Below are 56522 nucleotides of genomic sequence, written 5' to 3' on the forward strand. Positions count from 1 at the left end.
TTTAGGCTACAAAATGTCCGCAACTGCGGTGATTACCAATTTCAACACTACCGGGTGCAACTATATGTTATTTAGTACATCAAGTCCTTCAAACGAACATGTAACTCAGAAACAAAAAACATTAGGATACTGTACATGGCTCATAATAAAATATCAATAGCCTATACTGCGCACATTATTTGAAGGGCATACGAATGAGCACTCAGAGTGGTGACAGGAAGAGTCAGAAATAAAAGGAGGGCGGTGCAAACCTCACTGAATGCACTGTGTTTACCAATTTCAACACTCCGGGGTGCAACTATGTTATTTTGTACATTAAGTCCTTCAAACGAACATGTAACTCAGAAACAAAAAAACATTAGGTGACATACTGTACATGGCTCATAATAAAACATCAATAGCCTACTGCGCGCATTATTTGAAGGGCATACGACGAGCCTTGCGCTCCGCGAACTCGTCCACGATGCTCTGTATGTCACTGATTCAGTGAGCTTTTAAGCGGTAGACTCACGACCCGGATAGTAAACAATAAACATGGAGGACATGGAGTCGTTAGTGTTGCTGGTCTTGGTGCTGTGGCTTGTTGTCACCGACAACGCGGACAGATACTGGCAAGAGCATATAGATGAGGCGAGGCGCATAAGGCTTCAGAAATTCTCGTAATTCGTAATTCTTCTTCTTCCGGGTTTGCGGTGTTTACAGATCCCAGCGCGCTCGCGGGGCGTGTGTGGGTATGTGAGGACACTCCTCCTCACCAATCAGTGCACAGGGGAGTGTCTGCTCACGCCCCCAACCTCACTCGGCACGGCTTGGCTCGCTTCAGCCCCACTCCAAAACGGTGCGAGTTTTAGGGGCTAAGCAGGGCTGAAACGAGCTGAGTCGTGCTGGTTTTTGGTAGTCGAAACGCGAGCCGTGTCGGGCTGAAGTGAGCTGAAGCGAGCTGAAGTGAGCTGAAAAAGGGTAGTGGAAAAGGGCCATATGGTGCTGTAGACAGAAATGTTTGAATTTGCACTGGTCTCTGAAAAAAATAATGCCAAAAGCATGGCAGTGTCAAAAACATTCCACCCGCCATGCTGGCTGTTTTGTTTATATAGACATCGATTCTGGCTCAGGTAGAACAGCACTCAATTCTGCATTTGGATGTTTTATACAGAATGGGAGGTGGAATAAAAGTGTAAGATTTTTGCCTTCAACAGGCTGTGTAAAATGGGCTTATGCCATTTCACTGCTGGAATGAGACCAATCAAACAATATCTGCTCAGTGGTGCTTCTTTAACCCCCCTTATCCTGTCAATTAATGGAAATACTTGTGTGTGCAACAACTGATAGGCTGCAGAAAGTAAGTGTATGTTCTACGCAATAGGTGGACCTGATAAACTGGCAACTCTATGTAAATTATTCTGTCAAAGACATCAACATTATTACTGAACACCATTTTCATTTATAAGAATATTTGTAAGATTACTTTTATTGTACAGTGTTTATTAGTCCATCAGTTTCTTAAATCTATATGTATATTTTTATTATAGCCATCAGCTGTCCTCCTTGGTCTTGCTGAAGAAACCCAGCTGTTTGGTGTTCACGTCTCGAAGTTGCTCCAGTTGCCTCTGAGCTCGTCGACACAAATATTCTATATGCATCACATCTGTCTTTTGGATGGCAGAGTTTATGCGAAATTCCTCCTGTATTTTGGGTAAAAAACTAGGTTTGTTCCGTCCAGCACGCAGGAACTGACGATACAGAGATAACACCTGTTTCTGAAGCTTACTGTGACGCACCATAGTGGAGATAGTGGGAACGTGGAAAGAGAAACCTATGGAAAACAGAAACAATAAATAAATACACACACACACACACACACACACGGTTATATGTATTTAGTGCAAATATTATGTAATTATCATCATCATCTTAGTTTTTTATCGTATTATTCTCTTTTAACCATTATCTATACCACTTATCTGTCAGAATTGTGGGGGAAGCCTGAGCCAATCCCAGCTGACTTTAGGACCCTGGGAAAAATCACCAATCTATCGCAGACACAAACAACTATTCACACTCACATTCATACCTATGGGCAATTTAGAGCAGCCAGTTGACCTAATCCACATGTCTTTGGACTGTGGGAGGAAACCAGAGCACCTGGAGGAAACCCACACAGGCATGAGCAGAACATGCAAACTCCACACATAAAGGCCTCGGTCAGCCGCCAGATTCAAACCCAGAACCTTCTTGCTGTGAGCCGTAGCCTGTCATTTTTATATTCCTAGATCTCAGTCTTTCCTATGTTGTCTCCCTGCATGAAGACAAATTTCTTACACACACTTTACCTGACTAATAAAGTTTCTGATTTATTCTGAGTGTGATGCTTTGCTATACATTATCATACATACGGGCCACTTTTCCATGGAATAAAAACATGTATTCTGTTCTCTTCGAGTGGGTTTATTGATAGCATGCAATAATATCACATCACTTATTCTGTGTATTACACCACCCTACCCAATGGAGAATGAGTGTGCAATATGTCACTCTCCCCAATGGAGGATGTATGCGCAATATTGTTACAATATTGCATGTTGTCAAGACAACATGACATCACACATCAGAGCTCATGCGAATATCCAGTGATAAAACTTTTCTGCTGTGCATGCACAGAATAATTTCTTTGTCTGCTGGGAGAGGGAAAGAGAGAAGATGAGGCTAATCCAGTGCTACTGCTAGGATTAGCAATGCTATAATTAAGCAATAAATAAATAAACTGAAAACTGAAATCAAAGACGCACTGAACACCTGAAAGGCTACCAAAACTTCATTATATAGTCTTCACGCATGTTTACAAGAGAAAAACATACCAACGGACATTGAAAAACTGGAAGAGAGACACGTTGGAGATCTAAAGCTTCCACGCTAGTGAGTGAGTGTGAGTGTTTGTAAACAAACATGGCTACGAGGTTTGCGTCATTTAAAGTGGAAGATTTTGAGAGAATTTTGAAAGAGAAAGATGCGTTTAACACACAAAGGGAATGTGTATGTATAATGCTTGTGTACGTATAATAATAATAATAATAATAATATTCAGCTTGACTGCGCTAGCGTTGGCGTTCGTGAACACTACACCGGCTAGGAGGTAACTGGACTGCCGTGCAAACAGCACCAAGTCATGGGTAAGCTTGTGTTGGCCTTTGAGAATGCTGATAATGGTGTGTGTATGTACTGTATAATAATAATAATAAAAAATATAGCCACAAGCAGCGATGAGGGGCCTTTGCACCTCCAGGCCCACGACCCGTCACATGTACTCATTAAACAATGCACATGCATCTGAGATGTAGGACAAAAGCCTGGGTATCTGATGTATGCGCCACCAGTGATGAGTTTTTAGGCAATGGAGTCATTACTGTCCAGGTCCAAATGGTGGCGCTATACCAGAGGGTGACTTTGGGCATGTGGACATAAACAGAAGCATCATATCCTAAAACATGTGACGTTTGATCCATATCAGGCAATGCATGGTGAATTTATGACACTTACTGTTTGAAAGGCGTAACATATAAATTTATTGTTTCGGCATTTCAACATCTTGCAAGGTATCGCAAATCCCTTCGCAATTCAAAGTCAGCAAGATCTTGACATCACGTATACCAAACATGGCATGAATTCAACAAACCGCCACGAAGGAGTACGTCAAAATGTAACACGTGTCAAAATGCACAAAAACAAAAATCTCACTTCCTGTTGACTATGGCTAATGCAATGTAATGCAACTTTGTTTGTCTTGGGGTACACCATACACCAACAAAATTTGACATGGATGGGTGAAACTATATACTGGGCAGACGTCTCAAATGCCATGTGGGTGCACTATGGAGTCCCATGGACACACCTGGGGACACCACGCCTCTATCCCTGAGTAGTGGTGGCCAGGACTGGTGTGTGTACCAAATTTCATGACTTAATTTTTTGGCAATGGAGTCATTGCTGACCAGGTCCAAACGGTGGCACTATACCAGAGGGTCATGTTGGGCATGTGGAGGTCATCAGAACCATTATGTCTTATAACCTGTGAAGTTGTAGCCATCTCAGGCAATTCATGGTGAATTTAACATATTTCTTGTTTGCATGGCGTAATGTATTAATTTATTGTTTCACCATTTCAACATCTTGCAAGATATTGCAAATTCCTTCATAATTTAAAATCATCAAGATCTTGACATCACATATACCAAGTATGGCATGAATCCAACAAATCCCCGAGGAGGAGTATGTTAAAACGTAACGTGTCAAAACACACAAAACCAAAAATATCTTACTTCCTGTTGAATATTGCTGATGCAATGTATACTGCAATTTTGTTCATACAGGGGCACTCCACACACCTACCAAATTTGACACAGACAGGTGAAACTACCGGGCAGAAGTCTCAATGACATGTGGGGGCACTATGGAGTCCCCTGGACACACCCAGGGTCAAGCCTCTATCCCTGAGTAGCGCTGGCCAGGACTGATGTGAGGAGCGAATTTCATGAGTCAAAGTTTTTAGGCAATGGAATCATTACTGTCCAGGTCCAAATGATGGCGCTATACTACAGGGTCAAACTGGGCATGTGGATATCATCATGTCCTATAACCTGTGAATTTTTAGCCATATCAGGCAATAAGCAGTGAATTTGACATGCTTCCTATTTGTGTGGCGTAACATATTTACTGAGTCGCCATTTCAACATCTTGCAAGATATCGTAAATCCCTTTGCAATTTAAAATCAGCAACATCTTGACATGACATTTACCAAATACTGTATGGCATGAATCCAATAAACCACACAGGAAGAGGACATCAAAATGTAACACGTGTTTTGGCAATGGAGTCATTACTATCCATGTCCAAATAGTGGCGCCATACCAGAGGGTGTATTTGGGCACGTGGATATCTTCCGAACCATGATATCCTATAACCTGTGAAGTTTGAGCTGTATCAGGCAATGCATAGTGAATTTATAACTCACCTCCTGTTTGCGTGGCGTAACGTATAAATTTATTGGTTCGCCATTTCAACATCTTGCGGCATATTGCAAATCCCTTTGGAATTTAAAATCAGCAACATCTTGACATCAAGTGTACCAAATATGGCATGAATCCAACAAACCATCTATAAGGAGCATGTTAAAACGTAACATGTCAAAATGCACAAAATCAAAAATCTCTCACTTCCTGTTGAGTATGGCTGACGCAATGTATACTGCAATTTTGTTCATACAGGGGCAGTTCACACAGCTACCAAATCTGACACGGATATGTGAAACTATATACCGGGCAGGAGTCTCAGTGTCATATGGGGGCGCTATGGAGTCCCCCAGACACACCTGGGGTCAAGCCCCTATCGCTGAGTAACAGTCCGCATGACTGACGTGGACCAAATATCGTGAGTTTTCGAATATTTCCAAGGTGTCAAATCTGTATTTTTAAACTAGGGGGCGCTATGGAGTTAATGAAGCCCACCTAGACTGATTTACCATACCAACTCAAATTATATTATCAGACAAATCTATGTTCAAAGTTTCATGAGTTTTTACCCATTGTAAGCCCCTCAAAGTAATACGGGAAATTTTAAAAATTCCCACATTCTATCCAGCATGGCTGACTTCCTGTTGGGTAGAGTCAAATACAACCAAGCAAACTTTGTTCTGTATCACAAAAGTATCAATCCCACAGGAAGAGTACATGAAAATGTAACATGTTTTGGCAATGGAGTCATTACTGTCCATGTCCAAATGGCGGCGCTATACCAGAGAGTCAAACTGAGCATGTGGATATCAGAACCATCATATCCTATAACCTGTGAATTTTTAGCCATATCAGGCAATGCACAGTGAATTTTTGACATGCTTCCTGTTCGTGTGGCATAAATTTATTGGCTCGCCATTTCAACATCTTGAAAGATAGCGCAAATCCCCTCACAATTTAAAATCAGCAACATCTTGACATGATGTATACCAAATATGGCATGAATCCAACAAAATGCTTAGGAAGAGTACATCAAAATGTAACAAGTGTTTTGTAAATGGAGTCATTACTGTCCATGTCCAAATGGTGGCGCTATAACAGAGGGTGTCTTTGGGCATGTAGCCTTCTGAACCATGATATCCTATAACCTGTGAAGTTTGAGCTGTATCAGGCAATGCATGGTGAATTTATGACTCACTTCCTGTTTGCGTGGCGTAATGTAATTTATTGGTTCACCATTTCAACATCTTGTGACATATCGCAAATCACTTTGCAATTTAACATCAGCAACATCTTGACATTACGTATACCAAATATGGCATGGATCCAACAAACCACCTAGGAGGAGTTCGTTAAAACATAACGCGTATTAAAACGCACAAAACCAAAAATATCCCGGTTCCTGTTGAGTATGGCTGATGCAATGTATAGGCTATTTTGTTCATCTAGTGGCACTCCACACACCTACCAAATTTGACATGAATAGATGAAACTATATACCGGGCAGGTGTCTCCATGACATATGAGGGTGCTATGGAGTCCCCCAGACACACCTGGGGTCAAGCCCCTACCGGTCAGTTTCGGTGCACATGACTGACGTGGCTACCAAATTTCATGAGTTTTCGAATGTGTACAAAGGTGTCAAATCTGTATTTTTGAACTAGGTGGCGCTATGGAGTTAATGAAGCCCATCTAGACTAATTTACCATATCATCTCAAATTGTATCATAGGACAAATGTATGTGCAACATTTCATGAGTTTTTACCCATCATAAGCCCCTCTAAGTAATACGGGAAAATTTCAAAATCCCACATTCCATCCAGCATGGCTGACTTCCTGTTGGGCGGAGTCAAATACAACCAAGTGAACTTGGTCCTGTATCAAAAAATAGGGCTTTACACCTACGGTGCAGGCCTGCACCTCGGTGCTTGGGCCCTAACTAAGTGAACTTTATCCTGTATCACAAGAGTATCGATCACACCAAATTTCATGCCAAGCCAAGCAACTTCATCTCAACCATAGCTTGTTCTCAGGGGCGCTATAGAGCTCCGGGACCATGCCTAGTCCCTTGCTCAGTTTAACTTTGTGATTTTATGCACATTTGATCAGTGTGCCAAAATTTGTGAGTTTTTGAGCATCACAAGTGCCTCAAAAACAAGTTTACCCACAGAGAATGAATGAATGAATGAATGAATGATAATAAGAAGAGGCCAAAAACAATAGGGCTTTGCACTTATGGTGCAGGCCATAGGTCTGCACCTCGGTGCTCGGACCATAATAATAATAATAATAATAATAATAAAGTAGAAGAAGAAGAAGAAACATGCCAAAAACAATAGGGCTTTGCACCTACGGTGCAGGCCATAGGTCACCTCGGTGCTCGGGCCCTAAAAATAATAATTTAAAAAGAAATTAAAAAAAAAAAAAAGCCAAATACAAGAGGGCTTTGCACCTATTAGTGCACCTCGGTGCTCGTGCCCTAAATAATAATAATAATAATGCCAAAAACAATAGGGCTTTGCACCTACGGTGCAGGACTATGGCCTGCACCTCGGTGCTCGGACCCCAATAATAATAATAATAATAAAAATAATAAGCAGCAGCAGCAGCAGCAGCAGAAGAATTGGAGCAGAAACAATAGGGCCTTTCACCTCTGGTGCAGTAGCCTGTGGTGGACACCAGAGTCCTTGCACCTCCGGTGCTCGGGCCCTAATAACAAAAACTGAGTAAACACAACAGGGCCTTGCACTGCTGGTGCTCGGGCCCTAATAACAAAAAACCTGAGTGAATACAATAGGGCTTTACACCTCCGGTGCAGAGGTCTCTGGTGGACACCGGAGGCCTTGCACCTCCGGTGTTCGGGCCCTAATGAAAAAAAACATACCGAAAACAATAGGGCCCGCACCTCGGTGTTCGGGCCCTAAAAATCTGAGTGAATACAACAGGGCCTTGCACCTCTGGTGCAGTGGCCTCTGCTGGACACCAGAGGCCTTGCACTGCCAGTGCTCGGGCCCTAATAATAGTAATAATAAGGGGTGTTCACATGGCAACTTTTACTCCGGTGTAGCACCGGGGCTGCCCCGGTAGAGCGTTCACACGGTACAAAGTTATACTGGTGTAGCCCCTGAAAGCTCCATAAACCGGTGCAAATCTAACCCTGCTCGGGAGGTGGTTTAAGAAATTTACTCCGGAGTAAATACTAGTTTGCGGGGCAGCACCGATATAAAATGGGACGTCTGAATGCTACAGGGGTAGACTCGCTACGCGTGAGGAGAGTTGATTACATACGGGCATTGCATAATTTGCATCCTAGTATTTTGTGCTTCCAAAATGGCGAATATCAACAACAACAGAACTGCGTGTCTTCCAATGTTGCCAGATTGGGCGGTTTTAAGTGCATTTTGGCGGATTTGAACATATTTTGGGCTGAAAAACGTCAGCAGTATCTGGCAACACTGGTGTCTTCATCCACGTTGTTTTCCCGGCGCTTGGTGATGCCATGACAACCGGGAAAAGGAAGTACATTTTCACGCATGCGCATATTTCATTTCCGCATTATTACTATCGTATAGCACGGTCGCAAAAACTGCCATGTGAATGCCAGTGGGGCTGCACCGGTGCTAACACGCTTCTCTCTAGTAAGCAGGCTTGTGACATGTGAACGCTCCACAAAATTTACACTGGTGTAAGATATATCTCAACAAAATACATCGGTGCAGCATCGATGCAAATATGTGCCATGTGAACACCCCTATAACCAATTTTTTTTAGGTTGAATTAATAACAGTAGGTTTACCTGTTGTTTTTTTAACATAGAAATAATAAATACAATTTTAAAACAAAGTGCACACTGGACCGTAATGCTGGTTTGAAAATTTCCCGCTCGCCAGCTTCTCCTCTGCTATCCGCCATCATGCTATGTTTTGATTTGTGTTGCTGCTGGCGCGTGACGATGACGTCACAAACAGGCAGACTGAATCGGGTAACATTTAACGCCTTTATCATTAAAAGTGCTTAAAAAAAAAAACATCAATATAAAGTCTGACGTGCTTAAATCCAATGCATTATTTCCTAGTATCGATACAATCGATTGATTACCTTTTAAAACGATATTAGATCGATGTATGTTGTCCGGAAGGCCAACTTGCCAAGCACAGATCGTTGTAGTTGGATCGTAGGAAAATAAATCGATTCATTGATGTAGTGGATGAATCGTTACACCCCTATTATTTATACATACATACATACATACATACATACATACAGGCAAAAAAGTATTTAGTCAGCCACCAATTGTGCAAGTTCTCCCATTTAAAAAGATGAGCGAGGCCTGTAATTTTCATCATAGGTGCACTTCAATTATGAGAGACAGAATGGGGGGGGAAAGAATCCAGGAAATCACATTGTAGGATTTTTAACGAATTAATTGGTAAATTCCTCGGTAAAGTAAGTATTTGGTCACCTACAAACAAGCAAGATTTCTGGCTCTCACAGACCTGTAACAACTTCTTTAAGAGGCTCCTCTGTCCTCCACTCGTTACCTGTATTAATGGCACCTGTTTGAACTCGTTATCAGCATACAAGACACCTGTCCACAACCTCAAACAGTCACACTCCAAACTCCACTATGGCCAAGACCAAAGAGCTGTCAGAGGACACCAGAAACAAAATTGTAGACCTGCACCAGGCTGGGAAGACCGAATCTGCAATAGGTAAGCAGCTTGGTGTGAAGAAATCAACTGTGGGAGCAATTATTAGAAAATGGAAGACATACAAGACTACTAATAATCTCCCTCGATCTGGGGCTCCACGCAAGATCTCACCCCGTGGGGTCAAAATGATCACAAGAACGGTGAGCAAAAATCCCAGAACCACACGGGGGGACCTAGTGAGTGACCTGCAGAGAGCTGGGACCAAAGTAACAAAAGCTACCATCAGTAACACACTACGCCGCCAGGGACTCAAATCCTGCAGTGCCAGACGTGTCCCCCTGCTTAAGCCAGTACATGTCCAGGCCCGTCTGAAGTTTGCTAGAGAGCATTTGGATGATCCAGAAGAGGACTGGGAGAATGTCATATGGTCAGATGAAACCAAAATAGAACTTTTTGATAAAAACTCAACTTGTCGTGTTTGGAGGAGAAAGAATGCTGAGTTGCATCCAAAGAACACCATACCTACTGTGAAGCATGGGGGTGGAAACATCATGCTTTGGGGCTGTTTTTCTGCAAAGGGACCAGGACAACTGATCCGTGGAAAGGAAAGAATGAATGGGGCCATGTATCGTGAGATTTTGAGTGAAAACCTCCTTCCATCAGCAAGGGCATTGAAGATGAAACGTGGCTGGGTCTTTCAGCATGACAATGATCCCAAACACACCGCCCGGACAACGAAGGAGTGGCTTCGTAAGAAGCATTTCAAGGTCCTGGAGTGGCCTAGCCAGTCTCCAGATCTCAACCCCATAGAAAATCTTTGGAGGGAGTTGAAAGTCCGTGTTGCCCAGCGACAGCCCCAAAACATCACTGCTCTAGAGGAGATCTGCATGGAGGAATGGGCCAAAATACCAGCAACAGTGTGTGAAAACCTTGTGAAGACTTACAGAAAATGTTTGACCTCTGTCATTGCCAACAAAGGGTATATAACAAAGTATTTATATGAACTTTTGTTATTGACCAAATACTTATTTTCCACCATAATTTGCAAATAAATTCTTTAAAAATCAGACAATGTGATTTTCTGGATTTTTTTTTCTCATTTTGTCTCTCATAGTTGAAGTGTACCTATGATGAAAATTACAGGCCTCTCTCATCTTTTTAAGTGGGAGAACTTGCACAATTGGTGACTGACTAAATACTTTTTTGCCCCACTGTACGTACGTACGTACATACATACATGAATGACACTTTTTCCATAGAATAAAAACATGTATTCTATTCCCTTCGAGCAGGTTCCATTCATTTGGTTCAATAGCATGCATAATTGTTAGCATATCACTTATCCTACGTGTATTATGCCAGGCTACTCAATATAGAAAGAGCGTTCAATATGGTTTACGATACTGCATGTTGTCAAGACAACATAACGTTACACATTGGACCTGATGCAAATATCCAATAAGAAAGTTTTGTGCTCGGCAGAAAAGAGAAAGATACGTTGAACACCTGAAAGGCTATCAAAACTTCATTAGCTATTTTTCACGCATATGTACAAGCAGTGGCCATCCATTACTATTAGAGCTGGCATTTCACCTCAGCCAAAACTTAGCCAGAAACACCAAAAAAACAACAGGGCAAAGGATTTTGCAAGGGATTAGTAGCAGGCAGCCAGGTAGCTCCGTTGTGTGCAGTTGTCAATGTTGATTTTAAAAGTAACGAAGTAAATTACAACCCCGATTCCAAAAAAGTTGGGGCAAAGTACAAATCTCATCTCATTATCTCTAGCCGCTTTATCCTTCTACAGGGTTGCAGGCAAGCTGGAGCCTATCCCAGCTGACTACAGGCGAAAGGCGGGGTACACCCTGGACAAGTCACCAGGTCATCACAGGGCTGACACAGACAACCATTCACACTCACATTCACACCTACGGTCAATTTAGAGTCGCCAGTTAACCTAACCTGCATGTCTTTGGACTGTGGGGGAAACCGGAGCACAAAGTACAAATTGTAAATAAAAACAGAATGCAATGATGTGGAAGTTTCAAAATTCCATATTTTATTCAGAATAGAACGTAGATGACATATCAAATGTTTAAACTGAGAAAATGTATCATTTAAAGAGAAAAATTAGGTGATTTTAAATTTCATGACAACAACACATCTCAAAAAAGTTGGGACAAGGACATGTTTACCACTGTGAGACATCCCCTTTTCTCTTTACAACAGTCTGTAAACGTCTGGGGACTGAGGAGACAAGTTGCTCAAGTTTAGGGATAGGAATGTTAACCCATTCTTGTCTAATGTAGGATTCTAGTTGCTCAACTGTCTTAGGTCTTTGTCGTATCTTCCGTTTTATGATGCGCCAAATGTTTTCTATGGGTGAAAGATCTGGACTGCAGGCTGGCCAGTTCAGTACCCGGACCCTTCTTCTACACAGCCATGATGCTGTAATTGATCCAGTATGTGGTTTGACATTGTCATCTTGGAAAATGCAAGGTCTTTCCTGAAAGAGATGTCGTCTATATGGGAGCATATGTTTTTTTTTTTTAAGATTTTTTTTTGGGCTTTTTTCACCTTTTATTGGATAGGACAGTGTAGAGACAGGACAGGAAATGAGCGGGAGAGAGAGACGGGGAAGGATCGGGAAATGACCTCGGGTCGGAATCGAACCCGGGTCCCCAGATTTATGGTATGGCGCCTTATCCACCTGAGTCGCCACGACGCCCCCGGATGGGAGCATATGTTGCTCTAGAACCTGGATATACCTTTCAGCATTGATGGTGTCTTTCCAGATGTGTAAGCTGCCCATGCCACACGCACTAATGCAACCCCGTACCATTAGAGATGTAGGCTTCTAAACTGAGCGCTGATAACAACTTGGGTCGTCCTTCTCCTCTTTAGTCCGAATGACACGGCGTCCTTGATTTCCATAAAGAACTTCAAATTTTGATTCGTCTGACCACAGAACAGTTTTCCACTTTGCCACAGTCCATTTTAAATGAGCCTTGGCCCAGAGAAGACGTCTGCACTTCTGGATCGTGTTTAGATACGGCTTCTTCTTTGAACTATAGGGTTTTAGCTGGCAACGGCGGATGGCACGGTGAATTGTGTTCACAGATAATGTTCTCTGGAAATATTCCTGAGCCCATTTTGTGATTTCCAATACAGAAGCATGCCTGTATGTGATGCAGTGCCGTCTAAGGGCCCGAAGATCACGGGCCCCCAGTATGGCTTTCCAGCCTTGACCCTGACGCACAGAGATTCTTCCAGATTCTCTGAATCTTTTGATGATATTATGCACTGTAGATGATGATATGTTCAAACTCTTTGCAATTTTACACTGTCGAACTCCTTTCTGATATTGCTCCACTATTTGTCAGCGCAGAATTAGGAGGATTGGTGATCCTCTTCCCAGCTTTACTTCTGAGAGCCGCTGCCACTCCAAGATGCTCTTTTTATACCCAGTCATGTTAATGACCTATTGCCAATTGACCTAATGAGTTGCAATTTGGTCCTCCAGCTGTTCCTTTTTTGTACCTTTAACTTTTCCAACCTCTTATTGCCCCTGTCCCAACTTTTTTGAGATGTGTTGCTGTCATGAAATTTCAAATGAGCCAATATTTGGCATGAAATTTCAAAATGTCTCACTTTCGACATTTGATATGTTGTCTATGTTCTATTGTGAATACAATATCAGTTTTTGAGATTTGTAAATTATTGCATTCCGTTTTAATTTACAATTTGTACTTTGTCCCAACTTTTTTGGAATCGGGGTTGTACATCAGGAAATTACTACTTACAGTGTCTTGCAAAAGTATTCATCCTCCTTGGTGTTTGTCCTGTTTTGCTGCATTACATGATGGAACAAGGCAATCAGAGATAGAGACCTCACCCCTGCAGCATAACAATGATTTCCTCTTGGCTAGAAAGGGGGGGGGGTCATTCAGAGTATATTCATGCACTATTTTCTTATTTGTTTCTTCCATTACTCCAATTGAATATAATTTTTGTAGGGTTACAATACATTGCTTTATCAATTTTCAAGGGCATCATTAAAAGACAGGCAGTGCGGCGCTAGTATTACTAAACAGATCTGTACAAATCGTGGTTCATTCTTTTCTCATAAAGCATAATTGTTTGGAATGAATGATATCATGCTAAGGTTATCACGCTAAACGCATTTACACGACGATCAGGGTGGCAAATTAAAAATAAGTTAACACTAATAAACATTTAGTAAAAAGTATCATGCATGATCAACAGACAAATATGAAAAGATATAAATACCTGGTAATCTGTAATTTGACAGCTTTAATTTCACCAGTTCTGCGTGTTCCTTTCCCTGCACATGATCGACCAAGCATGTTCTTCCTCCCGATCCATATTTTACATCCTGATGGCATAATGTGCAGTATGCCTTGCCTGGTTCCTTGATCTTTCGGATGTGTTCATAAAGATATTAATTTCCAATTTTAAATTCCAGCCACCGCCAATTCCATGGATTCTTGATACTGTTTTCTTTGTCTACTTTTTTCACATTGTCATTATCGCCATCCTCCCTCTGTACAATGTCTCTCTGTGACACAGACATACCAAAAAAAAATCTTATCACTTAATTGCAAGCTATATTGTCAACACGTGTTTGAAAAAAGTAACACGAAAATGGTAAGAAAGAAATGGCGCTGTACCGTAAAACGGTCTACGATTTCGTATATGGGTCGTCTCAGAAACTGGTCTCTCATTTGGGACATTATGGTCAAAAAATACATTTTCTAATTTTTTTTTTTGCATTTACCTAACACTCAATGTTTCTTTGTCATGTTTCATAAGAATAAAAGATAGTATCTTGCTTTATCTGGCCTCCACTGTGGAAAATGTTTTTGATTACAATTCAAATGCTTTTGTAAAATTGATTTACATATAAAATAACTAGGCGGCACGGTGGTGTAGTGGTTAGTGCTGTCGCCTCACAGCAAGAAGGTCCGGGTTCGAGCCCCGTGGCCGACGAGGGCCTTTCTGTGTGGAGTTTGCATGTTCTCCCCGTGTCCGCGTGGGTTTCCTCCGGGTGCTCCGGTTTCCCCCACAGTCCAAAGACATGCAGGTTAGGTTAACTGGTGGCTCTAAATTGACCGTAGGTGTGAATGTGAGTGTGAATGGTTGTCTGTGTCTATGTGTCAGCCCTGTGATGACCTGGCGACTTGTCCAGGGTGTACCCCGCCTTTCGCCCGTAGTCAGCTGGGATAGGCTCCAGCTTGCCTGCGACCCTGTAGAACAGGATAAAGCGGCTAGAGATAATGAGATGAGATGAGATAAAATAACTACATCATGAAGAATTAAAGCCCCTCCTTCACAGAGGAGTGAAAATATTGAATAAATTTCCTCTTCTTGATTGCTTGGGTTAAAAAGGCCAAGTTATGATGACTGAATTGATTATTCACTTAAATATGAATAATATAATACGTTTTGGGTATTTGATATGGTGAAATAGGACACAATGGAAAAATCAAGAACACACCGGAAAGATGAGAAAAACGACGGTGGCAAAAGAACAGCGACTGTACCAGCTGAAGGTAGTGCGGGTCTCTGCTGCAGCGCACAAGCATCGGGATATCACTACCACACCGGACGGAGCACGAGGTGGGGGCGGGGCAAAATGACTGGCCGTAGACTGGGTATGTGGAAAATGGAGTTACAACGGTGATCAAATATTTTGCATGATGCTTTATTATGGTTATGATTATTCTGTGAGCGCACCAATCCTTAGATGTATAAAGTTACAACTTAAAATACAATTACTGATAACTGTAGACTTTTCAGTGGACTACAACCTTTTTAAGGGAATGCGATGTAGTCAACCATTCATGATGTCCCAGATCAAGCCGCCATTTTTCCATAAATTTGCACGATTTTTGACAAATTCTGAATAGAGTATTCACATCAAAGATTTAGTTTTATCTGTATGATTTCTTTCATCATTTTATTTCAAATTAAAACCAACATCACTATTCAAAACCGTATAGTTTATTGACTGAGTATATTTAGTGGGGTACCCCCACAGTACCCAGTTTCTGAGACAGATCCATATATAACTTGTACGATGTTGTAAAATACAGAGACACCAGGCCTTAGATTTCCCCTCCCCCATCCAGTAAACAATGTACTCGTCAGCGACTACGGTCCCCAACCATTAGCAGAGTACCCCCACCCCCTACATTTTTTTTGCAAAAATACACAATTTACAAAAATGGTATTTTTGCAATCAAATCTGCGGAATTCCACAAATCCATGGATTTTTCACAGCCCTGATATCATATAAGACTTCCGTACAGTACTAGTACGTAATACGTCTTTTTATATAGAGTTTAGGACACAAAAGACACTTTGTTTTGCCTATAACAATGACTAGCAATATTGCAAAGATCAGGGATGAGAATGAAAAATATTAAAAAAGTCTGAAAAAAGCCGGGGGTTTGGGGGCCGCAGGCACCCAGCGGGCGGGAGCTAATGATTTTTGGCTTTTTTTTTTTTACCCCAAAACCATTAATTTTATCAGAAAAAAGTTGCAATTTATTTGGAAATAAATTCCCCTTCTTGGTGGACTACCAGGTCAAAATGATTAATATGGTACAAGAGACTTGTTTTTAATCAATTCACATTTGATGATTTCAAAAAATCAATGCACCTTTTAATATAAACGAGCTCTACAGTATTATATTTCTGCATTTTTGCTATTCATGTCTTTGAATACTCTAATCCTTTAAAATGAAGTGCAAACCAGAACAATGTTCTATCATATAATTCTCTTAAGCTTTCTTCTGATGTTATCATGGTAGCAGGAAGTCTTGCATATTAAGCAGGCAACATTCAACATCACTTATCACTTCCCTTTCAACTGTTGTGTGTACTAACTAGGTTTTATCTGGACAGGATGTTGTGTAATGTAATACAGATACCATACGGTCAATTTGAAAATCAAGATGGTGATTTTGAATTAAAGAACAGGCATGTACAATTGGCATTACATATTGTAAATTTTTTTAAAATCAAAAACTATAAGTTCATCTCGGCCTAAAAAATTTGGGCAGACGCTCCCGCACGGCACATGCCAGCAATTTCCCCCCTGTCCCCGTCCCCCTATGAAATGAGCAGTAAGTAGGAGAGTTATACACGGTATCATACCTAAAATTTTATCAGAAATATAGATATGATACTATGATTCTCCCCAACATGCTACATTAGATAAGCTAACCGCATTTATAAAAGATACACACTTCTATATGACATGTATTTTATTTATTGTGTGTATATATATATATATGACATGTATTTTATTGTGTGTGTGTATATATATATGTGTGTGTGTGTGTGTGTGTGTGTGTGTGTGTGTGATATATATATATATATATATATATATACACACACACACACACACACACACACACACATATGTATATATATATATATATGTATATATATATATATATATATATATATATATATATATATATATATAAACAAGCTGTTCTCCACTGAACCAGCCAAGGTGTACTCTCAATGGCAGGGGAACAACAACCGGTCAGACCCACCAAGAGCTGAGGTGGAAAAATACTGGAAAGACATATGGGAAAGAAAGGCATCACACAACACCGATGCCCAATGGTTAGTGGACCTAAGAGCTGACCACAGCAACCTCCCAGAACAAGAACCAGTAACCATCTCAATGGCAGACGTCCAAGAAAGAGTGTCAAAGATGAAGAGCTGGACAGCACCAGGCCCCGATATGATCCATACGTACTGGCTGAAGAAGCTAACTGCACTCCATGAACGCCTAGCAGCACAGATGAACCAGCTGCTGAGGGATGGAACCCACCCAGAATGGCTAACCCAAGGCAGGACAGTCCTAATCATGAAGGACCCCCAGAAGGGACCCATCCCATCCAACTACCGGCCAATTACCTGTCTCTGCACAACATGGAAGGCCCTGTCAGGCATCATTGCGGCAAAAATGAGTAAGCATGTGGCTCAATACATGAGCGAGGCACAGAAAGGAATTGGCAGTAACACCAGAGGAGCCAAGCACCAGCTACTGGTCGATAGAACAGTCGCCCGAGACTGTAAGAAGAGACAGACCAACCTGTGCACTGCCTGGATTGACTACAAGAAAGCCTACGACTCAATGCCACACACATGGATACTGGAATGTCTGGAACTGTATAAGATCAACAGGAACCTAAGGACCTTCATACAGAACTCAATGGAAATGTGGAAGACAACCCTAGAGGCCAACTCAAAACCCATTGCCCAAGTCAACATCAAGTGCGGCATATACCAAGGAGATGCGCTATCACCACTGCTGTTCTGCATAGGCCTGAACCCCCTCAGTCAGATCATCACGAAGAGCGGCTACGGGTACCGATTCCGTAGTGGGGCAACAATCAGCCACCTGCTCTACATGGATGACATCAAGCTGTATGCCAGGAACGAGCGAGAAATAGACTCGCTGATCCACACCACCCGGATCTACAGCGATGACATAGGGATGTCATTCGGATTGGACAAGTGTGGCCGGATGGTCTCAAAGAGAGGCAAGATGATCCGGACTGAAGGGATTGACCTACCAGAGGGCAACATAGGTGATATCCAAGACAGCTACAAGTACCTTGGCATCCCACAGGCTAATGGAAACCATGAAGAGGCCACAAGGAAGTCAACCACAGCCAAATACCTCCAGAGAGTAAGGCAGGTCCTGAAAAGTCAGCTGAATGGTAAAAACAAGGTCCGAGCCATCAACATGTACGCACTACCAGTCATCAGATACCCCGCTGGTATCATAAACTGGCCAAAGGAGGAGATAGAAGCCACAGATATCAAGACTAGAAAGCTCCTCACCATGCATGGAGGGTTCCACCCCAAGTCCAGCACCCTGAGACTATACACTAAGCGGAAAGAGGGAGGCCGAGGGCTAGTGAGCGTCAAGACCACGGTCCAGGATGAAACATCGAAAATCCGAGAATACATCAGAAAGATGGCCCCAAAGGATGAACTGCTAAGTGAATGTCTCAGGCAGCAGAACCCTGAAGAGAGTGCAGAGGAGGAGGAGGAACAGACAACCTGGAGAGACAAACCCCTACATGGCATGTACCACCGTCAGATAGAGGAAGTGGCTGATATCAAGAAATCCTACCAGTGGCTGGATAATGCAGGACTGACACACAGCACAGAGGCACTAATCATGGCAGCACAAGAACAGGCCATAAGCACAAGAGCCATAGAGGCCAGGATCTACCAGAGTAGATCAGACCCAAGATGCAGACTGTGCAAAGAAGCCCCTGAAACAGTCCAGCACATAGTAGCAGGGTGTAAGATGCTAGCTGGATCAGCGTACATGGAGAGGCACAACCAAGTGGCTGGGATAGTATACAGGAACATCTGCAACCAGTATGGAATAGAAATACCCAAGTCCCAATGGGCCATACCACAGAAGGTGGCTGAGAACAACAGGGCCAAGATTCTGTGGGACTTCAGCTTCCAGACTGACAAACAGATCCTGGCTAACCAACCGGACATAGTGGTGGTGGACAAAGAGCAGAAGAGGGTGGTGGTGATAGATGTGGCGATCCCAGCTGACGCCAACATCAGGAAGAAGGAACATGAGAAACTTGAGAAGTATCAAGGGTTGAAAGAGCAGCTGGAACGGATGTGGAAGGTCAAGGGTTGCGTGGTCCCCGTGGTAGTGGGGGCACTTGGGGCAGTAACCCCCAAACTGGGAGAGTGGCTCCAGCAAATCCCAGGAACAACATCTGAAGCCTCAGTCCAGAAGAGCGCAGTCCTAGGAACATCGAAGATACTGCGCAGAACCCTCAAACTCCCAGGCCTCTGGTAGAGGACCCGAGCTTGAGGATGACATGGATACCACCCCCCCCGCCGGGGGTGAGAAGGAGATTTTTATATATATATATGTGTGTGTGTGTGTGTGTGTGTGTGTGTGTGTGTGTGTGTGTATATATATATACATACATACACACACATTATATATATGTGTGTGTGTGTGTGTGTGTGTGTGTGTGTGTGTATATATATATATATATATATATATATATATATATATATATATATATATATATACACACACACACACACATATATATATATATATATATATACACACACACACACACACACATATATACATACATATACATATATATATATATATATATATATATATATATATATACACACACACACACACATACATACACACACACAATGGCATTGATTCGTGCGATATACAATGAATCGTTGAACAGGCAAAAGTTTTCAACCTACATTTGTGTTTTTTGGTGTATATGTGAAGTTCGATAGTCCTTGCCCCTCTACTAGCGTAGTTTATCATGTCAGAACACAACGAGCAAAGTACTTTTCCTGGGACGTCTAGTTTCCGTATGTGATCACCGAGCTTCGTTGTGACAGTCTGCTTGTCGATCTCGACATTCAGTGTTCTTTCTAACCAAGCCCATCGAAAACAGTTCTTTATTCCTGCACCTTAATTAATCTCCCTTGCTCAATCCTCTTCTTTCTTATCTAGGACTTTTGCCACTGTCGATATGCTAAAATATCCCGCATGAATACATGTGTCTTTCCGATGTTACCAATGCGTATCGTCAAACAGTGTGTACGGTCAGTGAACGGCGATTGCAAGCCACGCGTGGAGAGCATGCGCAGTTGTGTTTATACACTGCATGCAATAGGATTTCCCGAACATTCTACCGCAAATAAGTCGAACATTGTCGCAAAAGTGAATGTTAATTACGACATGTCGAAAGACTCGAGTGTGTTAACCCGGAGCCCACCAAGAATCAAGACATTATAAGGTGACCACAGATCATTAACCATACCCCACCCCCACCCCGAAAATTTCTCAACAGATTTACATCGATCTCAAAAACAATCATCTTGGTCTGAAAAAGTCGGAAATCCGCCGATCGGCGGAAAATTCTCATCCCTGAAAGATGAATTATAAAACTAAAATCATTATAAAACAGGAGTCTGTACTGCAGTACTGTCTTATCATTCAGTTTGTCATTGCATTTAGGAGGAAATTAAACAACCTGTCCTCCTCATCTACATCAGCTTCGTGTGCAGCCTCTGCAAATTGTGGGCACCGTTCACGCTGTCCCTTCGTCCACCATAGGTGGATTGCCCTCTCAGCATTACGTGCATCAACATCTGGGCACTGTAGCCCAGGGGTTCTCAACCTTTTCTGCTTTGAGGCCCACCTATTCATACTTGTACTGAGTTGGGGCCCATTAAAAAAAGATCCCCAATTATTTGGGCTCATCTATTCTATTAGGATCTAATAATCTATTGTAAAGTGTATTAATGGGATGCAACATCATTCCCTGTTACAGATGGGAATGTTACATAAATGCAATAAAAAAAAATTAAGATTATAGGTATTGTATTTAAAACTGTATGGACGTGCCAGAAGCCAAACCATGCATGCAGGGCATTCTCAGTCAAAAGGGATTAATGACCTAAAAGTGGAGTCTGATCCATTAGCACAAGAACTTATTGTCATGTTTGTGTACAGCAAACAAGCAAGTTATTAAAACCAAGAAGTACACTCAAAAGAAGTGGATATAGTGGGATAGATCCCTACACACACACACACACACACACACACACATACCATTAGAAAAATTTACCAGCTAAATTTGACATTAGTAGAATAACATTTGATCATATTGTAGCCGTAACTAAATACAAAGACAATAGTTATACAATAGTTAACTTAATGTGAAGATAATTAACAGATAATCAACAGATTTTAAGGTGTTTTTTTTTCCTCAAAAAGATTGTGGATGGGGGCGTCGTGGCTCAGGTGGATAAGGCACCATACCATAAATCCGGGGACCCGGGTTTGATTCCGACCCGAGGTCATTTCCCAATCCCTCCCCGTCTCTCTCTCTCCTGCTCATTTCCTGCCTCTACACGGTCCTATCCAATAAAAGTGAAAAAAGCCCCCCCAAAAAAAGATTGTGGATATTGTTAGTCTTTTGTATTTGTAATTATTTGTATCTGTACATGCACAACCCCACCAAATCTGCTGATCAACTTATTGTGTTTAAATAAAGTTATTCATTCACTGTGAGTTGGAAAATTATCCATCCGTTGAGTTCCCCAACATCTCAAACTACCTGGTGCTGCAGACATTGTTCTACATGGACAAATAGATGAAAACCTGGAAGAGCATGGAGGTGTACAACTTTTTATATGTGGCTGGGTAAAAGATCTGGGGATCACAGCACTACAAGATAAATCCTGTATCATTTTTGCCCAGGTAAATAGGAGTTTCTGGGCTTTTTGTCCATGTCTTTGCGATGGCTGCTAGGACGATACAAGTTTTGGTATCGGGTGTAAACAAACGACTGCCGCTCGATTCCCAATCCTCCCTGCTCTTCTCTTCCAGCAGGCATTACAGATCCATAGAATTACCCACAAACGTGTGTGTGTGTGTGTCTCTCTCTCTCTCTCTCTCTCTGTGTGTGTGTGTACGCGCGTGTGCTCAGCGTGTATGCGATCTCCAGTCACTTTTGATTGCTGAGAATCCCTGGTCAAAGATGCTACTTGATAGACGGATGGTAAACACTGTACGCACCACTTTAAGAACACTCACACAAATGCGCACATGCGCCTGAAGTGAGCCAATCAGAATCGCCGTTACAAATTGGGAAGAAAAAAACAAAATGGTGATCACAGGGGAAGCGAGGATGCTGGTTAATATGTCTTGTTTTTTTGTAATGTACTCGCTCAAAAATCATTTTTGTGTTTAAAGAAGCCAACCATAGGTGTGCCCAAACGGACCTAACTCACTAAAATATTTCTACCTGAACGTCTTGGTTGAACAAATCGGGCATTTAGGCAATGCCTAGTGTTGAGGCTAGCGGTTACCAACGGATTTCTGAATTTCTAAATGTTCCTATAAGCACCATCATGACCATTATCTGAAAGTGGAAGGAACATCACTCAACCATCATGTACAGGAGCTCATTGCAAGATTTCCAACTGGGCAGTCAGAACGATAGTCAGAAGAGTAGCCCAAGCACTAAGGACAATTTGAAAAGGGCTCTAGAAAGAGCTGGAAGCAGTGGGTACAGTGGTCACAGAGAAAACAATAGGCAATGCACTCTACAGCCACATTCTCACTTACTCCAAAATACTCCATTACTGAAGAAAAGGTATGGCAAAGCTGGTTTGAAATTTGCTACAGAATATTTGGAGAAGCCTATAGATTACTGTGAGAATGTAGTTTCTCAGACGAGACAAAAATATACATTTTCAAAGCGCCCTGTTTGGCTCTGCATGTGGCCCTAAAATTATCACAACTACAGCATCATAGTATGGTGGGGCATGGGTCTGTTTATCTTCTCATGGTACCAGCAGAATTCAAATCATCATAGGGAAAATGAACAGAGTCGTTAGTGGAAAACTGTTGAAAAGAATCTGTTGCCATATACTAGGAGGAGAAGGATGAAAGGTGGGTGAACTTTCCAGCAGGACAATGATCCAAAACCTACTGCAAAGGGGACTCTCAGTTGGCTCCATAGGAAGAAAATGGCCCAGTAAATCACCACACTTAAACCCAAAAGAAAATCTGTAGAATGAACCAAAGATTATGATTCACCATTTCATATAAAGACTATTTATGCAAAAGAATGAGCCAAAATCCCACCTGAATACAAAGATTAGTTTCTATATACAGGAAGTATCCAGATGTGAGTTTTTCCTATTAAACATCACTGACATACTAAATACTGTATAAATTTAGCCATTTACAATTACATTTAAATGTATCCAGTTAGTTCCTGACAGGGCAGCACAGTGGTGTAGTGGTTAGCACGGTCGCCTCACAGCAAAAAAGGTCCTGGGTTTGAGCCCAGTGGCTGATGAGGGCCTTTCCGTATGGAGTTTGCATGTTCTCCCCATGTCTGCGTGGGTTTCTCCCACAGTCCAAAGACATACAGGTTAGGCTAATTGGTGGCTCTAAATTGACCATAGGTGTGAATGGTTGTTTGTCTGTATATGTTAACCCTGCGATGACCTGGTGACTTGTCCAGGGTGTACCCCACCTCTCGCCCATAGTCAGCTGGGATAGGCTCCAGCTTGCCTGCGACCCTGTACAGGATAAGCAGCTACAGATAATGGATGGATAGTTTCTGACATCACTTAAATTATAGTGGCTACAACCCCTATTCTACAAAATATGGGATGCTGGGTAAAACTTGAATAAAAACAGAATGCAATGATTTGCAAATCTTTTTTAACCTATATCCAATTAAATGCAAACACGTTCCAAAAAAGTTGGGACAGGGACATGTTTACTACTTTGTTACCTCACCTTTTCTTTAAGCACTACTCAGTAAGTGTTTGGGAACTGAGAGACCGAATTGTTGAAGTTCTGAACGTGAAATTCTTTCCGATTTGTGCTTTATCTGTGTTCTTCAGCTGAACACAGATAAAACAGAAGTAATTCTATTTGGAAAAAAAGATGAAAGACTCAGGATTACCACTATTCTTGACACAAAAGGGATTAAAACTAAAGAAATGGTTAAAAATCTTGGTGTTTTCATTGACAGCGAGCTAAACTTTGACAGTCACATGAAAGCAATCACTAAAACGGCATTTTATCACCTAAAAAACATTTCCAAACTAAGAGGACTTATATCAAAAAATGATCTGGAAAAACTGATACATGCCTTCATCTCTAGTAGGGTTGATTACTGCAATGGCCTTTTCACAGGCCTGCCAAAAAAGACCATCAAACGACTTCAGCTGGTTCAAAATGCAGCGGCTAGGGTTCTCACACGAACAAAAAGAACAGAGCACATTACTCCAATTCTAAGGTCCCTTCACTGGCTTCCAGTAAGCTACAGAATTGACTTTAAAGCATTGCTGCTGGTGTACAAATCTCTAAATGGTACAGGGCCCAATTACTTCTCTGATATGTTGCAGCGGCCTAACCCAATCAGATCTACCAGATCGCAACAGAAAAATTTACTATTAAAACCTGTTGTTAAAACAAAGTGTGGTGAAGCAGCTTTTAGCTACTATGCAGTACAGCTATGGAACCAACTGCCAGAGGACATTAAAAATGCTCCTGCTGTTGGCAGCTTCAAATCTAGGTTAAAGACCAAGCTGTTCTCAGATGCTTTCTGTTAAATAATTAATATTGTCTTCTTTACATGTTTTATAATCTTTACTTTTACAGTCTCTGCATGTTTCAAATTTTACTTAACTTTTATTCTATTTTATTCTGCTGGTTTTTTTTTTCTTTTTCTCCCCCTATTTGAACTTCTACTTCATTTTATTATTTTATTTCTACTATTGTTTAATTCTTATTATATTTCTTCCCATTTATTTTATGTAATTTTATTCTCTATTGTTTACTGTTTTGCTTTTACTTCTGTAAAGCACATTGAACTGCCACTGTGTATGAAATGTGCTATATAAATAAACTTGCCTTGCCTTGACATACGACTTCAGTTGCTCAACAGTCCATTGTCGTATTTTGCACTTCATAATGCGCCACACATTTTCAATGGGAGGCAGGCAGGCCTGTTTAGCACCCACGCTCTTATTACAAAGACACACTGTTGGAACATGCACAGAAAATGGCTTGACATTATCTTGCTGGAATAAGCGGGGATGTCCCTGAAAAAGACATTGTCTTAATAAAATTTAAGAACTTAATAGTACTCCCAACTTAATAAAATTGAGGAATGTGTAAAGGACACTAGACACTGGATGCTTATTAAGCCTTTTTTTTTTTAAATTAGGTAAAGGAGTAGATCTGGAGAGTCCTCAGACATAGAGTGTTTTGGCAAACTGGGATGTATGGATGCTGTCACCCCTCCACTCTCACACGTTCACTCGGGTTTGTTGACGGTGGAGTGGCTGGCTGCTTTATGTCCCAGGGCTCCCTTATATCTATCTTCTGGCTCTCCCTTTTAGTTATGCTGTCATAGTTAGTCTTGCCGTAGTCTCTGCTTGCACTCAATGCAAAATGTATAGACCCCTTTCACTGACGTCACCCGAAACCGGAAGTAAACAGACCCTGCGCCATTTTGGAAGACCAACGGGAAATAACGGCAGCGGTATGTGAACCCACGAGAATAAAGTGGAGTGGCAAACGACTTAAACAAACAAATCTGAGCTGTTTTATTTATGATTTATTGGCCCAACAGTAGACTTGAAAGAAACCTGTGTGAGACTTGGCAAAAAACTGTGGATATAATGGATAAGTCTGTGCATGATCTGTGGACACTTTGAGGTAAGCAAACGCAAGAAATTCAGATTTAAAACATGCTAAATTGGCCTCAAGTTGATAACTGTATGAGGAGCAAGCCTCCCAGACTTCTACAATTTAATAATAATTTAGGATGGTTTGGGGCTTGCTCTCCCTCCTATTATATAAATAAAACATAGCTGTTGTGTAGGCATATATCATAAATACATATGTATAATTTGGATAAATTAACCTAAATTATGGATACCTTAATAGTAACAAAAAGTATTAATTTTTCAACTGAAAAGATATATTATTAAAAGATAAATATCAACAAGATTACCTTGGCCATAACTATGTGTAGGTTATTCTTAATAACAGCTGTAATATCACGAACCAAGCCACTAACAACATAATTGTAAGCCTGTAGCCCTTTGTAGGCTTTCAAGTCATCAGCAGTGTAGGCACTGGGTGTAAACAACAAATAGTTTACAATGTCTGGGTAGCAAACAGATGGCAGAATTGGTGTCCGGTCCTCCTTATGTATCTGACACGGAGAAATAATATAAATCGTGCTGCCTACCAGATTACAGTCGTCTGTTTTATTGTATCAGTACTAGTATCACTTACTATACTCATCAGTCATAGATTAGTCCAGTACAACATGACCAGCTTGCTTTTTTTCCATTTGACTGTCGCAAGTTTTTTCAGGCTGGTACAGTCAAAAATTGAAAAAAGTTTTGGCCTACTAAACTAGTCATCGATTCTACTAGTGTATTAATTGGAGTCGACATGAAAACGTTCTGTAAAAACTTTAAACCAGTACAATCTCTTCTTCAAAGTTTCACCAAATGGTTTTATTTATGCAATTTAAAGCTCATAATACTGTATAACTTTGGTCGAGTAAAAACGGAGCAAAAACATGGCTGAATCCTGAATGACTCCTATTTGTTTAAATAGGGGACTACATAGGCGGCAGAATGTAGTTTCTTTTTCCCTGCCATGGAAGCGCACTTGTATACCGAGGAGGAAAGCAATTTGCATTACAGCCGTGAGGCGGCTCAGCTCAGTTTTCCCTTTCGGGCGCTCTCGTTTTCTGTTAGAATTTGGTAAAGAAAAAATAAATATTATTTACCAGCTTACCGGGTCCATTAACATAAATCTGACAGCTGACAAGGTCGGGATATAAACGAACTTTTGCGTTAAACTGTGTGCTTGGATTCACATAATTTTTTCTGAGTATTATCATATGGGTCAAACCCATCAATCACAGCCAGTTTCTCCACATACCGTGCCCTTTCTGCAACTGGTAATGTACTCACGTAACCAGAATTATCATCCATCGTGTCACTTTACTCTCGCTCGTACTTTGTTTTATATTGTGAGTGCATGTACTTGGTCTTCCAATATGGCGCCTAACAAAATCTCGCGGCACGGTGACGTCATGTGAAAGGGGTCTATACTGTTCTTATGCTTTAAATTATATTGGGCATACCTAACAACCTGTATTTTCTCTTCCCCAGCCCTCCACCCCGTCTCTTCCCTCTGTCTGTCCCTCTCTGTTGAGTTACATGTCGGTCCTGAGACACCAGTGGTGCTGACCTCTTCTGCTCTCCAGGCCTGCCTGATTCATCCTGATGCCCTACATCTGGCTGAAGTCTCATCACATTGCTCCTGTGGAGGACGGCTCCATATGGACAGTCGAAATTTGCACTTGGAAGATGATTCTGGACACGTACAGTAATGCATGGCCGAGGACTTGACTTGCTAACTTTAGGACTGCAATTGTCATGAACAGTTTTGCACTCAAGTTTCCATCAATGAACAGTTTATAACTAACAAAATAGACTATGTTAAAACTATAATGATTTTTCTGGTTGCACATTTATACTTTGTGACTATATAGGACACAGTTATAAAAGAGATTTATTTATAATCTTGCTACCCATTATCACCCAAATGAGGATGGGTTTCCTTTTGAGTCTGGTTCCTCTCAAGGTTTCTTCCTCATGTCATCTGAGGGAGTTTTTCCTTGCCACAGTCACCACAGGCTTGCCCATTGGGGATAAATTAGGGATAAAATTAGCTCATCTTAATTTTCTGTAAAACTGCTTTGTGAGTATGTCTGTTGTTAAAAGCACTATATAAATAAACTTGACTTGATTGTCTGCTTGGCAGCATATGTTGCTCCAAAAACTGTACATACCTTTCAGCATTAATGGTGCCTTCACAGATGTGCAAGTTATCCATGCCATGGGCACGAACACATCCCCTGTACCATCACAGATGCTGGCTTTTGAATATTGTGCTGGTAACAATCTGGATGGTCCTTGTGTTCTGAGCTAAAGAGGAAAATGTTCATAATTTCCATAAGCAATTCAAAATGTGGACTCATCAGACCACAGCACACTTTGCATCAGTCCATCTCAGATGAGCACAGCCCAAAAAATTTGGCAGCGTTTCTAGATGACATTGATATATGATTTTCACTCTGCATGGTAGATGCAGCAACAAACTGTGTGTCACCAACAACAGTTTTCTGAAATGTTCCAAAGCCCATTTTGTAATGTCCTTTTTAGTGTCATATCGATTTTTAATGCAGTGCTGCTTCGGGGGGGGGGGGTTAAAAAAAAAATCACGGGTGTTAGGTTTTCGGCCTTGTCCCTTACGTGCAGAGTTTTCTCTGGATTCTCTGAATGTTTTGATGATATGGATTGTCGATGGTGAAATGCCTAAATTATTTGCAATATTTGCGATTGTACATTGAGAAACGTTGTTCTTAAACTGTTGAACAATTTGTCCATGCAATTTTTCACAAAAGTGGTGAACCTTATCTCATCCTTGCTTGTGAAAGAATGAGCCTTTTCAATTACCAATTAACCAGTTTACCTGTAGAAGGTTGCAAACAGGTGGTTTTTGAGCATTCCATAACTTCCCCAGTCTACTGATGCTCCTGTCCCAACTTTTTTAGAACATACTGCAGGCATCAACTTCAGAAATATGAGTGTATATATTTAAAAAAAAATCCTCAATCTGAACATTAAATATCTTGCCTTTATATTGTATTCAATTGAATCTAATTCGAAAAGTATTTGCAAATCACTGCATTCTGTTTTTATTTACATTTTACACAGTGTCCCAACTTTTATTTTGAAGTGGGGTTGTAGCACTAAGAAAAAAACAAATCCCTTATCAAGAAATTATTTTCAACAAAAACATGTCCCACAATTATTGGCTTCCCTGCATTTAATACATTGTACAACCTACTGTTGCCAGTAAAAGAACACGGAGTCTTCTCCTATAACATTTTATAAGGTTGGGGAATACAGAGCAGGGCATCTGAAACCATTCCTCTTTACAGAATCTCTCCAGATCATCCAGGCTCCTCAGCCCTCTCTTGTGCACTCTCCCCTTCAGCTCACTCCACAGGTTTTCAATGGGGTTCAGGTCAGGGGACTGAAATGGTCATGGCAGAAGCTTGAGTCTCTGGTCAGCTAAACATTTTTGTGTTGATTTGGACATGTGTCGGATAATTTTCCTGCTGGAAGAGCCAATGACGACCCAGTTTTAGTTTCCTAGCAGAGGCAGCCAGATTTTGATTTAAAACGTCCTGGTATTTCATGGAGTCCATGATGCCATGTACCCTCACAAGGTTTCCAGGGCCTTTGGAGGAAAAACAGCCCCAAAACATCACAGAACTTCCACCATATTTTACACCTGGGATAAGGTTCTTTTCAATTATAGTCATTAGTCAGGCGGTATTTGTTTATATTTTAAGGCTACTTTGCAAAATTTGCCAAGTCTTGTTTTTGGTAATATACAAGTTCAGATATAAATTCATAAATCTGGACTTGTTGTAATGTTTGTAGGCTGCTGTTTCATAGTTAATTATGCAGGGAAACTTTGCGCATAAAAAGAACCCTGAAACCACATATAGGAAATTGGTATAAAAGTATTACATCATTAATATGCAATTATTATATCCATAATAGGTGTTATTTGTGGCACACAACCTTTTTACTTAGGTCAAAAGCATGGTTCATGCATTAGATACCCATTTAACCCTAAAAGGACCTAAACTACTGAGTGGGATCAGTTAGAACCTCATAGGTGGTGTGCTGCTCACTCTATTCAACTGACATAACTTTTTGCTTTTAGGAGTTTGTTACTCTATAGATTCTTTATCTAAAAGTATGTTTGTTTCATGTCGCCTCACAGCAAGAAGGTCCTGGGTTCGAGCCCCGGGGCCGGCGAGGGCCTGTGTGGAGTTTGCATGTTCTCCCCGTGTCCGCGTGGGTTTCCTCCGGGTGCTCCGGTTTCCCCCACAGTCCAAAGACATGCAGGTTAGGTTAACTGGTGACTCTAAATTGATCGTAGGTGTGAATGTGAGTGTGAATGGTTGTCTGTGTCTGTGTGTCAGCCCTGTGATGACCTGGCGACTTGTCCAGGATGTACCCCGCCTTTCGCCCGTAGTCAGCTGGGATAGGCTCCAGCTTGCCTGCGACCCTGTAGAAGGATAAAGCGGCTAGAGATAATGAGATGAGATGTTTGTTTCAGGTGGCACGGTGGTGTAGTGGTTAGCGCTGTCGCCTCACAGCAAGAAGATCCGGGTTCGAGCCCCGTGGCCGGCAAGGGCCTTTCTGTGCGGAGTTTGCATGTTCTCCCCGTGTCCGCGTGGGTTTCCCCCACAGTCCAAAGACATGCAGGTTAGGTTAACTGGTGACTCTAAATTGACCGTAGGTGTGAATGTGAGTGTGAATGGTTGTCTGTGTCTATGTGTCAGCCCTGTGATGACCTGGCGACTTGTCCAGGGTGTACCCCGCCTTTCGCCCGTAGTCAGCTGGGATAGGCTCCAGCTTGCCTGCGACCCTGTAGAACAGGATAAAGCGGCTAGAGATAACGAGATGAGATTACATATGCTCCCTGACTACATCCTTCTTTATACACCAAACCCACCTTGAGTGTTTATTGCCCAAAATGCTTCCATTCAAAGTTGTATTAGCGTTTCACAAACTTCAGGTGCTTACGTTTGTGGTTAACTGACAGAAAAGGCTTTTTTTTCTAGCACCTTTCAAATAATCTCTTGGCATGGAAGTGGGGTCTGATGGTGGTTTTGGAAACACCAAGATTTTACTTTTTCTTGTAATTTACCAACAGTGACCCTTAGGGAATTTTTCCCCCTCCTTTACCATCCTCCTCACTGTACATGGGGACAAAATAAACCTGGGTCCTGTTCCAGGCAAGTTTGTAACATTTCCAGCTGGTGTCCACTTTTTTTATTATCACCCTAACAGTAGAAATGGCCATTTTGAGGCAAGTAGCTATTTTATAAGTAACCATTTCCTGACTTAGGAAGATCAACACATTTCTCCCTCATTTGGTTTTTGCTTTCTCTCATCTTTCCCATGTTGATGGATGACTAAGGGAATTTGGCCTCTGTCTCATCTCATATTTGTACCCCAGTTAATCAGGAAATCATGGATTACAGTTTGAAAGTTCCTACACACTCCAATCAACTCAAAAATGTACATTTAAATGGGAAAAATGCTTCAGTTACATTATGCTCACTATAATTTCTAAGGGTGCCAGGAATAGTGGCACATGTGCTGTGTTGAAAAAAATTTCTTGATGAGGGATTTGTTTTTATCTGAATAATTTTATTTCAATTAAAAGGTTGGATTTTTCTCATTTTTTTCCAGTGTGAGATGAAGCTACTTCACCAGAAGGTGGATTTTTTTTTTTCTAACACCCCCCCCCCCCCCCTCTTTTTTGTTTTTTTACACACACACACTAATCTTTCCAAGGTGGTACCAATAATCATAGAGGACACTGGATGTTAACCTCTAAGATTAGCAGTTAATTTGAAGCTGAAATTAGAGTCAGGTGTTTTCAACCAATGGGATGACAAAGTGTTAGTGGGGTCCTGTTTTATTTAAAGAACAGGGACCCATAAAAGTCTCATCTTTACAACACGTTTGTGGAAGTGTATTATGGCACAAACAAAGGAGATTCTTGAGGACCTCAGAAAGAGTTATTGACATTCATCAAGCTGGAAAAGGTTACAAAGCCCATCTTTAGAGAGTCTGGACTCCACCAATACACAGTCAGACAGATGGAGGAAATTCAAGACCACTGTTACCCTCCCCAGGAGTGGACAACCAACAAAGATCATGCCAAGAGCAGGGCGTATTATAGTCTGTGAGGTCTCAAAAGAACCCAGGGTAACGTCTAAGCAACAAAATGCCTAACATTAGCCAGTGAGAGAGAATGTTCACGAGTCAACCATCAGTGGTGGGTTTCCCAAAAACCTCTTCACGCTAAGAGCATCTTAACTCTGAGTTTTCATTGTGCTGCTCACTCTACCATTTAATGATGATCTTTGTGCTACGATGCTTTTGGGAAACTTGGTGCAGAACACTGAACAACAATGGTGTGCATGGCAGGGTTGCAAGGGTAAAGTTGCTGCTCTCAAAGAGCATTGCTGCCTGACTACAGTTTGCTCCATGCCATTTGCACAAGCCAGAAGGCTATTAGAAAAAAAAAAAGTTTGTGGCTGGATGAGGCAAAAATATTTTTTTGTTTAAATGAAATGTTATGTTTGGAAAAAGAAAACACTGCATTCCAGTACAAGAACCTTATCCCATCTATGAAACATTGTGGTGGTAGTATCATGGTTCGGGCCTGTTTTGCTGCATCTGGGACAGGATAACTTGCCACCATTGATGGAACAATGAATTCTGAATTATTCCAGCAAATTATAAAGGAAAATGTTATCCATCCATGAACTGAATCTCGAGAAAGTGAGTCATTCAACAAGGCAATGACCCTCGGCACACAAGTCTTTCTACCAAAGAATGGTTAAAGAAGAATAAAATTTAATGTTTTGGCAGACACACTGACCTTAAAGTGCATATCACAGGTAAATTCAGGAGCAAGATCAATGTAATTATATTAAACTTTGGTCAAATATCTAACATTCTGCATTCTCTGCAATTTTTTTACCTTGCGCAATACCAGAAAAATTCAGTTGAAATCAAGCCATTTGAGACGAATTGGTCCGCCTCTGAAAAAACTTTGCATTTGAATTTCCCGGGAAACATTGATTTTAGTGACGTCATCTGCGGGACGCCTCTGAATCCTACGTTAGCGCTGGTTTGTTTATGAGAAAACGACCTGGTGGTTTTCTGCAAATTTCTTCAACGTTATCACGTAATTATTAAAATGGTTAACAGATGTATCGTAGGAGGGTGTAGCAACACCAATCTTGATGGGATTAGTACTCATCGTTTTCCAAAAGACCGGACAACGAGAGAGAATTGGGAGCGCTTAGTCTACACAGGCTGTGCACTGAAACTGTGCAAAGCTCGCGCAGCCTGCTGGCGCTTCTGAAGATAACATCACAATCCTGGCTCCAGACTCCCTTGGGATTTTTCCAGACGCGTTTTGTTATTTATTTTTTTTTCTGCTGTAGACAGATGGCCTTGTGCAAAATTACCCTTCTGGAAGAATGTGTAAAGGGACATACTTTCATATTTAAAAAAAAAACAAAATTGGTCCAGGATATGCATTTTAATCCAGTAGAAATGGTGTGTGAGCAGTTCATGTGTGGAAACCCACCAGCATACCAGAGTTGAAGCTGTTCTGTACAGAGGAATGGGTTATAAAATTCCTCCAAGCTGATCTACAGGACTGATCAACAGTTACTGGAAAAGTTAAGTTGCAATTATTGTTTGGGGGGGGGCACTAGATACTGAAAACAAAAGGTTCACTGAACCTTATGTTTTCAGTAGCTAGCAGTGTTCCCAAAATATCATCGGACACTGGTCATGACAGACGAAAAATTCAGTTGTCCTACGTAATTAACATAAACGTCAGTCAACCTGACCAATAGCTATTGTAATTACTAATATAAACATCCAAATCTAAAACATGCCTGAATTTAACATGAGAAAAAAAAAAAAAAAAAAAACTCACAAATACCATATTTATCGCAACTTAATAAACAAAGTTCTAACACTCCATGCATTGATGTCTCTATGCGGTTTCGCATACCTTAAATACACGTCAATGGTGCACAGAGTTTTCTCGCAGCGACCTACTTAGTTCATTGAGAAGATACGTTATCGATCGATATGCTGTCCGAATGCATTCGCGCCATATTTGTTTACCTTGTCACTGTATGGATGGCTCTGATTGGTCTGTCTATTGAGGCCTCTCCCTTTATCCAATTAAAAGTCACCTTATTACCTCTTTTGGTTGCTCGCTGTCAAAATGTCCATGCTGAATGTGGCCGGTAAAAGCATGCATTGGTTTTTTTTGGAAAAAATGCAAAATCGGACACTGTCAAACCGCAAGTTGCTTTCAAAAGGAAAACATCTGTCAATTCTGAAGGGGGGAAGCAGCCATGTCATCGTTTTCAAGAGGCATGGCAAGTTGGGAAGCCTTGGCTTCGTTACGATTACGGTAAAAAACTCATGTTTTGTGACTACTGATCGTGCTGTCAAGACTAGCAGGAACCAGCAGCAAGATGTTCAGATGTGTGATATTGTTGATGTTGAAAGTGAAGCTGTGGCTGGTTCTGATGGAGATGTTGAAGAACCTGTTCCTCAGATGGATGAGTGTTATGAGCAGGATTCTGATTCTGATCTTGATGCAGGCTATGAGAGTTTTGATAAGCAGGATTGGGAAACTAACAACCGTCTGCTTGAGAAATTCAGAAATGAGCTTTGATGTGTTCAGTGATAAACTGATACAAAAAATATCATCAGTAACTGACCGTTTCAATGTGCTGGAAAGGGCATTGTCGAATAGGACATTGTGGAATAAATAATAGTCTTTGATTTTCTTGCTTGTTTTCATTCATTTTTCACAAAGCTAAAATTGTCTGACAAGGTCTGAAAATGTCTGACATAGATCTGTCCAACATCAGACAATATGACTGATGTTAAGGAAAGTTTTTCGGGAACACTGGTTCACATACTTTTGCCATTCTGATATGTAATATTGGATAATTTCTCAATAAAAAAATCAATCAAGTATAATGTTTTTGTCTCATTTAAGTGTGTTCTCTTTATATATATTTAGGACTGAAGCTGTTTTGTTTATGCAGAAATATTACATTCTAAAGGGTTCACAAACTTGGAAACATCACTGTAAGTATAGAAACCATAACGTATTACAACTAGAGCATTAATATAAACCAGTGATTTGTAGCTGCACTACTGTCAAAGCTGCTTTTATAGAAAATCAATCAACACCTTCTGACTAATGGGTTGTTTTACAATCAGGGTACAGTTTGTGTCACAGGGGTCCAAAATTCAAATTGATTCAAACTGGTTCTTGTACCAGTTTTTAAGTGAAGGACAAGTTAAAGAACAGATTTCAGGTCATTTTTTGACATGTGTATGGTAGCTTTGTGTAATCTGCTATAAGATGGGAGAAACAAATGAAGTGATTCTCGGAGAGGACATCTTTTTTTTGACAATTCAGAATCCACTACTTCCATAGTGCTTTTAAATATAAGGCTGTAAGCTTTGTGTTAGTTGTCTCTAATATTTATGTCCCAATATCTTGACCACATTTTAGGATGAAAATAATCATTTTAGATATGTTATTTTATATTGAAAAATTATCTGTCTCGGAGAGGACATTTTTTTGACACAATTACATACTAATTTGATCAAAATAGTCTGAAAACTTACTGGCATTCAACATTAAAACTTAACTATGTTTCCAATGATATGGAACCAAATATGTGTTTTATGGTATAAAGAATGATTTAAGTGCATCCCTTTTGGAGCTACCTGTGGTCAAAAAAGCACTTTTTCTAAATGACACGAGTAATTTTGCTAAATATGACATATATTGCCATACATTCACAAAAAATAACGTTATCACCATTTTTTTTTTTTTTTTTGCATGGTAAATAGAGCTATCACAGGGCTACAATAAACAACCAAGTTTATTTAGTCAAGCTTTTTGATACTGAAGATAATAAGTGTTAAATGTGATTTTTAGCTTGCGTACCCTGATTGTAAAACAACCCTAATCACAATTCAACAGCGTTGTTTGCAATAACAATGTCTTACATTTAAAATATTTTCATAGCAGTTTGCTGATGCTAAGCTTGGGAGACACAAACACAAAACGTCACATTAATCATGCTGAAACTGCACACCCATTTATCTAGCAAAACAAGTCAGATTCACGCAGTGATACTTTACCTGCTGTGTCAGTGAGGTGTGATTCGCAAAAACTCGACGACAAGCAGAGACGATTTTACTCACGTTTATTAAATATCTCAGTTCTATGTTTAAAACTTCTGCTAGCTAACTGGCACACTAGCTGCTACAGTATTCATACACAGCCCGATGAGAGCTACACAATCTTATGTTTTGCTTGCCGCTGTGTTGTGATAACATTTCTAGTTAACACCGCCCTCTGCTGCTCTGGATGTATTAGCGCTGTAACTACTGCACTGCACTTTCTGCTTCAAAACATCTCATCTCATCTCCTCTCATTATCTCTAGCCGCTTTATCCTGTCCTACAGGGTCGCAGGCAAGCTGGAGCCTATCCCAGCTGACTACGGGCGAAAGGCGGGGTACACCCTGGACAAGTCGCCAGGTCATCACAGGGCTGACACATAGACACAGACAACCATTCACACTCACATTCACACCTACGGTCAATTTAGAGTCACCAGTTAACCTAACCTGCATGTCTTTGGACTGTGGGGGAAACCGGAGCACCCGGAGGAAACCCACGGGGACACGGGGAGAACATGCAAACTCCGCACAGAAAGGCCCTTGTTGGCCACAGGGCTCGAACCCGGATCTTCTTGCTGTGAGGCGACAGCGCTAACCACTACATTGTGCCTCCCATGTTTTGACATATAACTAGTTATTTTTTAATTGAATAGTATTCAGTCCTGTCCCGAAAGAGACGGCTCCAGCACAGTCAGGTCAGGTGTACCAATTACTGTTAGTATTGAGTATCTGTATCCTACATCATATGAGTTTGCTTGTCTATCATGAAAAGTAATGGAAATTATGTAACTATGTTGGATCTAAAATCCCTGAAAAAATAGTGGAAATCGATCAATCGAGTCCAAAGTTATGACTAATTATGTGATCCAAATTTATCATAAATTTGATATAATGATGTTGCACTTGCAATTTATTGATATTTTAAATGTAAAAAAAAAATGTTTAAATGAATTGCAAGTATTAGTAAAATTCATGTTGTTTTTTCTTTTATCACTTATTTATTTTTTTTTTCATGTTCATTGAGTAAATGTGTCACAGTATTATATAAAAAAAATTAAAAATGAAATCATGTGTCGAGCGTCATTTTGCATGATTATATATTCTCTGACAAAAACTACTCTTTCTAAAAGACTAAAGTGTAAGTTATATCATCAAAATGTAATTTATAAGCAAGCATATGAGGTCTCTGTTGTGTGTGAATCAGTAGTTATCCGATTGTTTACAAATACTAGGTCTGATCCTGGCGGCACGGTGGTGTAGTGGTTAGCGCTGTCGCCTCACAGCAAGAAGGTCCGGGGTCGAGCCCCATGGCCGGCGAGGGCCTTTCTGTGCGGAGTTTGCATGTTCTCCCTGTGTTCGCGTGGGTTTCCTCCGGGTGCTCCGGTTTCCCCCACAGTCCAAAGACATGCAGGTTAGGTTAACTGGTGACTCTAAATTGACCGTAGGTGTGAATGTGAGTGTGAATGGTTGTCTGTGTCTATGTGTCAGCCCTGTGATGACCTGGCGACTTGTCCAGGGTGTACCCCGCCTTTCGCCCGTAGTCAGCTGGGATAGGCTCCAGCTTGCCTGCGACCCTGTAGGACAGGATAAAGCGGCTACAGATAATGAGATGAGATGAGGTTAGGTCTGATCCGAAACCCATGTAATTTTGCCGAAAAAATCTGTAGTGTCCGTAGGCCTGGTACTAAATCATAGAATGGATGCCATGTTTGATAATTATTAGTATGTTGCTATTTGTTGTTGGATACTCTTATCAAACATAAGCACTCAACATAAATTGGATTAATACATACAGTGATAAAACTTGAATACTTGTTTGTAGTGTCCGTCGGCCCCAAGCATTCTTGCTCCTATTATTCAGTGATTTACCCATATTTCCCCCATAAAATTCACCAATTTTGTTACAAATAAGTAAAACAATTTTATATATGAGCAAATGATTATACAACTCCGATTCCAAAAAAGTTGGGACAAAGTACAAATTGTAAATAAAAACGGAATGCAATAATTTACAAATCTCAAAAAATGATATTGTATTCACAATAGAACATAGGCAACATATCAAATGTCGAAAGTGAGATATTTTGAAATTTCATGCCAAATATTGGCTCATTTGAAATTTAATGACAGCAACACATCTCAAAAAAGTTGGGACGGGGCAATAAGAGGCTGGAAAAGTTAAAGGTACAAAAAAGGAACAGCTGGAGGACCAAATTGCAACTCATTAGGTCAATTGGCAATAGGTCATTAACATGACTGGGTATAAAAAGAGCATCTTGGAGTGGCAGTGGCTCTCAGAAGTAAAGATGGGAAGAGGATCACCGATCCCCCTAATTCTGTGCCGACAAATAGTGGAGCAATATCAGAAAGGAGTTCGACAGTGTAAAATTGCAAAGAGTTTGAACATATCATCATCTACAGTGCATAACATCATCAAAAGATTCAGAGAATCTGGAAGAATCTCTGTGCGTAAGGGTTAAGGCCGGAAAACCATACTGGGTGCCCGTGATCTTCGGGCCCTTAGACGGCACTGCATCACATACAGGCATGGAAATCACAAAATGGGCCCAGGAATATTTCCAGAGAACATTATCTGTGAACACAATTCACCGTGCCATCCGCCATTGCCAGCTAAAACTCTATAGTTCAAAGAAGAAGCCGTATCTAAACATGATCCAGAAGCGCAGACGTCTTCTCTGGGCCAAGGCTCATTTAAAATGGACTGTGGCAAAGTGGAAAACTGTTCTGTGGTCAGACAAATCAAAATTTGAAGTTCTTTATGGAAATCAGGGACGCCGTGTCATTCGGACTAAAGAGGAGAAGGACGACCCAAGTTGTTATCAGCGCTCAGTTCAGAAGCCTGCATCTCTGATGGTATGGGGTTACATTAGTGCGTGTGGCATGGGCAGCTTACACATCTGGAAAGACACCATCAATGCTGAAAGGTATATCCAGGTTCTAGAGCAACATATGCTCCCATCCAGACGATGTCTCTTTCAGGGAAGACCTTGCATTTTCCAACATGACAATGCCAAACCACATACTGCATCAATTACAGCATCATGGCTGCGTAGAAGAAGGGTCCGGGTACTGAACTGGCCAGCCTGCAGTCCAGACCTTTCACCCATAGAAAACATTTGGCGCATCATAAAACGGAAGCTACTACAAAAAAGACCTAACTCTACGTTTACATTACGTCGAATCAGCGGATCATCAGATTAATGTTCTTAAAACGATTCGCGTTTACACTAAAACCGTTAGCCGTACACACAGCAACACCAATACACGGATACGCTCGGCTCCGCAGGCATCCTGCGCTCCAAATCACTCCGCCCTGAACAGCGAGTGCCCTCTGGAGGGTGCGCACTCCGGCCCTGCGCAGCTCACACAGCGCGCGAGTGAAGTGCACAAGCCACGATTCGGGACTGAGCCGCTGTGTGTGTGATCCCAGCGCATATCACTTACTACTTGCAAGTGGAAGGATGGCAAGCCTAAAGACAATCATAACTACACAATGGGCAGTATTTGCATCAGTATTTGCAGTATTTTCATACTTTTATACTCTTTAATGAAAGGTGATACAAGGCGGAAGTCCGCGCCGTTTTTCAGCGGTCGCGTCACATGACCAACGCCAGCGAATCAGGAAGGTGGATGTCACAGTGACGTTGTCCAATGAGGACGCCAGCTAGAGCTCAGCACAGCGTATTCGCGTATCTCAATGTTTACACAGCACCGGACCAGATACGATCTAGATTGAATACGTGGACGCTGGCGGATTCCCGTTTCCCGGCTTTTCCAGGTGGTTTAATGTAAACGGACAGTGCATCCGCGAAGAAAACGAGACAGATACAGTCTAATGTAAACGTAGCCTAAAAGACAGTTGAGCAACTAGAATCCAACATTAGACAAGAATGGGTTAACATTCCTATCCCTAAACTTGAGCAACTTGTCTCCTCAGTCCCCAGACGTTTACAGACTGTTGTAAAGAGAAAAGGGGATGTCTCACAGTGGTAAACATGGCCTTGTCCCAACTTTTTTGAGATGTGTTGTTGTCATGAAATTTAAAATGACCTAATTTTTCTCTTTAAATGATACATTTTCTCAGTTTAAACATTTGATATGTCATCTATGTTCTATTCTGAATAAAATATGGAATTTTGAAACTTCCACATCATTGCATTCCATTTTTATTTACAATTTGTGCTTTGTCCCAACTTTTTTGGAATCGGGATTATACAGTGAAAGGACATTAATGGTATGAGTGTCAATTTAATGAAAATGATTTAACATGAGAGCAAACAGAGAATAACTTTTAACATTTTGAGTCATATGATTAGCACTGGGCGGCACAGTGGTATAGTGCTTAGCGCGGTCTCCTCACAGCAAGAAGGTCCGTGTTCGAGCCCCGTGGCCGGCGAGGACCTTTCTGTGCAGAGTTTGCATGTTCTCCCCATGTCCGCGTGGGTTTCCTCCGGGTGCTCTGGTTTCCCCCACAGTCCAAAGACTGTGTGAATGGTTGTCTGTGTCTATGTGTCAGCCCTGTGATGACCTGGCGACTTGTCCAGGGTGTACCCCGCCTTTCACCCGTAGTCAGCTGGGATAGGCTCCAGCTTGCCTACGACCCTGTAGAACAGGATAAAGCGGCTAGAGATAATGAGATGAGATGAGAAAATTAGTCAAAATCACATAATAATTCTTGTTTGTAGTGTCCGTAGCCCCAAAGCATATTTCTCCCATTAAATTTACAAATTTTGTTAAAAATAAGTAAACAAATTTTATATACAGTATGTGCAAATACAATGAAGGAACAGTAATGGTATGAGTGTCAAATTAATGAAAATTATTTAACATGAGCGCAAACAAAGAATAAATTTTAACATTTTGAGTCATATGATTAGCACTGTAGTGCTGCCTGATTTTAGTCTACAATGCTAGTTGTCAAATATCACATCAGTCAATATAAATTTTTTGTTGTTGTTGTTATAAAATCAGTAAAAATAACATAGGCTACTTGTAGTGTCCGTAGGTCCAAAGCTTCACTTAGCTTGTTCCCATTATTTAACATCAGTAGTAAACATACATTCTGTATTTACAACTGCAGTTGCCTTATCTCACATCCACCTACATAAAGATACATGTATGTAAATAAGTTATTTTTTTAATCACTAAATAATTCCTGTATGAATGATGTATTTTGTGCACATATGGGGTATTATTATGTACAGAATTACAGCACTTCCTACAAGTCATGCCTTTACCTTTCAGCTTGATCCAGAAATGTGTAATTTAAAAAAAATGAATTTTAATTTAAATACTGAGTAATTTACTTAATACTAAATCATAGGCTGAGATTGGGAAAACACGTTTTAAAATAATATTAATAAGGGAAGTAGGGAACTCAGCAAGCAAAACAATATATTCATCATAATACATGTACATTGCAAAATATATCTGTTTTTTTTTTTAAATGTAGGTCCGAATAAGAAAAAAATCTTTCAGTACCACATTCCCAATATATTTGGCAGCAAAAATAATCACTTTACTTCTTGAAACTGCTTAATCAAATTTTGACCATTTTTGCAACACAATGTGTACACCTGATTGTGCTGTAGCCGAGAACTAGCTGCAAATTGCCTCAGTGCTTTTGGTGTTCAAATTACAATTGGACACAAAAGGGGACTTTCTCATTGAGATTCCAGACCACTTGATCACACCACGACTCTTTTACCATAGTGCCATTCAGAATGGTTGCTTTATATGATGTTATTATTTGACTGGAAAATAGAACAGGCAAAAGATGTTTATTTGAACTGAAATACCAGAAGTATTTTTGATGTTAAATGAGCAAAATCATTTTGTACTTCATACTACTGTAGTACTGGCTAATGTGAGTGGCTGGGTTAACACACACACACACACACACACACACACACACACAGTGTCCTTCACAACAACCCTTGTATATGTTTCAGATAAATATCTTGGAACATTAAACCTATAAAAGCTACAGCACTTCAAATAGCTCAGTATACCTACAATTTACCTTGAAATATTATCCTTAAAAAGCTTAAAATTCCCGTAATTTTTTTCATTAATGTGTGACTCCATTTAATGTCTCACATGAAACAACATTTTTCACAAGTTGTCCGTTTTACATTACTGTGTCTAACATTTTTGGTGCCTATGAAGAAATGCTATAAAGCAAAGATAACTTTGAAAAATCTCATCTCATTATCTCTAGCTGCTTTATCCTGTTCTACAGGGTCGCAGGCAAGCTGGAGCCTATCCCAGCTGACTACGGGCGAAAGGCGGGGTACACCCTGGACAAGTCGCCAGGTCATCACAGGGCTGACACATAGACACAGACAACCATTCACACTCACATTCACACCTACGGTCAATTTAGAGTCACCAGTTAACCTAACCTGCATGTCTTTGGACTGTGGGGGAAACCGGAGCACCCGGAGGAAACCCACGCGGACACGGGGAGAACATGCAAACTCCACACAGAAAGGCCCTCGCCGGCCCCGGGGCTCGAACCCAGGACCTTCTTGCTGTGAGGCGACAGCGCTAACCACTACACCACCGTGCCGCCCACTTTGAAAAATAATGAAATTAAACATTTTCTACATAAAAACGCTATTATAAAGAGCAGTAAACCACACTAAACTTTGATTTTTGACTGTTACATTTGCTTCTGTCCTGTCCCCCCTGTAATCCCTGAGAGCCAACATTAATTATTTTGTCTTAACTTGTGTAATACGCTGTTTTGTGTATTTGCATATTTTATGCAAAATCATCCTCAATCACAACTCTGACCAATTCTGTAAATCTCTAAAGCTGTATTTTATGATCATTAATATTATTATTTTCCTAAAAGGTAATTTATACATGAACTTACAAGTTGCTTTTATTTTATATGAACATTTTTACGAGTGGTGTAACTGACCACATGAACATGTCCCAAAAAAATATCCAGCAAGATTGGTTCATAATAATGAAGAAAACGCAAAAAGCTCAAATGTTGTCTTTGTTTTCTTTTATTTAGAGAATACTTATAAGAGTATCCTTTGCAATCTAGTATGTTTACATCTACGGTTTTGAGCAGCAGCCCTATGCTAAGAGGAGACAGATTCCTGAAAGGCAGCCTTGTTTTATACGTTGTTTTTGTTGTTGTTGGTGGTGGCACGGTGGTGTAGTGGTTAGCACTGTTGCCTCACAGTAAGAAGGTTCTGGGTTTGAGCCCAGTGGGCGACAGAGGCTTTTCTGTGTAGAGTTTGCATGTTATCCCCGTGTCTGCATGGGTTTCCTCCGGGTGCTCTGGTTCCCCCCACAGTCCAAAGACATGCAGGTTAGGCTAATTAGTGGCTCTAAATTGACCATCGGTGTGAATGTGAGTAGGAATGGTTGTTTGTCCCGATATGTCAGCCCTGCGATGATCTGGTGTCTTCTCCAGGGTGTACCCCGCCTCTCGCCCATAGTCAGCTGGGATAGGCTGCAGCTTGCCTGTGACCCTGTAGAACAGGATAAGCAGCTACAGATAATGGATGGATGGATGGATGGTTGGATGGCAGTATTTCACTGCATTATATAAGTATGTGTGTAAATATAAGTTAACAGCCATTACTGGGTGTATATAGTGTTGCGGGCGGCACGGTGGTGTAGTGGTTAGCGCTGTCGCCTCACAGCAAGAAGGTCCGGGTTCGAGCCCCGTGGCTGGCGAGGGCCTTTCTGTGCGGAGTTTGCATGTTCTCCCCGTGTCCGCGTGGGTTTCCCCCACAGTCCAAAGACATGCAGGTTAGGTTAACTGGTGACTCTAAATTGACCGTAGGTGTGAATGTGAGTGTGAATGGTTGTCTGTGTCTATGTGTCAGCCTTGTGATGACCTGGCGACTTGTCCACGGTGTACACCGCCTTTCGCCCGTAGTCAGCTGGGATAGGCTCCAGCTTGCCTGTGACCCTGTAGAACAGGATAAAGCGGCTAGAGATAATGAGATGAGATGAGATATAGTGTTGCACAGCTTCCATATTGATTGTTATTGCACACTTGATAGAAGCAGTATAAACTCCCTAGAAACATGATGCTAATTTACATTCATTCTCTGGTTCTTATACAGCGTCTTGCAAAAGTATTCATCACCCTTGGTGTTTGTCCTGTTTTGTTGCATTACAAGATGAAATTAAAATGGATTTTTGGAGGGTTAGCACCATTTGATTTACACAACATGCCTACCACTTTAAAGGTACAAATTGTTGTTTTATTGTGACACAAACAATAATTAAGATGAAAAAATAGAAATCTGAAGTGTGCATAGGTATTCACCCCCTTTTGTATGAAACCTCTAAATAAGAGCTGGTCCAACCAATTCACTTCATAAGTCACATAATTAGTTGATTAAGAGCCACCTGCATGCAATCAAGGTGTCACATGATCTGTCACATAATGTCTGTATAAATCAACCTGTTCTGGAAAGACACTGACTCTGCAACACTACTAAGCAAGCAACATGAAAACCAAGGTGCACTCTAAACATGATCAGAGACCAATTTGTGAAGAAGTATAGATCAGGGTTGGGTTATTAAAAAAATATCCCAAATTTTGAATATCCCACAAAACACCATTAAACCCATTATAGCAAAATAGAAAGAATATGGCACCACTACAAACCTGACAAGAGAAGGCCACCCATCAAAACTCACAGACTGTGCAAGGAGGGCATTAATCAGCGATGCAACAAAGACACCAAAGATAACACTGAAGGAGCGGCAAAGATCCACAGTGGAGATGGGAGTATCTGTGCATAGGGCCACTTTAAGCTGTACATACTGCAGAGCGGGGCTTTATGGAAGAATGGCCAGAAAAAGTCACTGTTTAAGAAAACATGTTTGGAGTTTGCCCAACAGCATGTGGCAGACTCCTCAAACACATGGAAAAAGGTTCTCTGGTCAAATTAGACTAAAATTTATCTTTTCGGCCATCGTGGGAAATGCCATATGTGGTGCAAACCCAACACCCTGAGAACACCATTCCTACAGTGAAGCATGGTGGTGGAAAGCTGGTCAAGACTGAAGGAACGATGGATGGCATTAAAGTAAGATTGCAGCTTTAGAGGTGCATATCCAAACTTTAGAGAAGGTTAGTGTAGCGGTTCATGTAGAAGGGTGGAGCACAGAAGACGGCAGGACAGAGTTCGGGTTGATAGAGCATTTTATTGTTACACTTTTCAGTCTAACAACTATATGAACTTTACAGACACACACACTCGGCGTCTGGTTCGGGGAGAGCTCCTCTGCTCTCTGCTCTCCCTCTTTAAGTAGGGCGCGGTCACTGGGAAGACACACACAAACACAGGTTAATTGACGTCAGGTGTAGTGATTCTGCCACTTACCTTCCCTGACTCCGCCCTCCTGTCACAGACCGGCGCTTGACCACGCCCCTGCTGCCACATACCCCCACCGCCCGACTCAGGCCGGGCGGCCGTCCGGCCTGCAGCCGACTCCCCCCCCCCCAACGGGAGAGGAAGTCCACCACGACCATCTGCGCCCCCGGCCTGTGGACCACCTTGAAATTGAAGGGTTAGAGTGCCAGATACCAACGGGTGACCCGCGCATTGGCATTCTTCATGCGGTGGAGCCACTGGAGGGGCGCGTGGTCCGAACAGAGGGTGAAAGGGCGCCCCAGCAGGTAGTAATGGAGGGCGAGGACCGCCCACGTGATTGCCAGACACTCCTTTTCTATGGTGCTGTAGCACCCCTCACACACCGACAGCTTCCTACTGATGTATAGGACTGGGCGGTCCTCCCCCTCCACCTCCTGGGACAAAACCACCCCCAGCCCTCTGTCCGATGCATCGGTCTGTAACATAAAGGGGAGAGAAAAGTCAGGGGAGTGTAAAAGTGGCCCCCCACACAGTGCAGCCTTTACCTCAGAAAAAGCCCGCTGGCATTGCTCCGTCCACTGGACCGGATCTGGTGCCCCCTTTTAAGTGAGCTCAGTCAGCAGACTGGTGACGTCCGAATAATTAGGTATAAACCTCCGATAATAGCCAGCCATCCCCAGGAACTGTCTCACCCCCTTTTTGGTCTTGGGTCTCGGGCAGGCCGCAATTGCTGCGGTCTTGTTAATTTGGGGACGCACCTGCCCGTTGCCCAAGTGGAAGCCCAGATACCATACTTCCACCCGCCCAATCGCACACTTCTTCGGGTTGGCTGTGAGACCCGCTCGCCTCAGCAACCTAAGGACGGCCCTCAGATGTTCAAGATGCCTCGGCCAGTCATTGCTATAGATGATAATGTCATCGAGGTAGGCGGCCGCATAGGTGGCGTGGGGGCGGAGGACCCTGTCCATCAGCTGCTGAAACGTAGCAGGCGCTCCAAACAGCCCGAACGGAAGTGTGACGAATTGGTGTAAACCGAACAGTGTGGAAAAGGCCGGTTTTTCTCGGGATAGTGGAGTCAAGGGGATCTGCCAGTATCCCTTTGTCAAATCCAGTGTCGAATAAAAGCGAGCCGTGCCTAGTCGATCGAGCAACTCATCAATCCGAGGCATTGGGTACGCGTCAAATTTAGACACCGCGTTGACTTTTCTATAGTCCACACAGAACCGGACCGACCTGTCGGCCTTGGGTACCAAGACCACCGGGCTGCTCCAGTCACTGTGGGACTCCTCAACGATGCCCATTTCGAGCATGGCCTCGAGTTCTTCCCGAACCACCTTTTTTTGTGTTCGGGTAGCCTGTAGGGGCGGCTACGCACTACCACCCCCGGGGGCATCTCTATGTGGTGCTCTATGAGGTCAGTGCGACCGGGCAGGGGCGAGAACACATCCGAAAACTCGGTCTGCAAGTGGGCAACCTCCGCGAGTTAGGTCGGGGAGAGGTGGTCTCCACAGGGGACCAGAGGGGTACATGACGCCAATGCCTCTTTTTGAACCTCCGGCCCCAGCTCCGCCTTCTCCGGAACCACCGACACCAATGCCACGGGGACCTCCTCATTCCAGAGTTTAAGCAGATTGAGGTGGTAAATCTGTAGCGCCCCACCCCTGTCCGTTCGCCTCACCTCGTAGTCGACGTCCCCGACTCGCCGTGTGACCTCAAAGGGCCCTTGCCACTTGGCAACCAATTTGGAGCTCGATGTGGGCAACAGTACGAGTACTTTATCTCCCGGTGTGAACTCTCTAAGGCGCGTACCCTTGTTGTACAGGCGGGTTTGCCATTCTTGGGCCTGCCGTAAATTCTCCTGGGTCAGGTGGGTGAGGGTGTGGAGTTTTGCGCGCAGGTCCATAATGTATTGAATTTCGTTTTTGCTTTATGAAGGTCCCTCCTCCCAATTTTCCCGCAGCACATCTAGAATGCCGCGCGGCTTATGCCCATATAATAATTCGAATGGGGAGAACCCCGTGGAGGCTTGGGGGACCTCTCGCACTGAAAACAGCAAGGGCTCGAGCCACTTATCCCAATTACGTGCGTCCTCACTTACGAATTTTTTAATTATGTTCTTGAGGGTGCGATTGAACCGTTCCACTAAGCCGTCCGTTTGTGGGTGATATACGCTGGTGCGGATCGGCTTAATCCCCAATAACCCATACAGTTCGTGCAGTGTCCGTGACATAAACGTGGTGCCTTGATCAGTCAGAATCTCTTTCGGGATTCCAACTCGGGAGATAACGCGGAAGAGCACCTCCACAATACTGCGTGCTGAGATATTGTGCAGAGGCACTGCTTCCGGGTATCGCGTTGCATAGTCCACCAGAACTAATATAAAGCGGTACCCTCGTGTCGACCGATCTAATGGCCCAATGAGATCCATCGCAACTCTTTCGAACGGGGTCTCGATTAATGGTAGAGGGCGCAAAGGCGCTTTTGGAATGGCTGCTGGATTTACTAACTGGCATTTGCGGCACGCCGTACACCACCTCCAAACGTCGCCGTGAATCCCTGGCCAATAGAATCGGACCATTATTTGGGCTAGTGTCTTATCCTGCCCTAAGTGTCCAGCCATGGGATTAAAGTGAGCTGCCTGGAATACCAATTCCCGGCGGCTCTTTAGAATTAAAAGCTGCGTGACTTGCTCTTTCGTCTGAGTGTCCTGCGTCACTCAGTATAATCTATCCTTCACAATAGAAAAATAGGGGAAGGACAGGGTGGCTTTCAGCGGGAGCGTTTGACCATCGATTACTCTCACTTGGTCAAACGCATGCCGCAGAGTCTCGTCTCGCGACTGTTATAACGGGAAATCCGCGAGGGAGTCCCCGAGAGAGAGATGAGGGGCCTGTGGCTCCTCGCTCTGACGCGGAGATGACGTAGACGGCTCTGTGACAGCTGCTCCCGCCAAGGCGACACCGGGACCTCCCCCTGCTGAAGTATGGCAGGACCCACTCTTCACTAAACGGCTCATCAACTCCTCGAATCCCGGCCAATCAGTCCCCAAAATTATCAAGTGGGTGAGGCGAGGATTAACTGCCGCCTTTACTATGAATTTTTCCCCTCGGAACAAAATGTGGACCGACACCAAAGGGTAGCTGTGAACATCCCCGTGCACACGCAACACCTTCACCCCCTGTGCTCCCCCCAATGCCTCGTTTTGCACCAGGCTTTGGTGAATTGAGGTTTGATTACAACCGGAATCCACCAACGCCTGATATGTATCCCCTTGAATACTCACCGGTATGCGATACGCTCCGGCCTGATCGAGGGCGGCCTCTGGCACGTCAGGGATCCGAACCACCACGCCCACCTCCATTGCCGTGCACTGCTGTTGGAGGTGGCCCAGCTCCCCGCAGGGCCAGCAAACTGGCCCTGGCTTCCTCTCTGTACCGGTGTTCTGGGGCTCACTCACCTGAGGGGGGGGAGAGACAAACGCAGGAGGGAGAAACGGGAGGGCACCGCGGGTGCGGCGGGCCGGCTGGGGTGGTGCCGGCCCCCGCCTCCGCGGTGGGGGAATGGGGCGAGGACGGGACACAGGAGGAGAGAGAGAGAGAGAGAGAAGAGGAGAGAAGAGAAGAGGCTGTCTGCTGTCCTGCCGCCTGAACAGCCACCAAATGGTCCTCCGCCAGCTCGATGGCCTGATCCAGCAACACCGGGCGGTGGCACTGGACCCACTCTGCGGTTCCTGCTGGCAAGCGCATGATGAACTGCTCCAGTATCACCTGGTCGATGATCCCCTTGGTGTCACGGTCGTCGGCCCTCAGCCACCGCCAGCAGGCGTCCTGGAGTTGCTGGCCAAACGCGAACAGCCGGCCGACTTCCTCCAAGCGCAGAGCGCGGAAGCGCTGGCGCTGCTGTTCGGGGGTGCGCCCCACACGCTGGAGGATGGCCCGGCGAAGGTCTGCGTAGGCCAGCCAGCGGTTGGCGGGGAGCTGTAGCGCGTCCAGCTGTGCCTCTCCCGTTAGCAGGGGGAGGAGGCGCGTCGCGCGCTGATCCATCGGCCACCCCGAGGTCTCTGCGACTTGCTCAAAGAGCGTGATGAAAGCCTCGGGGTCATCCTGCGGGCCCATCTTTGTCAGGGTGAGGGGGGACGGGCCCGCGGTGGGAGCAGCGGTAGTCCCTGCTGACGCAAGGAGGTGCCGGAACGCCTGTCGATCCTCTTGCTGGGCCAACACCAGGGCCTCGAAACGCTGCTCCTGCTCCTTATGGAGCGTGACCAGCGCCTGGTGCTGGCTTTGCTGGGCCGTGGCAAGGGCGTGGACCAGGTTGGCGAACGGGGAAGACTCCATGGGGTGGTTCGGCGTCTGTGCTCCAGGTCCCGGGTTTTGGCACCACTGTAGCAGTTCGTGTAGAAGGGTGGAGCACAGAAGACGGCAGGACAGAGTTCAGGTTGATAGAGCATTTTATTGCTACACTTTTCAGTCTAACAACTATATGAACTTTACAGACACACACACACTCGGTGTCTGGTTCGGGGAGAGCTCCTCTGCTCTCTGCTCTCCCTCTTTAAATAGGGTGCGGTCACTGGGAAGACACACACAAACACAGGTTAATTGACGTCAGGTGTAGTGATTCTGCCACTTACCTTCCCTGACTCCGCCCTCCTGTCACAGACCGGCACTTGACCACGCCCCCGCTGCCACAGTTAGTGAGAATGAGAACAGTGTAGTTTCTGCAGGGGAAAGTCTGGATGCCCTAGATGGAGTTAGCAATCCTCCAACTCCGGCATTGGAGTCCTCACAGCAGGGCAAATGGGCGACGACTCAGTGGCACAAATGTAGAGCCAAAGCTACCACTGAGGCTCACCCATGGGAGTACCACTCCTCTCTGCTTCACGTGTCAAACAGGTTCGGTCTCCTCAGTGATGCACCCGCTGAGAAACCTGAAAGAGCTCTGATTATAGGAGACTCTATCATATGGCACGTGAAATTAGCTAGGCCTTTAGGGGCACCAGCAGCTTTATGGCCCTTTTCCACTACCCTTTTTCAGCTCACTTCAGCTCGCTTCAGCTCACTTCAGCCCGACACGGCTCGCGTTTCGACTACCAAAGAACAGCACGACTCAGCTCGCTTCAGCCCTGCTTAGCCCCTAAAACTCGCACGGTTTTGGAGTGGGGCTGAAGCGAGCCAAACCGAGCCGAGTGAGGCTGGGGGCGTGAGCAGACACTCCCCTGTGCACTGATTGGTGAGGAGGAGTGTCCTCACATGCCCACACACGCCCCGCGAGCATGCTGGAATCTGTAAACACCGTAAACCCGGAAGAAGAAGAATTACGAGAATTTCTGAAGCCTTATGCGCCTCGCCTCATCTATACGCTCTTGCCAGTATCTGTTGGCGTTGTCGGTGACAACAAGCCACAGAACCAAGACCAGCAACACTAACGACTCCATGTCCTCCATGTTTATTGTTTACTATTCGGGTCGTGAGACTACCGCTTAAAAGCTCACTGATGTCACTGTTTGCACTGCTTAATGACATCACGTGACATCCACCCACTTTCGCTAACTCCACCCAATGTGTCCACCCACTTCCAGCCAGCACGGTTCAGCGCGGTTGTAGTCGAAATGCAACTCCAACAGCCCCGCTCAGTTCGACTCAGCCCAACTCAGCACGGCACGGCTCAGCCCGACTCAGCCGCGTTTGTAGTGGAAAAGCGGCATTAGTCAGGTGTATACCAGGAGCCAGGGTGCTGGACATAGCAGGTAATCTTAGGGTCCTAGGCAAGCACAGGTTCTCAAAAATAGTTATCCATGTAAGAGCTAATGATATATGCCTTCATCAGTTTGAGGTTACCAAGAGTAACTTTGTAGAGGTATTTAAATTAGCGAAGGCGATGTCCAATGCTGTAGTACGCTCTGGCCCCATCCCAATGCAGCGTGGAGATGTAGCTTACTGCAGGTTGTGGTCACTGAGCTGCTGGTTGTCCAGGTGGTGCTCTGAAAAAAGTGTGGGCTTTATAGATAATTGGACTAATTTTGAGGGCACTGCTGGCCTGTTAGGGCAGGATGGTATCCATCCCACCCAGGAAGGTGCTGCTTTCATTTCTTGCAGCATAGCTCATAGTCTCAGAATAGGCCGAGCTAACTTCTGAACCCAAAGCCAAGGCCAGGGAGCAGATGAACAAGCTAAACCAACTGTCTGCTAGCTGCACAGAGTCATCACTCAGGTTCCACTACATCGAGATTGTGTCTGTTCCCTGAGCTAAACAGAAAAGTAGAAATACTCAGAGAGTTTGTTCTAGTAACCTAACCAATATAAAATTAGATCATACTGACTGTACAGCCACTGCTAGCACTTTTGATCTAAAGGTAGGGCTATTAAATATTAGATCTCTTGCATCTAAAGCGCTAATTGTTAATGAATTTATTACTGATCAGGAGTTTAATGTACTGTGTTTAATGGAAACATGGATTAAGCCAAATTAATATCTAGCATTGAATGAAGCTAGTTCTCCTGGATACAATTATATACACCAGCCTCGTCTAACTGGCAGAGGAGGAGGTGTCATGGTTATTTATAATGCAGGGGCGATTCTAGCATCTGATCTTTGGGGGTGCTTAGCCCCCAGAGCTGACAGAGGCACCTGGCTTGAACGACAGTGTTTCCACGTTTATTCCGCATTTAGACTAGACTTAACTAGACAAGAAGACTAGACTAGACTTATGCAATGTTTTAACAGAAGCTGACCCAATAAACTATGATATCTACACATTTGCAATATTTACGTTATATTTTTAACTAAACAAGACCTACTACTGCATTTGTAATGTTGGAGCTATTCATTTTGAACAGTGGTAATTGTTAATTACTTAACTCCAGTCCGTACCTTCACATCTCGCTATGCCAGTAATACTCAGGTGCTACTTCGAGTTCCTCATCGGCGTGGAATCCAGTTAAAAAAAACACCATGTCGTAGCAAGCACTCGCGCGGACAGGCAACCCAATCAGAGGGGACGCAAGGAGGAGAGGTATTTTACTGGTCATAGAACTATCACGTAACAGGTGAATTCAAGAACACACACACACCCGCGCACACATTCATTGCGCAGTGCGCAAGGGCACTTATTTCTGAAAATTACGTCCAAAAGCAGTGTTTTTGAGGGTGCTGAGCTAGGGGGTGCTGAGCTCGTTTTTGGGGGTGCTTGAGCACCCCCAAAAATAGGCTAAACACGCCCCTGTTATAATGATTATCTAGGCGTAACACAAAAACCTGGTTATAAATTTAATACGTTTGAAGTTCTTCATACTAATATAATGTATGTAGTCTCAGAAAATAAGTCTACCCAATCAATTCCGTTACTTATTATTTACAGGCCCCTGGGGCCATATTCTGAGTTTCTTTCTGAATTTGCGGATTTCCTCTCAGACCTGCTCATTTCCTTAGACAAAGCTTTAGTTGTCGGAGATTTTAATATTCACTTCGATAACCCAGAAGACCCTTTGAAAACAGCGTTCGTGTCCATTTTAGATTCAGTAGGGGTTAATCAGAATGTCATACGACCTACCCATAATGGTGGTCACACTTTCGATCAAATACTAACATTCGGGTTAAATATAGAAAATATAGCCATACTTCCACAGTCTGAAGGTATCTCAGATTATTATCTCATCTTATTCAAAATATGTCTGAGCAATAATATATGCACCTCACCACGCTACTGTACTAAACATACATTCACGTCAACTACTGCACAGAGTTTTATAAATAATCTCCCAGAGCTATCAACTTTGATTGGATCACTGTCAGACCCCACAGAACTTGATCAGGCAACTGGATGCTTAGAGTCAACATTCCGCTATACTTTAGATAATGTAGCTCAACTTAAAAGGAAAATGATTAGAGAAAAAAAATTAGCACCCTGGTGTAACAATTACACTTGAACTTTAAAACAGACCACTCGAAAATTGGAACATAAATGGCGTCAAACAAAATTGGTAGCATTCATAATTAGCTTGGAAGGAGAGCTTCGTGAAGTATAGAAAAGCTCTTAGTGTTGCTAGATCAACATATCTCTCTGCCCTAATAGAAGATAACAAAAATAATCCTAGATTCCTATTTAATACTGTAGCAAAATTAACCAGGAAAAAGGCCACTATAGAGACATGCACACCTGCAATATGTAGTAGCAATGACTTCATGAATTTTTTCAATGACAAAATTGAAAATATCCGACAAAAAATTCAAACTACTAATTTAAGGCCAGACAATTGAAGTAACAATTTAAGTAACCCTGTAGTTAACAATATAACTGTATCAGATCAGCAATTTGAATGTTTTACTCCCCTTAGAGAAATCAAACTAATTTCGTTAATCTCCGCATCAAAATCCTCAACTTGTGTACTAGATCCCTTACCTACACAACTCTTTAAACAGATAACACCAGAAGTAATTGAACCACTTCTAAAAATAATAAATTATTCTCTTAGAATTGGTTATGTACCCAAATCCTTTAAACTAGCAGTTATCAAACCCCTGATTAAAAAACCTGACCTTGACCCCTGTCAGCTGTCTAATTATTGGTCAATATCAAACCTCCCTTTTATCTCCAAGATCCTAGAAAAAGCTGTGGCACAGCAGTTATGCTCATATTTACATAGGAATAACATCCATGAACTGTATCAGTCAGGATTTAGACCTCATCATAGCATAGAGACAGCACTGGTTAAAGCAGTAAATGACCTACTGTTGGCATCTGATCAGGGCTGTGTCTTGCTGCTTGTGTTACTTGACTTTAGTGCATCATTTGATGCCATTGATCATTCCATTCTTCTGGATAGACTAGAAAATGTGGTGGGAGTTAAGGGAATGGCCCTCTCCTGGCTTAGCTTTTACAACCCTGATTCCAAAAAAGTTGGGACAAAGTACAAATTGTAAATAAAAATGGAATGCAATAATTTACAAATCTCAAAAACTGCTTTTGTATTCACAATAGAAAATAGACAACATATCAAATGTCGAAAGTGAGACATTTTGAAATTTCATGCCAAATATTGGCTCATTTGAATTTTCATGAAAGCAACACATCTCAAAAAAGTTGGGACAGGGGCAATAAGAGGCTGGAAAAGTTAAAGGTACAAAAAAGGAACAGCTGGAGGACCAAATTGCAACTCATTAGGTCAACTGGCAATAGGTCATTAACATGACTGGGTATAAAAAGAGCATCTTGGAGTGGCAGCGGCTCTCAGAAGTAAAGATGGGAAGAGGATCACCAATCCCCCTAATTCTGCGCCCACAAATAGTGGAGCAATATCAGAAAGGAGTTTGACAGTGTAAAATTGCAAAGAGTTTGAACATATCATCATCTACAGTGCATAATATCATCAAAAGATTCAGAGAATCTGGAAGAATCTCTGTGCGTAAGGGTCAAGGCCGGAAAACCATACTGGGTGCCCGTGATCTTCGGGCCCTTAGACGGCACTGCATCACATACAGGCATGCTTCTGTATTGGAAATCACAAAATGGGCTCAGGAATATTTCCAGAGAACATTATCTGTGAACACAATTCACCATGCTATCCGCCGTTGCTGGCTAAAACTCTATAGTTCAAAGAAGAAGCCATATCTAAACATGATCTAGAAGCGCAGACGTCTTCTCTGGGCCAAGGCTCATTTAAAATGGACTGTGGCAAAGTGGAAAACTGTTCTGTGGTCAGACGAATCAAAATTGAAGTTCTTTATGGAAATCAGGGACGCCGTGTCATTCGGACTAAAGAGGAGAAGGACGACCCAAGTTGTTATCAGCGCTCAGTTCAGAAGCCTGCATCTCTGATGGTATGGGGTTGCATGAGTACGTGTGGCATGGGCAGCTTACACATCTGGAAAGACACCATCAATGCTGAAAGGTATATCCAGGTTCTAGAGCAACATATGCTCCCATCCAGACGACGTCTCTTTCAGGGAAGACCTTGCATTTTCCAACATGACAATGCCAAACCACATACTGCATCAATTACAGCATCATGGCTGCGTAGAAGAAGGGCCCGGGTACTGAACTGACCAGCCTGCAGTCTAGATCTTTCACCCATAGAAAACATTTGGCGCATCATAAAACGGAAGATATGACAAAAAAGACCTAAGACAGTTGAGCAACTAGAATCCTACATTAGACAAGAATGGGTTAACATTCCTATCCCTAAACTTGAGCAACTTGTCTCCTCAGTCCCCAGACGTTTACAGACTGTTGTAAAGAGAAAAGGGGATGTCTCACAGTGGTAAACATGGCCTTGTCCCAACTTTTTTGAGATGTGTTGTTGTCATGAAATTTAAAAACCACCTAATTTTTCTCTTTAAATGATACATTTTCTCAGTTTAAACATTTGATATGTCATCTATGTTCTATTCTGAATAAAATATGGAATTTTGAAACTTCCACATCATTGCATTCCGTTTTTATTTACAATTTGTACTTTGTCCCAACTTTTTTGGAATTGGGGTTGTATTTAACTGATCGCTATCAGTATGTTTTTGTAAATGGTGATTTTTCTAGACATACTGAGGTAAAGTTTGGTGTTCCACAAGGTTCTGTCTTAGGCCCACTGCTTTTTTCTTTATATATGTTACCTCTGAGTGATATTATTTGTAAGCATGGTATTAGTTTCCACTGTTATGTTGATGACACACAGTTGTATGTTTCTGCAAAACCAGATGAGAGACACCAGCTTAATAGAATTGAGGAATGTGTAAAGGACATTAGACACTGGATGCTTATTAACTTCCTTCTGCTTAATTCTGACAAGACAGAAGTACTTGTACTCACACCACATGCAGCTAGAACTAGGTCTTCTGATTACACAGTAACTCTGGATGGCCTTTCTGTTTCTTCACGTGCAGCAGTAAAAGACCTGAGGCTGATCATTGGCTCCAGTCTTTCATTTGAAACTTATATC

The 56522-nt window shown here is 42.6% G+C and overlaps 1 protein-coding gene across 5 annotated transcripts; it reads right to left on the bottom strand.

Annotated features, from left to right (window-relative positions):
- Positions 1 to 1452: 1452 nt before the first annotated feature.
- On the bottom strand, positions 1453 to 36328 carry sdhaf1 (succinate dehydrogenase complex assembly factor 1). 5 transcript variants are annotated; one of them, XM_060935908.1, is made up of 5 exons: positions 36169 to 36328; positions 28152 to 28287; positions 13945 to 14233; positions 13458 to 13504; positions 1453 to 1813 (listed from the first exon to the last, which is right to left on the bottom strand). In XM_060935908.1, exons 3-5 carry the CDS (start codon positions 14058 to 14060, stop codon positions 1533 to 1535), a joined length of 444 nt encoding a protein of 147 aa, XP_060791891.1. In that variant the 5' UTR covers positions 14061 to 14233; positions 28152 to 28287; positions 36169 to 36328; the 3' UTR covers positions 1453 to 1532. The 5 variants fall into 5 exon arrangements, 4 of the variants coding, with proteins under 4 accessions (XP_060791891.1, XP_060791894.1, XP_060791892.1 ...); XM_060935911.1 differs by having other exon boundaries at positions 13458 to 13579; XM_060935909.1 differs by lacking the exon at positions 28152 to 28287.
- Between the last annotated feature and the right edge of the window lie 20194 nt (positions 36329 to 56522).

The sequence above is a fragment of the Neoarius graeffei genome, chromosome 12 (assembly GCF_027579695.1).
Source record: "Neoarius graeffei isolate fNeoGra1 chromosome 12, fNeoGra1.pri, whole genome shotgun sequence".
Taxonomy (NCBI): domain Eukaryota; kingdom Metazoa; phylum Chordata; class Actinopteri; order Siluriformes; family Ariidae; genus Neoarius; species Neoarius graeffei.

Bases quoted from the DNA above. Each gene is read 5' to 3' on its own strand.
- sdhaf1 (XM_060935909.1), bottom strand. From the start codon at position 14,060: ATGCCATCAGGATGTAAAATATGGATCGGGAGGAAGAACATGCTTGGT. The intron at 13,505-13,944 runs GTATTTATATCT...CATGTAATGCAG, and splicing joins GTCAAATTACAGATTACCAG to CAAAACAGGACAAACACCAA. The intron at 1,814-13,457 runs GTAAGTAGTAAT...TGTTTTCCATAG, and splicing joins GAATACTTTTGCAAGACACT to GTTTCTCTTTCCACGTTCCC.